The sequence below is a fragment of the Gopherus flavomarginatus genome, chromosome 10, assembly GCF_025201925.1.
Source record: "Gopherus flavomarginatus isolate rGopFla2 chromosome 10, rGopFla2.mat.asm, whole genome shotgun sequence".
Taxonomy (NCBI): Eukaryota; Metazoa; Chordata; order Testudines; family Testudinidae; genus Gopherus; species Gopherus flavomarginatus.
Window position 1 is genome coordinate 80,119,855 of NC_066626.1, and position 69,958 is coordinate 80,189,812.

Sequence of the window (69,958 nt, forward strand, 5' to 3'; positions counted from 1 at the left end):
ATGGAGATCTGGCCCAGAGCATTTCCTCACCAAGTCCAGGGAGGAGCCAGTTACTACTGAAAGGCTAGTGGTGGGAGATGGTTGCCTCAGTGTTACCGCTGAGACTGTGTGAAGTGAGATGGTGAGGCTCAGTCCTGGTGCACTTTGGGAGGTAGCTACGTTCCCTCTCCCACAATCCTTGTTGACAGCCTCAGCTGAGAGGCTGGGGACTGCATGTGCCACAGGGACTGAGCTCCCATCTCATTTCTAGAGATGGTCTCTGCAGGGTGGGGGTGTGGCTTGGGGAGGTGGGGTATGCTTATTCTACCTCCAGCATCTCTGGCTTGGGGGATTCCGGTCCCAGGGCTCACACCCACCTCTTTCCCCTGCACCATTGTCACTTTCACAAGCGTGAATAAAAATCAAAAGATGCTGGATGCTTGAAAAAGTACACAGCGTTTCACTTTATTGAGTGCAACTTGTCTATGTTCTTTGATGCCGGGAGCCGACCGCGCTGCTCCCACTGGCTGCAGCGTTAGAATATAATACAGCGTATACTATACAGCCATCTCCTCACGCCCCTGGTGCATGGACAGGGGACCACTCCGAACCCAGCTGGCGGTCTGCAGAGCGCTCCCAAGGAAGGGGTCTCTAGGTCTGTCCTCAAGGGGGGCCGTTGAGCCGATCCACTAACCTCTGCAGCGCACCTGACAGTCCTTTGCATAGCAAAGCTAACCCCAGCTGGCTAATGCCCCCACCCTCAGCCAGGACAGAGCTGGGCTCTGCTCACCAGCCGCTCTGCCTCCAAGGCTGGCATCCAGGACAGGCTGTTCTCCCTTCCCGAGGGCTGCCTGTGAAAGGGACGACTCCCTGCCAGGTGCTGGGCTGACCCCAAATCATCTGCTGGGAACATTGGGATTTAAGGCACTGAGTGAACACGGCTGGCCCAAGCCGCTAGCGTTGTGGAAGGAGCACAAAGGGTTAATGCTGGCTCCACCCCCAGTTCCCCTCCCTACACCCTGCCCTTTAGGGCGTTCGCCTGGGGATTCTGATCCAGCCGCCCTGCTCTGAGCCTGCTCTTCCCATGAGGAGCTGGGAACCGGCTCTGGGTTCAGCTGCTGCCCCCCACCCCCTTCACCAGCACTGTCCCAGGGGAGCCAGAGGGCTCCAACGCAGTGTTTCTGCCCCATCCTCCAGGTGGAAGCTGGGAGGGACGCCCCCATTTAAAGCACCTGTTCCAGCCTCTAGAATTCCCCAGTTCTGTTTCCTCCTGCAATGAGCGAATCTCACTAGAGAGTATGAGCAATGTACAGAGCACTGCTGCTTTGCAATTCACCATTCGCCTCGCCCCATGTCAAACAATGTTATTTCAAGGCCCTTTGGCTGTCCAGACTAGTCAAATGCAGCTCGATACAAACCCCTTTGCTTACCAAGGATAAAAGACATTGAATTAGAAACAGCAAAAATTGGAGCACTAGCATGGGTCGTGCCTCTGTACGTTTTTCCTCCCCAGCCTGTGGCTAAGTAGATCTTTTTGGTTTTTTAACTTTACATAAGGCTAGCTTAAGCCATGTAACTGCCCCAAGGCATTGGTGTTCGACCTGAAGCCTGTGCTGATCTGTATTCACAGGGAGGGTGAAAACCCTGCTGGAACTGAAAAGCACTGACAGATCACAAATCCCCCCTCCACTTTAAAATCATCTCAGTGCATTGATTGCAGCCCCTGCTGCTCCTCCCCATCGGAGGGCGCTCTGCAGGGCGGAGGGAACCTGCACACCTTGGTTCAGAGCGGAGCGAGGACTAAGCCCCTGGCTTTCTGCTCTCCTTTGGGTGGATTTGGATTTGATGACGTGAAGGAACGTTCCTCCCCGTGGGCACGTGGCAAGAGAAGGGGACGGAGCCTGTTGCCAGGCAGCCGAAATGGAGGGAGCCCACTGGCAAAGGACGCAGTCATGGGCCTGGGGATCCGCGTAGCCAGGCAGGGGCTGCCCTTGGATTTCTCACTTCCCCAGGAGCTCTGCCTAGAGGACCCGGGCCTGGAAGCAGTGCCATGAACACACCCCTGCAAGAGATGAACTCAGCATATTGACACATCCCTGGGGACAGCGTGGGGAGAGAAGAAAGACAGGAGGCCACGTGGGGGCACAGAGGGTAGCAGAGCAATTAACAGGGAACGCAGAAATCAGCTGACACTGGCTTCATTTCTGGGCAGAGCCTGGTTATTCTGCAGGGCAGACAGGCCAGTCTCGCCTGCTACCCCTCTGAGCAGCCACGCTGGGCTCCCCAGGTGAGAAGGGAAACCAGAGGCCGTTGGCCTGGGAGAGACACGCCAGGGTGGGGAGCAGTAAAGGACGAGGAAAAGGAAGGCGGCAAGGTGCTCCCGGAGCACTCCTGGGCCCGGGGCAGTTCCAGCCAGGACCACTGGGGAGGCTCTAGCTCCGGCCCACGATCTGCAGTAGGAAGATGAAGATCTGGACAATGTTCATGTAGATCTCCATGGCTCCGTAGACGTACTCCTCGGGGCTGATCGCGTTCTTCCTATTCCCCAGCACTAGCTGGGTGTTGTAAGCGAGGAACTGGGGAGCCAGAGACAGGGCGATGAGTCAGCCATGCTGCTAGAGATTGTCAGCCCCACATGTCGGAGCCAGGAGCTGCCTCCATCCTCCCCGCACCCACCCAGGAACATGGGAGGCTGCCAGCTCAGCAGGGACAGAGCGCAAGCCACGTTACTCACCAGGGTAAAGACAATCGCGCCAATGGCCGCGTACAGCATGTGGAGCCACGCAACCTGCAAAGACAGGGGCAGCCCGGGGCGGTCAGAGGACAGAGGGCTGCAGCGGCTGCCCCGGGACACAGACCAGTAACGCGACCCACCAGCCCAGGGCTGGAGAAAAACGATTTGGATCCCGCAGCGTAGGCGTCAGGGATTGCTTTACCCGACTCTGAGATGCAGCCACCTCTGGGGAGGAGCATGACAGCTGTTGGCTAACACCCTAACTTTGGGAGGATGTCGGTGCTCTTCGGAAAGAGCAGCTCCAGCAGCACAACTCCGTGTAGCACAGCTCCCCCCCAACTCACAGGAGAGCACCCCCTACTGTGTCACCCACACCTCACCCAGCTGTAGCTGGGCTTCCCTTAGAGGTCTCCCATCCAAGCAACCAGGCCCGATCCTGCTCAGTCAGTGCAGTTTGGCACGTTGCTAGGTATATTCACACCCAAGTTGGCACGGCTGCAGGATGGAGTGAAGGGAGATGGTCTGGTTTTAGCCAACCTCCAAATACCATAGCTGCCTTTTAAAGTGAACCCAGGAGACCAGCTCTCCCAGGCAACTTTCCGTCGGTCAATAAAACGCGCCCTGACATCCCCGGCCAGGCGTGAGCTGTTGCCAGGTGCAGCTGGCTCAGGAACAGAGGTTTGCTTTCATGCAAGATGCTGAAGTGGGGTCAGTTTGGGAGATGAAGTTATGGGAACTCCATTCACCTCCTGCCCACCGTCCCAGGGGCAGCCGGATGCATCAGCTAAAGTGATCAGGGATGAAATCTCCCTGCTGCTGACATTCCGATTTGCCATAATTAGGTTTCAGAGTCAACATCGCCACTGTGTAAATGGGGCAGTTCACCCACCCATGGGGACTATTGCTTCAGGCTCCCAGCAGACTCCGGCAGGTCACACTTGCCATGCTGGCAACTGCAGCTATGGATGGGTCCAGCAGAGGGCAGCGCTGGTGTCATGTCCCAGCCTGTCCTCGAACTGGCCTCCCCCAGCCACTACTCACATATTTGAAGGAGAGGACGATGGCGGTGATTATTCCCGTCACCATGACGACAATCCCCAGCACACAGAACAGCCCAGTACAGGACGTGAAATCCACCTGCCAGCAGGATGGTGACAAGTTAGGAAGGGACTCGCGGAGCACCGGGCTTCCCTTGCAGGAGGCGCCAGAGCCTGGGGCACGTCAGCTCCCCACGTCAGCGCGGATCGGCTGCATCAGGCGGCACGGGACGGATGTTGCGCGGCAGCCCGGGTAGCAAGGATCAGCTGCACGCAGGGCTGCCCAGCTGGGATGCAACTAGTGGGAGCCGCGTTGGGAAATGGCCACCCGGCCGGCGGGGACACCCCAAAGCGCTGGCCTCGGAGGGTCATTGCCCCAGCTCTCTCTGGGCTGCGGCAAGAGATCCAGGTTCGGTTCCTGCTCTGTCAGTCCCAGAGCTGGGTGCAAGCAGCGTGGACCCCTTAGGCTGGGGAAGGGGCTCTCTGCTGCAGCACCCCACTCTGGATGAGGCAGCATCGCCTTGTACCCTGTCCCAGCCTATGCTGGGGGGCCCTCAGGAGGGGAAATCCCCTGACTCCTCCCCTCCCCGCTGCCCCGGACGGGCAGGGAGCCCGTTGAGCCTTACCTTGGTCTGGAAGCAGAAGACGGTGACAATTATGGCCACTATGGCAGTGATCACCATGGTGATCAGGACAGCCCGGGTGTTATACACGCTGCACACAAAGGGTGTGGGGAGGGGTTAGTTTAAAAGCCGTTCAATGATTTCCCCCCTCACCCTCCGTGTGCAAATGGGAGCCAAGACCCGGGGCTCGCTCCCCGGCAGTGCGATCCCGTGGGCGGCACTCGGCAGGCGTTCCAACACAGCACCCATGGGCCCTATAGAAAAGCCATCCCAGGCAGCCTGCAGTTCTGCAACTCGCCCCCAGGAGGCGCCTGCTTGAGTCCAGGCTCCAGGGTGACTCCCGCAAGCTGAGCTAAGCCAGGGGATCCCTTAAGTTAGCCCCAGGGTGGGGCTGGTTTTCCTCTCTGTCCGAGCCCACCTCCGCCGCAGGGCTAGCGACCCCCACACGGGGGGGGCGCCCAGTGGACATGTTCTTATCCCTTCCCCCCGTGGGCGACAGGGGAACTCGGAAGGGGCTCAGAGGGGGTTTCCCCAGCACCGCGGTACCTGGCGATGGTTCCTGTCATGAAGGCCATGGCCAGCGTCTGCAGCAAACGAAAGGAAAGGGGGCGATTAGCTGTGGAGCCAGCCCCAGGGAGGGATCAAAGCATCGTGTCGCCTTCCCGGATCCCCACGGAGACGTGGGGGTTCAAAGCAGGAGGCACTGAGGGGCACATGGCCTGAGGGGTGTGTTTTAGTCACAGGTGTGACCCTGAGGTAGGAGGCAGGCCATGAAACACACAGACCCCCCATTTCTGTCCCCCATGTGACCCCAGCCCCATCCTAACCAGTGTTCAGCCATCAAAGCCTTCCCTCAGTCCCATCCCTCTCCTCCCCAAAGGGTCCCCTCCCACCCTGGGGCCCCCCCCTCCCAGAATCACTGCCCCCCCGGGACAACCCAGCCCCACAGCCCCACTTACAAAGACACTCAGCAGGATGAGGTTCCAGGGGAAGCGTCTCCTGGGGGAAGTCAGGGAACACACAGGTCAGGGTGCAGGTAGTCAGAGCCCAGGGCGCTGCGCCGCAGGCTGGGGGGACCCGGGGGGATCGGGGTTTCTGGGGTGAGCTCAGCGTGATGTCGCCTGGCGCAAGGGCACCACTTTGGCCCAATGACACTTCAGGGCACGGGGGGGTCCCCGTGAAAACCAACCCCCGAGTCAGGGCAGGCGTCAGTCCCGGATGGACGGGAATTGACCCTGGGGGGCAGCCTCGTGTCATTGGCCCCCTGCCTCAGTCACTCCCCCCCAACTCGCTTCCCAGTGCCCGGGGGACTCTGAGCCGGGGCACGGGCTTGGAGGGAGGGGCTGCCCTCTCTGATCCCCAGTGATTGAGACACTCACCTGGGGCCCTGGCAGCAGGCCAGCACCAGGTACGTGACGAGGAACACGGCGCTGGGGAGAGAGAGAGACAGAGGTTGGGACCCTTCCCAGCCCTGCTGCCCACCCGGAGCTGGGGCCAGTTGGAGCCTCGTGCAGGCAGCAAAAGGGCCGAGGTTCATTCGTTACATTTCACATCACGGCTCGGCAGTAGGGAAGAATTACTCCCATTGCATGGAGGGGAAATTGAGGCACAGAGCCAGGAAACACCTCCCCTGAGGTCAGATGATGCGGTAGAGCCAGTATGAGCAGACAGCTCCAACAGGCTCATGCACCAACCATTAAACAATGCTCCCTCTGTAAATCCGAACCTTCGTGGTTCAACTGATACAGTGGCATGACCAGTCATTATTGCTCGAGCAGCCAGAGTTCCTACCCGAGACCAGATCTCAGCTGGAACGTGGCTGTCACAGAGTTTTTTGCATGTAGTTTCCTTGGTTTTTCCCTTAGACAAAGTGAGCTGTGATTAACTGCCCCCTCCCTCCCCATGCCACCCCACACAACACCCTCTGCCTCTGGCATGGGACACCAGCGCCTTGTGGCACTCAGCAGGGAGCGGCGGTGACTCTGCCAGGTCTCACGTGGCAGCACAGGGGCCCAGCCAAAGGGCAGGGGGGCCGGGATGAGCAGGGAGGGGAGTTGACACTGGCAGCTCTGCCCAAGGGCTGAGTGATACTTACTAAGAGGAGTAGTACAGAGCAACGTTCCTCTGCACAAAGGTGCGGACGGGGGACCTGCGAGAAGGGAGAAGAGTGTGAGATCGGTTCCTGGCTACACCCGTCACCACGTGGCCCCTTCTCTGCTCCCCCGCGGTCTCCACCCCCGATGTTCACAGCGTGGGCCCTAGCGAGCAGCAGACTGACCTAAGGGAAGGCTGGGAAGCTTGATGCTCTCTGCTCATCATCAACCCCAAGCCGCTGTCTGCCTCCCACACAGTGCAGACCATCTGTGGGGGCCCCAGCCCGGGAGCAAGGACCCTGCCCCGCTCTGTGCCCTGCTCCCCAGACAGACCCGCCAGGATCCATCCAGACGCCTGCCATGACAGGGCAGGGTCACCCCCTGTGACGTTATTGATATAAACTGTGACCATATAAAACATGGGTTGCAACCAAGGTCCTGTAGTGGCACCAAATCTTCTGTAAAGGGGGTCATATAAGTTGTCTAAGACCGGGTTCTGGGTTGCTGGTTATGATTATGCTGTCTGTATGTCTGTATCATTATGTAGTTGAAGTTATGGGTATTGGCTGTATACTGTCTGTATTCCAAATTGGTGCTGTAGTTCTGGGAAAAATCCCAGACGGGTGGGTGTTAGCTCTGCCTAGCCTGCTTGATGGCCCATTAAGGACCATCAGCTACACACATGACCCATTGAGAGGAGGCAGATATGCCTTGTAACTCAGCAGGGTGTGCAGAAATTTGCCCATTTGACTGCAGACTCCATGTTGCTGTAATTTTCCACAGTAAGAACAAAGAAGTGTTCTTACACCTGGAAGAGCCTATATAAGGCTGATGCCTCATCTCCATCTTGTCTTCAATCCTGCTTCCTACCTCTGGAGGGATTTTGCTACAAGCTGAAGCTCTACACAAGGGACTGATGACCCATCCCAGCGGGGGATGTTCCAGAGACTTGATTTGAACCTGCAGTTTACTCCATCACTGCTACCAGCCTGAACTAAGAACTTTGCCATTACTGGATGTAATTGATTCCATTTAACCAACTCTAGCTCTCACCTCTACCTTTTTCCCTTTATGAATAAACCTTTAGGTTTTAGATTCTAAAGGACTGGCAACAGCGTGATTTGTGGGTAAGATCTGATGTGTATATTGACTTGGGTCTGGGGCTTGGTCCTTTGGGATCGAGAGAACCTTTTTCTTTTATTGAGGTGTTGGTTTTCATAACCATTCATCCCCAGGACGGGTGGCACTGGTGGTGATACTGGGAGACTGGAGTGTCTAAGGAAATTGCTTGTGTGACTTGTGGTTGGCCAGTGGGGTGAAACCAGGGTCCTCTTTGGCTGGGGTTTGGTTTACCTTAGAGGTGGAAAAACCCCAGCCTAGGGCTGTGACCGCCCTGTTTGAGCAATTGGTCCTGAACTGGCACTCTCAGTTGGGTCCCGCCAGAACCGCACTGTCACACCCCCCACAGCCCATCTCGCAGGGCTGCACCCAGCCTGGCTTTAAACAGCCCTGGGGTGGGGCTTCCTGTCCCTTGTGAGACAGTGCCCGTCTCCTCCATGCCCCGGCGAGGCTCTGGCTCCTCCCCTCAGCAGGGGAATGGGGCATTGGGGGACAGCCTCTTCGTTCCTCCGGAAAGTCCCTGAGACATCCCAGCTCCTGGGGCCTCGTGGAGCAGGGACCAGCCCTGGGACAGCAGCTGCTGGGGGCTGGCGGCGAGGGTAGGGCTCAGGACAAGGTGAGACTCACACGAAGGTGAACACGGCGATGATGCCCACGGTCACCAGCAGCTGGACTGAGATGATGGTGTAGACCTGAAAGAGACAAGCACAGAGGGGTCACCCCCGGGCACTGGCCCTGCTCCCCCACAGGGCACAGACAGGCACAGAGGGGTCACCCCCGGGCACTGGCCCTGCTCCCCCACAGGGCACAGCAGGCAGGAGGGGTTACCTGTGGGCACCAGCCCGGCTCCCCTGCAGGGTGCAGACAGGCACAGAGGGGTCCCCCCCAGCACCAGTCCTGTCCCCCGCAGGGCACAGACAGGCACAGAGGGGTCACCTGCGGGCACTGGCTCGGCCCCCTGCCCAGACACGTCAAGGTGACCCCGAGGCGTCACTGCCCCCAACTGCCCAGCACCCCAGGTGGGATGGAGCTGCTGGCTCTTACTCCCGCTTCTGGTGGACTCAGCACCAGCCCCTGCCATGCCCCAAATGGCACCTGGTTGGGGTGCCAGGGACTGGGTGGGCCGTGGAGATCCAGCCCCTGCCATGCCCCCAATGGCAGCCAGGCGGGGCCCTAGGGACCGGGTGGGCCACGGAGATCCAGCCCCTGCCACGCCCCAATGGCAGCTGCATGGGGCGCCAGGGACTGGGTGGGCTGTGGAGATCCAGCCCCTCATAGTCCCCAGGGTGGGTAGCTCCTACCAAGGCTCCCATCCAAAGGGCTCCGGGTGTCCTGTTAGCCCAGCCAGTGTGGGGAGGGGCTCTGTAGCCCAGGCCACTCCAGTCCCAGCTCCCTCCCCAGCCCAGGGCCGTGACCCCAGCCCCCACCAGCACTAGGGGGGCCCTGCAGCCATGGGAGCCTGACGCTGCCCCTAGCCGCTGGCCTCGCCACGCAGACACACCAGCCACAGGCCCTCGGCCCCACACTGGTACCCAGGTGCCAGGCTCGCCCCACCATCCGCAGCCTGTTCCTGGGGGCCAGAGTCTGAGGGAGCACCACCCCACACCTCCCAGCCCCAGATCCCCCACCCTGCCTCCCTGGGGGTCGGGCAGCCCGGCCCACTCCGGAGTTACCTTGCGGATGAAGGTGTGTCGCACGCTCTTGTCGTCCCAAGTGCCTGCTCTCAGCCCGTCCTCCTCCCCTGAGCCACCACTGCCGTAGCTGTCTCCTGGGGGGTGCACAAAAGGGGAGAGTCAGCACCCGAACACTGGCACAGGCGGGGGGGCATCAGTGCTCCACGTGCTCCTGCTGACCTGGCACGTGTCCAGGCTCTGCCCCGCCTGAGGGTCAGGTCCCTCCCCGACTGCCTCCCTCCACGAGCTAGCAGCGGGCTGCCCCATGGGACACCCCAGCCCAATAGCGCCTCGGCACCAGCTGGGGTCTCACTGACAGCATGGCCGAGAGGCCTGAGCCCAGACGGGAGACGCCGGCCTCGTACCCGGCAGGGTGACCCAGGGGTGCATCTGGCACGAGGCGCAGAGAAGTAACCGTCTCCCCTCTCTAGCGGCACCGTCTCCTTTCTCCATCTCTCCCCCAGGCTCAGCCCGTCAGTCAAGTGTTTCAGGGTGTCCTCCCCTCCCCCATCAGACCTCATCTCCCTCTGGGTGGGACCACCAGGCCATGGCTGCCCCTGTCACAACGGGGCACCGCCCGATGGGACCGACCCTCGGGTGCGGGGGACGGAATGGACCAGCCAAGCTCAGCCCAGCTTTGACATGATGGGACTGGAGACTGGAGTATTTTGCCTCTTACCGGGACATCTCCTCTCTGTCAGATCTGGGTGAGCGACAAAGTGGAGCGCATCTGTTCCAGGGGGTCAAGGAAATCCCCCCACCTCCCCACTCACACCAGGTCCTGCAGAACCCAAGTCACCATATCCATTACCCTGTGTTTCCAGAGACCCCTTCCCCTCACCCCACCGTCTCCTCTGTCCTGCACTCCTCAGGTCCCACATGGGCACTGCCATCCTGACGGTCTGTCTGGCCCCCTCCCCTGAGAGCAGAATCCTGCCCCTTGTTACTCTCTTTGATCTGGTCCCTGGGGTGACCTGCCTCCATGCAGAATGGGACCGAGAACGACTGGAACCCCGATGGACCCGTCTCTTTCAGCACGTTGACAGCCCAGGGGGGTTGCTCTGATCTCAGAAGCTGTAAGCTGGTCTCTAGGAATGGGGCCAGATGAGCCATCAGTGGGTTTCTGCACCGCGCTCCCTATTGTGAATGCTCAGCTCACCTAGGTTCATCGGGACTGTTGACATTGGGGGTACCGGGACACCTGGGTGGGGATATCCTCCTGGCTGTGGGTAGCCCCCAGGATACCCTCCAGGCTGCGGGTAGCCCCCGGGATAGGGTGCAGGTTGTGGGTAGCCCCCGGGATAGGCTCCAGGCTGTGGGTAGCCCCCAGGATAGGCTCCAGGCTGTGGGGGGTAGAGGGGATTCTTGTCGTCATAGGGCGGGGGAGCATTGGGGTATGACATGGTGACTCCCAAAGGCTCCGACTGACTCTCTCAAGCACCTGGAGACAAAGGGAGAGAAAAATCTGCCATTATTGTCTGTGCAATTCATGGACCCTTAACCAAAACCCACGACGCTTGGGCCACGGTGGCTCTGTGCACCAGAGTCCAGCTCAGCACAGACCCCCTGGCCAGAACCCTGCTCCCAAGATGTCCAGGGTGATATTTCTGTCTGGTCAATAAAGACCATTATTGACCGTCAAAAGAGACCCAGGGCAAGGCAGACCCTGGTGACCAAAGAGTCAATTCAGTGGGTGGGTCTTAAATGCCAACGATCTAAGTAATTTTTGCCCCGGGGCCCCAGATAGCGAATCGCTCTCCCCAAGTCCTTCCGTGGTTCAAATCAAGCGATCTCTGCATGCAGTGCCAGGGCAGCAATTCTGTAACATCATAGTCAGCAAGTACAGATTGCAAGAGACGGCCATGGAGCCAGCTAACAGGAATCCTGGTATGAATGGCCCCAAATCCCTTCCACCGGCTTCGTGTCACGAGAGGCAGGAGCCCTTTAAACCCTCCTCTCTGCAGCCGGACACAGACAGGAGCCTGGCGACAGAGGCGGCATTTTCGATGGGGGCCCCAATCCTGCCACCATTAAAATCCAGGGGAGTCAGGCCAGAGATCAAACAGGAGCCGGACCGGCTATGCTCTAAGCTGGAATCCCAGCTGGCACATTTCAGCACTGTGGGACAATGAGGGTGTCATTTTACTGCATTAAAGGGGAGTTTCACCCCCCCCCCCCCGAGATCACTCTAGGGTTCTTCGTATATTTCATCGCACTTTCCTGCAAAGGAGGTCACACCATGACAAGACTCAGGGCAGGCCAGAAAGAGGCAACAGCCCCTGATCAGTCACCGAGTAGCCAAATGGTTGGCCAGTGACAGAGGTAACAGGCTTTTGGGTAACAGATTCTGGTCACGTTTGATAGGAAGGTTCCACGGATACAGGGCTGATAAATGACCATCAATTGTTAGAGACTCCAGTGGGTCAATAGGTTGCTTATCCCCCAGCTGCAGCACCTTCTGCTGCTTTAAACATCTGCAGCCCACGCCACTCACCACGGTAGCATCTGTTCAGTATTTACTAACCCTTTATAAGGGGAACCTGAATGGAAAGCAGAACCCAGATTCTGCCCCGTGACAGTCTAGGCTTTGGACACCCCCAACCTTCCCGTGCACAGACACACCAAGGGCTGTCGGACAAGCCGGGTATTGGATCGGCCAGGGAGTTTGCAGTGTGTTGCTGGCAGACACGGCCCCCTGTGCGATGCCAGGGGATCTGGGATAATCCAGCCAGGGGCTCTGCAGTCATTAATTGCCCAACAGGGATCTGTGATTTGACACAAAGGCACCAATCTGCGACAGTTACGCAGGCAGCGCCCCCGCTGACCTCCCAGGGTGTGTCCACAGGATGGGGACAGGCACTCCTCATTACTCCTGATCCAGCCACTAGCGATCTGGGGGACTGTTACTTCTCTCCCGTGCCCTTGTGCAAAGTGCAGCGAAAGCAGCACCAGCCAGCAGGAGGTGAGAGGGATGAGTCATGGTGCCTCTCTCCGGAAGCTGGGAGTCCACTGAGTGGAGCAATGCAGTGCAGGGATCCCAGATGCATTCAATACCCTAAATGAAAGTTGAGCCTTGATGTCAATTGCAAAACTCCTGCTGACTTCAATGGAGCCAGGATGGCCCCCCGCATACGTAGCACCATAGAAGTATGTGGCACGGTCCCTGCCCTGGAGAGCTCAGAATCCAGGACAGGAGCTCAGTGAAGGAAGGACGGGAGACCAAGCTAGTGAGGACACAGGGTTTAAAGGGGAAAGAGGCAAATAGGCAGGAACCGGCCGGTCCAAGGGCACAGCATGAGTGAAGGCACAGTGAAGGAGAAAGACACAGGGAAGCAGAAAGGGAGCGAGGCCTGTGCGTGTAATGCACAAGCTGTGTCGTGAGCGATCAGTAGTGACAAGGCCTGCAGAGAGGACAATGGATCTACTCCTTAGGCCAGCTAAGGGAGCACACCTTTAGCTCAAATGACAGAGAAACTTTTTTCCAAGCAAAGGAGCCGGGTTCTAGTCCCAGCTCTGGGTGTGTGCGACTTATCCAGTCACTGGGCCCAGACTAGTTACAAGCAGGAGGCAAGGAGACCCCAGAGCAGGAGTGAACGTAAGCCGGGAAGGGCCGGTACGGCGTATCGGTAAAAAGTGGCTGCTGGTACAGGCCCATAGGCAGCCGATTAAAGACGCTGCTTAAAGCACTGCCACGGCTACCCCTTTTGCCCTCCACCAGGCCACCGCCGCCAATGGAGGGGTGGGGATGGGGGGAAGCAAATGAAACAGCTGCCCCAGGCTGGCAATTTAAAAGGGCCCAGAGCTCCAGGCAGCACAGATGGTCTGGCTGCGGGACGCTGACTCCTAGCCCTGCCCCTTCCGCTTGGGGCGCCGGCCCCCACACCGGTAAGTGTTGAATGTTACTTTCACCTCTGCCCAAGGCACAAAGGGGTGAGCAGGAGCAGGAATCTGACGCAGTCAGAGGCTTGTGATGCATGTCCCAGTCTCGCTCTCCCACCCCTTAACAGGTTAATTATCCCCCTAGTAACATACGTGGGAAGAAGAGACCTGGCGCAGGGCATCAGGGCTGCACTGTGTTTCAGGACACACCCAGAGCCCTCTCCCAGTTGTCTCACACAGGCTGGAGCAAGAGAGAATCAGAGAATCCTAGAACTGGAAGGGACCTTGAGAGGTCGTCTAGTCCAGTCCCCTGCACTCAGGGCAGGACTGAGCATTATCTAGATCATCCCTGACTGGTGTTTGTCCAACCTACTCTTAAAAATCTCCAATGACGGAGATTCCACAACCCCCCTAGGCAATTTATTCCAGTGCTTAACCACCTGACAGTTAGGAAGTTTGTCCTAATGTCCAACCTAAACTGCCCTTGCTGCAATTTAAGCCCATTCATTGCTTCTTGTCCTGTCCTCAGAGTTTAAGGAGAACAATTTTTCTCTCTCCTCCTTGTAACAACATTTTATGTACTTGAAAACTGTCATCGTGTCCCCTCTCAGTCTTCTCTACTCCAGACTAAACAAACCTAAGTTTTTCAATCTTCCCTCACAGGCCCATGTTTTCTAGACCTTTCATCATTTTTGTTGCTCTTCTCTGGACTTTCTCCAATTTGTCCACATCTTTCCTGAAATGTGGCACCCAGAACTGGATGCAATAATACTCCAGCTGAGGCCTAATCAGTGCAGAGAGAGCAGAAGAATTACTTCTCGTGTCCTGCTTACAACACTCCTGCTAATACAGATTGATGTTTGCTTTTTTTGCAACAGTGTTACACTGTTGACTCATATTTAGCTTGAGAACTCTGACCCCCGGATCCCTTTCCACAGTTCTCCTTCCTAGACAGTCATTTCCCATTTTGCGTGTGTGCAACGGATTGTTCCTTCCTACGTGGAGCACTTTGCATTTGTCCTGATTGAATTTCATCCTATTTACTTCAGCCCATTTCTGCAATTTGTCCAGAGCATTTTGAATTTTAATCCTGTCCTCCAAAGCACTTGCAACCCCTCTCAGCTTGGTATCATCCACACACTTTATAAGTGTTCACTCTACGCCATTATCTAAATCATCGATGAAGATATTGAACAGAACCGGATGCAGAACTGATCCCTGCAGGACCCCTCTCGTTATGCCTTTCCAGCATGACTGCGAACCGCTGATAACGACTCTCTGGACACCTGAAGACAGACCCATCCCTCAGCACTGAGAGCAGGTTGCCTGGTGGCCCTGAGGAGTCAGAAGCCCAGGGCCTGATCCGGAACTTCCTTATACCCCTTTTACGCCGGCACAACCCCACCAACTTCGCTGCTCTCACTCCTGACTCAACTGGTGCAAGAGGAGACACAGGCCCCAGGCCCCAGATGACCCTGATCCAGCCTGCAGTTTAATTTTCAGCACTGTCACAGCAGATAGTAGGGCTGCTGGGGGGAGGGCACCCAGGGTATTTAACATCTGCAAACATCTTAGGCCTCAAAGGGTCACCTTGAAGTCCCACAGCTGCACCGGGATGGCTTGATTTTTTCCTATGTCTTACAAATCCTCCTTTGGATCCTCCACCTAATCCCATGTGCATAGAGCGTAGGGAACCTGGGTTCTATTCTCAGCTCCCTCTCTGGCCAGCTGGGGGACTTTGGGCCAGTCAATCCCCCTCTCTGTGCCTCAGTTTCCCCACCTGTGCATTGGGGAGGATGGTCTTTTGTAAAGAACTCTGAGGTCTACCAAGGAAAAGCGCTGTACCACAGCTAGAGATCATCGTCACCCTCTCCAGAGGGTCCTTGGCACAAAGGGGAAGGTTCTTTTGGGGGACAGTTTCACAAGTCTCACCTTTTTAGTTTTAAAGAGGTTAACAACATCCCTCCTGAAGGGCTGAGGGCCTCTCCCATTCCACGTCTTGAATGTTCCTATCTGATGAGCTAAAAATTAGAACACTGGCAGGAAATGGGGTGACAATTCAGTGGCTGAAGGACTGGGACTCCAGCCTGGGCCGGGAGTTTCCTGTGTGGCTCCTGGAGGGAGGTCAGTTTAGTAGTTAGAGCAGCAGACCAGGTGTGAACACCTCCAGATTCTGTTCGCAGTTCAGGGACAGACTCGCTGCTGGATATTGTGCAAACTGCTGCCGCTTACTGTGCCTCAGTTTCCCCTCTAGAAAGTAGGGATAATAAATACCTCCCTGCCACATGGATGGGGTTAAGTAATGAATGAGACCCTCTCCCGACCCTCAGCTGTGCGGCACATGAGGCGAGGAAAATACCATAGCCAATTCTGGCCCATCTGAAATTCCCAGCAGCAGCGGTGTGGCCAGGACTAGGTCCTTCCAGGTAGAGAAGCAGAAGTCCCTCCAACAGAAGCATAGGAGAATCCCCCTTTGCCATGATCAGTATAGGATCTATGACACAGTCTGGCAGTTCTGATTCCAGCTAGCAGAGGGTAATGCTGACTGATACCCACCGCTGGGGTGTCGTTAAGCCCACGTGAATTATCACAGTAACTCAGTTCTACCCACACACTTCTGGGAGGAAAGAGCTGCTCAGATTTGCTGCCTTTCCCCAGCAGGGTGTGAGCAAACAGCACCCTAAGATGCTCCTGTCAACAACCACATCAAATCACCACCGGTCAGAGCAAATCTGAGCCAAAGCCTTCCACTCCTGAGACAGAGGCTGGGGTGAAGCTGCCGGTTAGAACAACATGGGGCAGGGGAGCTGATCATACAAGACAGGAAGGCAGCAATCCTCAGGGAGACCCTGTCAGATGTCTTGGCTTTGCAGAGGCTTGTTTTGGGGTCCCTGAAAGGGGAACACGCAGCAGCTAGAGAGACCCACAAAACGCTAAGCTAAGCTTTCCCGCACTAGCGCTGATGGGTTGTAGGGCTGCTTGAAAGCTGCTGGGGTGATCATGAAGGGATCAAAGCTCATTCCAAGGGGCACAAGCACCCTCCTTAGCAGGCTTGACAAAGCCCTGGCTGGGATGATTTAGTTGGGAATTGGTCCTGCTTTGAGCAGGGGGTTGGACTAGATACCTCCTGAGGTCTCTTCCAGCCCTGATAGTCTAGATATCAGTTGAGGCTCCCCACTGGGGACAATGCCCCATTAGTCACTAACCCTATCCCGTGCCTAGGGAGCAGAGAGGCACCACCAGGTAGAATTCCCTGCGGAGCCCCAGCTCACCTCATCTGACGTGCCCCAAGCAAACTCACCCTCCTGGATCTAGCAGAAGCAAACGCAGGATATCCCCTTCTGGGGAGCTGCAAGTGTCCTGGTTATAACAGGGCAGGCCCCACCCAGCAGCTGCTGCTCCGCTCCCTGAGAGCACGAGGTTCAGCCTGTGGGTCTCTCACAAGCCAGCCCACGATTTCGTCATATAGAGAAGTACCCGCAATCCACAGAGAAGGCTGCCGGGGATTCAATAGGTACCCAGATATCGCAGCGATTGGGCCATAAAAGTGCGTAACTAGATCCTAGGCAGGAAGCTCCTCAGACCCATTCTAGGCCCCTGCATTGCTTGGCTGAGCTTTGGCTCAGGTGCTGATCCTGCAAACACTGACATGGACACTTATTTCACGCTGCTGGAGTCAGTGGCAGGGCAGATCAGCAGAGGCAGGAGAGTTGGCAGGGTTTGGACAGTGAGAATGGCCTAGTCAGTTTCACTTTTCTTTCCAGTCAATTTCACTGGACCGCTGGTCCCCAGACAAACCCTGTGGGGGAGGGGGAGGCATCCTATGGCACGCAGGGCCGCCCAGAGGATTCAGGGGGCCTGGGGTAAAGCGGGGGAGCTGCGGCGCTTGTACTCACCCGGCAGCGCTTCGGGTCTTCGGTGGCATTTCGGCGGCGGGGGGCACGTCCGTCACTCTGCGTCTTCAGCAGCACGAAGGGCCCCCCACCACCAAAATGCCATGGAAGACCCGGACCACCGCCGGGCCAGGGCTCGTGGGGCCCCTGTGAGGCTCGGGGCAAATTGCCCCACTTGCCCCCCACTCTGGGCAGCCCCGATGGCACGTGTGCCAATTTTCAAGGGCACTCACACTGCCCGGGTCCTAGCCACCGGTCCGGGGGCGGGGGGGAACTCTGCATTTTAATGTAATGTTAAATGAAGCTTCTTAAACATTTTTAAAACCTTATTTACTTTACATACAACAATAGTTTAGTTCTATATTATAGACTTATAGAAAGAGACCTTCTAAAAACGTTCAAATGTGTTACTGGAACGCGAACCCTTAAATCAGAGTGACTCAATGAAGACTCGGCACAGCACTTCTGAAAGGTTGCCGACCTCTGCTGTAGGGGTTGGGCTGCAAACTAGGCGAGGCAGAGAGGAGCTCTTTCCTCGGATGATCTGGATGGGAATTGAAAAACACTCTGGAAAGGTATCAGCTGGTCTGGGCTTTTAGAAACCTGAATGTAGGGCCCAGAGGTAAAGCGTGTCTCTCTCACGCTGAATCAGGCCTGCTCTCTAGGACAGGGTGTATGTGGGGGGGGGGGGCGTTTGCTATCTACGCCTGGCCTCTGTATTGTTTTGTTAATTTTATGACTGTGCAGCCAAAAATAAACTGCCCAGTTGGTGACCTGGAAACCCTGGAATCTCAGTCCCCGGAGGGCAGGGATGACCTACCACCGGTTGCCACCCTCATGCCTAGGACAAAATAATTGCACTGGTGCTACCGTCGGCACGTGGTGCCATGGCTTTACAGCACAGTGTTAGGATCACCGGGGGGGGAGCGGGTCTCTGCACCCAGGATGCAGGGCAGACCCAGGAACGTGGAGCCGGCTCGGGAGAATCGCTGGGGAAAGGAAACAGCATCCCAGCAAAGGAGAGGACAAGTGGATCTGTGGGCAGCTCAGGGCCTGACCCCTTCCTGGCTTTGCTCTCCAGGACAGGAGGAAGGAGCACCCGTGACATGGCAGGAGCCGGGACTGCTCTTTGTCCCAGGGCACCGGGGAGGTGCTGAGAGCATGGCAGAGCCTGAGCACAGGTGAGGGGGTCGGCTGACAACCCAGAATGGGCAGCTCGGTCCAACCCATCAGGAGTTAAAACACAACAGGAACTGCCATGGCCCAGATGATCCCATGGCCTTGTTGTGAATGTCTCAACATCCCCCTCCGCATGGTCAGACGGCCGGCAAGTTCCTTGCAACAGTCCCCAGCACTTGCCTTGTGTCTCCCCTCTGCTTGGTTGGGTAAAATGGGGGGATTTCACTCTCTCACCAGAGGCCTCGCACCATGAAGCCGGCGCGATGGCCCTCAGGGTGTGGCTGGCTGAGCTGTGCCAGAGGGCAGATGTGATAGCAGCGTGTCAGCGTCTGAAGGGAACCAGTGTTGGACAAAGGGGCTAGGGCGAGCCGGATGAAATCAGGATGGAAAAAAATCAGGCTCAGGAAGAGCCAGATCCCACGGAAAGGGCTGGGAGCCCTGTGGCCTGGGACTTTTGCAGTAAACAAAACCCTAGGAACTGTACGATCAGGAACAATCCTGTGCTGGGTGGGACCAGTCTGGGTGAGGCAGGGACAGACCCCAGATCTGATACCTGTTCTGGACTTTGGCCACTAAGCGGGGCTGCGTCCTCTCTGTTTTGTTCTTTATCTTCTTTGATACAAAGTGAGACCAAGGGGAAAAGGGCAAGAAACCCAGCTGTGCCCTCAGCAGAGGGAACAACTCCAGAGCTGAAAGGAAAAGCAGAAGCAGCACAGGCTCTGCTGGGCCCCGCTGCATGGGGGGCTGTTGATCAGATGATGAGAAAAATCCACAGTTCCCCAGCCATGAGACAGAGACCCTGGGGAGGGGAGGGGAGGGCTGGGTTAACACACCATGCTGTGGCCTGGGGGACCTGGCAGTTGGGAGTGAAAATGAGGGAGCTGCTGGCCCACAGGCTGCCGAGTTGAGTCACTGGTGACCTGGGTTTGCCTCTGTCCCCCGCAAACGCAACCCCCCATCTTCCCAACCTCAGAAACACTGTCACAAAGCAGGGGCTCTCTGGGCTAGGATCACAAAGGGACGGAGGCCTCTGAGTTTAGGCGCTTACGTCCAATTTTAGGCTCCGCTGCCATCCACAAAACTCCTGTCTAAAGCCACATGGAGCCTGAGTTTTCAGGGTAAATGTTCCCCAGGCACTTGAGTTTCTGCCTCCGGGCAGGTGCTCTGCTGTCTCCCTGGAGGCATCCGGCCTACGCCCCGGATCGAGTCACAGGCCGGAGGAGGAGGGGCGTTTGCATGCTGGCACAAGGGGGTGCTTGGCCCCACGTGTTCCCGCTGACGCTCCCTGCTCTGGGGTTGCTCAGAACGCTGGGTGGAGGGAGCCGGAGAATAACCTAGGCAGGGCCTGACGCTGTGGCTGGGAGGAGCCGCCTCCCAGGTTACCGAGCCGGGGCGTAACGAAACCAGCCTGACTGTTCTGGTGCCAGGGATGCCCTCTCCCCACCACCCCTCGGGTCTGTGGCGCAACTGCCTGGCACTCCTGGGGAAACCCAGGCCCCATGCCAGCTCTCCGGGCTCGACTCCAGCCATGCCTCCCTCCCGGCTTCCCGGCAACTGGCCGGCCCAGGGCGCAGGTGCGGTCCCCTCTCTAGCCCGGCCAGTTCTATTCCCGGCTCCTCTTGGCTGCCGGAGGCTTCCAGGAATGTAGCTCCCCATGGGCCTCTTGGCCCCTCCCCGCCCCCTCTCCCGGCTCATGCACTCACAGCATGGCCAGATGCCGGGTGCAGCTGCTCCCCGCCCATCACGCCCGGTCCCGGGGGCAGCCCGGCCCACGAGCCCCCCCTGTGCGAGAGCAGCTGCCGATAGGGCTGCAGGGTAAAGGGGGTGGCGTTCGGTGGGGCGGCTGGCAGAGACCGATTCCCCCCACCCCGTCTCCCCAGGCTTCCCCCCGTGTCTGGCTGTCCCCAGCCGAGCCTCAGTGCAGGCTCCCTCCACCGGAATCACTGCCCCTGCAGCTCAGCCCCCTCCTGCACCCGCCTGTGGACAGACTTAACCACCATGGCCGGGTGGCCCTCGTTCCTGGCCTCTAGCCATGTGCTCCTTACCCCTCTCAGGCCACTGGAACACTCCTGTGCCTGCCCCCTGAGCGTCCCAGACTTCCTCCGGTCCCCTGATCTCTGCCCCTCTCACTCTCCTCCTCACAGATCCTCCAGGCACCTCTGCCACCTCCATCTCCACATGCTCTGGCGGATTTCACTGTTCTCCCCGGGGTCTCCGGTTCCCCCGGCCTGCTCCTGCCTTTCTCTCTCCTCCACTCTCCCCTGCGCACCAGACACCTTCAAGCTGCCCCGTTCCTTCCTGACCAGAGACGGCCCCATCCCCGCCAGCTCCTTGTGACCTCCTCCCTCACCCTACAACCCATATGGGGGCAGCGCGGGGACGAGACTGTTCCCCCAGCCCCCACATCATGCCCTAACCCTCCAGCTGGAGCCTCCTCGTAATCCTGCCTAGGAACCTCCTAGGCTGCAATCTGGCCGGGCAGAGGTGCCAGCGCTGACTGCCTAGCAGGGCCCACCTAGGACAGGAGCCGGGGGATTTGATCTCGCAACCCGCTGGCCCGGAGGAGGCTGTACCGGGGGCAGCAACAGCCAGAGAACCAAGCCCTGAGAGCTCAGACAACACCAGCCCGGTGGCTCGTCGGGGGAGGACCTGGATTCAGTACTCGAGCTCTCAGGTCTCTGAGCAACAGCCAGGTGTGGTGGGGCCTTCGGGAACAGGAGCCGGGATGAACCCCGCCAGGCTGGGTAGGGCTGCGGGGGCTGACCAGCAGCCCTGTGCTCTAGCTTCTCTGCTGTGTCTGCCGAGCATCTTGTAGACCAGCCTGGGGCAACCAGCTCTCCCCAGTGCAACAGGCGAAGGGCTCGTCTGCTGTCAGGCCTCCACCGGTATCCCTGAGTCCCATCCCAGCAGTACAGGGCAGGGGCATTCTGGCTGCATCCCACCAGAAGCCAGCTCCCTCCTGCCCCGTCCCATCCCCCTCCCTCCCTCCACGGCCCTGGCGGTCGGATACCGTTCCCCAGCACACTAGCCCTCCCCGCCAGCCTCAGCCATCCCAGCAACCAGGATCCTGCCCCTCCTGCCTTCCCCCGAGTGGGCTTTCCTTCTTTCACTGCCTCTCTCATCGCGCTGCTAGGCAATAACCACAACCAGCCTCCTCTGCTCTTTACACAACCCCAGGAAGCACCGAGGCACAGCTGCACCCAACAAGCACCTCTGCACACACCCACCAGAGCCAGCTGCACACGCTGCAGCCTCTGTGACACAGAGCACGGTGAGCGCCGCTAGCAGGCTCACCAACCATTTAAAGGGACGCTGCCCTCCACGCCACGCAACCCTGTCACACCCCTCTGTGCCACCCAACTTGTCCAGCCCCGCTGCTCCTGCTGCAAACATGAGATTTCCCTCCTCGGCTCACCTTCTAGCTCTGACGCAAGCTGGTGGGATGACTCAGCAGCCAGGAGCGAGCTGCCACCCTCATGGTCCCACCATCCCTGGGCAGTGCTGATAACACAAGGCAGGAGTAGGCAAGGAACTGGAGAGCTCCCAGCCTCAGACCAAACCTCGGGGCCACCTTCCCAAGCAGTGGCCGAGTGTGGGGAGCTGAAGTTAACCCCCGGCCCCTGAAGGCGCAGGCAGATCTCCGCTCCTTGTCACAGCTGGGTCTGGCAGCCAATAAGCCCCAGCCCGGGTGCCCACCCCAGTTAATTTCCCTGGCCATGTTGCTGGGTTTCTTTGTCGCTGATTTGCACACACCATCATGCAGTGGGCCATCGGGAAGATGCCAGCACCCTATGGGTTAATAGCTACATCCCACCCCGCAGCAACCTGGAGTAATGACCGTTCTCCCAGCCGGAGCCAAGGGGGCTCCCCGGGGGGCCCATCTCATACTGAGGCCGTCAGCCTCCGGGGAAACACTCGCATGGTCGGGAGCCGGAACCTTGCCAGGGCCAGGCCTGGGAGCCGCTGAGCAGGATCACGCTCTGCCTGCAAGACAACGCTTGGGTCACAGCTCTAGAACTCGTCTTCACACTGCTTCTTAGCCGGCAATTCCTGCTCCCGGCCTCTACGCTGATCCCCCACTGGCTGGGTCGGATCCGTCCAGTGAAGGGCCGATCCCCAGACAAGCCACCTCAGACCCACCTTCGCGCCCATGGGTGCTGGGCACCCAGTCCACTGAGATCAGGGGGAGCCAGGGAGTGAACTGCCTTCTGGGCTCTGGTTTTGCAAGCAGCTGTGGTGCCCACTGCCGTCCGCTGGAGCGTCCCATGATGAGCTCGGGCAGAGCTGGGTGCCCCTGCATGATAGGAGTTTGGTGGGTCTCAGCCCAATTCTCAGCAGACGAGTGTCCCCAACACAAAACCCCCAGCCCAATCGGCCCCTGCCTGCCTGCCGCGGGCCAAGGGGTGAACGGGTCATGGAGACAGACCTAGTGTCCAAAATGGGGGCGGGGGTCATTCCATTTATCCCAACGTCTGCTGAGTCAGACAGGGGCTAAATCCACCCCTGCCCCCCCTCCCGCAGCGCAGCCAGGACCCTTCCCCCAGCCAGAGCGATATTTACATGCCCAGGGACCCTGCCGTGACTCAACTCTGAGCAGCTGGGTGTGGCGCATCCCTGGGGATGATTCTCCGGGGCTGGTGGGGATGGAGACAGGGGACCGGCTCCCCTGAAACATAAAAGCCAAAGCCCAAGCTTGACTCCGCAGGGTCCCCTGACGTGGGCAGGATCTGCTGCCTGGCTGCCATAGTCCACCTGTCCCAGGGACAGCGGGGTGGAGAGCTCCTGTACCCAGCCGCACCCGCTCTGCACCAGTGCGAGGTATCCGCCTCAGGACCCGGGCTCTGCTGCATTCCCGCCCAATCTGCTACGGGGTAAGAAGCAGCGGAGGGCTGCTCTGTCTGAGGGGCCCTCCCACCTGCCCCCTCCTCTTCCCAGAACTGGCCAGGCCCCTGCTGCAGGCTGTGTAGATCCATCCCAAGGCTCAGTTCCTCATACTCATTTTGGGGTGGCTGGTGGGGGATGTGGGGGAGGGATGCAGCGGGGTCATATCCTGGGCATTATCCCTTGTTTGTGAACAAGTCCCCTCGGGTTCCATTTCACACTGCAGGCTGGGTGCTCCAAACCCAACACCCAGTGCCCCCCTGCACAATCTGTCAGTGGCATCTGCCTGGAAGAACAGATCCATCCAAATAGACTCACAGACTTTAAGGTCAGAAGGGACCATTATGATCATCCAGTCTGACCTCCTGCACAACGCAGGTCACATAACCTCACCCACCCACTCCTGTATCAAACCCCTAACCTATGCCTGAGTTACTGAAGTCCTCAAATCGTGGTTTAAAGACCTCAAGCTGCAGAGAATCCTCCAGCAAGTGACCCGTGCCCCACGCTGCAGAGGAAGGTGAAAAACCCCCAGGGCCTCTGCCAATCTGCCCTGCAGGAAAATTCCTTCCCGACCCCAAATCTGGCCATCAGCTAAACCCTGAGCATGTGGGCAAGACTCACCAGCCAAACATCCAGGAAAGAATTCTGTGCAGTAACTCAGGTCCCACCGCATCTAACATCCCATCACAGACCATTGGGCATAGTTACCGCTAATAGTCAAAGGTCAATTGCCAAAATGCCCTGAGCCTCCCTCTAACCAGCCACCATCTCCTCCTGGGGGACTGCGGGGCTGTGATGCTGCTGGTTGCCTCCTGGATTGCCACAAGTACCCCAACATCCAAGCCTGGCACAACTCAAGCACCCCTGTGACCCCCCCTTCGTCCCACCTCGGCGGGGGGTGACACGGAGTAATCCTCTTCCTCCCATCGTGCCCATCACCGTAGCCTCAGAGCACTTGCAGTGAGGAAAGGTGCAGAGAACAGGGGTAAGTGCCCTTCCGAACAGCTGGCAGGGCGACCCAGGGCTGCAGCATCTATCTCTGCTAGGTGTTGGGGTCTGTCCCCACCCTAAGCCCAATTCAGGGCCCCCCACTCCCACTGGAGTGCACGGATTCCCCCATTATCTGAATGGCTCCGATTGCTGCCCAGATGCCAGTGGTCCCAGAAAGCAGAACCCCTCCCCCTCACCCTCCAGGGAAACAGCCCCATCACATGCGTGAAGCAACAGTCTGCAATTCTGGCAGAACAGGCCCGGGGACGGGTCACGGCCCCGCTCGGCCACACGCAGCCAGTACAAGGATCCCGCGAGAACTCAGGGCAGCCCCCAGACCCAGCCCTGTCTTGGGGAGGCCCCCTACGCTCCTGCCCTTTGCTGCCCAGGACGGCCCACGCTGCAGGCACAGAGGGTTTAGCCAGTGGCCTGTCCAGTATGGCTATTGGCAGGGGCTGTGATGTGTGGGGCAGCTTGGTCAGGTCTCCGGTGTAGATGCCCCGGCTTTGATTACCCTGTAGTATCCTTGTGGCCTGGAGAGACTCAGCGGGGGGCAGGATCAGGAGGGACCCCGGTGTTCAGGAGCTGGGGAGGGGTCTCAGACAGGGGCTAGTTTAGGGGAAAGGAGGAGTGTGGGGAGGAGGCTGGGGGAGGCAGCTGAGTGAAGGGGAACCCCAGTGATCTGCGGAGCCCGACCTGTTTGACATCGCCCTTGATGGCTGGGAAGAGGGAGAGAGACGGACGTGAATGATACTCGCAGGGGAAGCTGCACTCAGCGAGGAGGAGCAGAGAGCCAGTGACGCCCGACCGGGGACCCTGAGCCAGAGCGGAAACCCTCCACCGAGCGAGTCTGCCGGGGAAAAGGCAGCTGATCTCTCGGGGTGTGGGTGGGGGGCACCTGAAGAGCAGCCGCCAGGGAGCAGCGATGCTGGGAGCGACCCGGGGCTGAGCACAGAGAGGAAATCCAACGGGGAGACAGAGCCAGGAAAGTCGACGTCTACACAGCAGTAAAAGCCCCGCGGCTGGCTGGGGCTTGCAGGGCTACAAACTGCCATGCACACTCAAACCCCACCGGAGGGGAGGGGGCGGGCGGGGAGATTTCAGAGCCTGGGCTCCAGCCCCAGCCCGAACGTCTGCACCGCAATTCCTACTCCCACAGCCCGAGCCTGAGCCAACTGGCCCGCGTGCTGAGACTCGGGGTTCTCGCTGCAGTGTAGATGCGATGGAGAGCCCGCAGCAGCGGGCCCCCCAGGACCCGCTCACACGGCAGGGAGGCGCGCGGGTACCTCGGCAAAGACGATGGAGACGGACACGCCGCTCGGATGCTCAGAGACCGGCACAGGAGTTTGCTAGAGGCGGCTGTGGAGGGCTCAGCTAAGCACAGAGTAAGCGGTGGTCTGCACAGCAAACCCAGGGGGTGAGAGGAGATCAGCCTGTTCCCTGCAGGAGACAGGGAGGAGGGGACCACTGAGCTGAAGGGCCATGGGGCTGGGAGGCTGTTTCCCAGGAGAAGCAGGGGGGCCCGGAGAGGACTGGGAGAAGGGGATCACATGCTTTGCTGGATCGGGGCCAGCCCCACATGTCTCACCGAGTGGGAATCCAGCTGCGGTTCCGTCCGCCCCCTCTCAGTCCAGTCGGGGTCTCCCGCGGGAATCCCCCTCGCAAGCAGCAGCCCAGGTGGGGCCTGTGAATCGTGACCACACACTGCTCTGCTGTGGGCGGGCGTAGCTGGCGGGCCGGGCCGGAGCCGACCTTTCTGTTCGGGGTAAGGCGGGGAAAGGAGCGCCGGGCTCTGCCTCCCGGGACATCCAGCCGGAGCCCTCTGAGACCCGGAAGCCCAGGCCAAGGGAGTGACAGGGCAGGCAGCCAGGGAGGGGCAGGCCGCAGACACTAATGCTACAGGTGATGCCAGGACATTCATGAGAGTCCTGCCATAAGGTTACCCCAGCGTCCCACCCCATGGAGCTGCCGGCTGGTGGCTCTCCCGGGCTCTGATCCAAACCCCACGGCAGCCCCGAGTCTGCCCGCAACAGGCATTCGGCCCGGCCACTGCCCAGCGTGCGGGACGAGAGCAGGGCTCCGGGGCCCGGAAGGAAATGGGGAGCGGGTCAACGGACCTGCTTCCTCTGCGACGCGCCCTGCGGCGGAGGGGGCCTGGCGGCTGACGGCAAATGAATCCGTTGCCTCGGGGCACCTTGGGCCCCCCTGCTCCCACTGGACACCCAAAGAGCCATGAGGAAGCAACGGGACCCCTTCTGTTTACTGCTCTTCCTGTCTGGGGGCAGGCGGGAAAGGGAGGGCAGAGATCAAAAATTGGGGGGTGGGACAAGCAGCAGGCCCCAGGGAGGAAGGACCCCTGTGTTCCCCCGGGAGGGCAGCCCACCGACCAGGCGGAGCAAGAGTAGGTGGGCACAGGTGGCAGGAGACGCTACAAACGGCCCTGGCTGGGGGCAGCACACAGTGTCGCTGCAGGGGGTCCCGGTGCCACGTGCCGTGCTCTCTGCTGTACGTCAATTCGCTCCGTGGGCGGCCAGGCAAAGCATGTGACAACCTGGGGATCCTCCTGCCTGGGCGGATGGGGAACTAAAACCAGCCACAGCAGCCCCCTCCAACCCCGCCCGCGACCTCCAGAAAGGGGAGCGACAGCTCCCAAGCACAAGACCAACCAGCCCCTGCTACAACATCCATCTCCGAGAGTCACCAGCACATCCCTGCCCCCTGCCCCCAGCCTGCCTTCTCTCTGCATGCTAATCCTCCCCCCCGATGCAAGATCCCCCTTTGACAAGCCCCCTCTGTGCCTCAGTTTCCCTGTCACAGCAGGAGGACCCACTCAAAGGACGTTTAATTAATTAGAGGGGCCTCGTCAGGTTAATTATGGAGGGGCTTGATTCTGGCAGCAGCGGCATCACCGCTGATTCAAAGCAGAGTCAAGAGATCAGAAGGTCCCAACCTCTGTCCCTGAGAACGCTGTCAGCTGCACGGAACAAATGGGCCTGATCCTCAGCCACCATCAATGAGCTCAGCACCACACGGGCACCATCCCACCAGCTGAGCATCTGCTCCCCTGTCATCGGCCTGCCTCTTCTCTAGGGCGGCCACACGGCTCGCTCCCCGCACCTCCCGCCGCTTGAGTGTCCCTGCCCGCTCCTCGCGCCCGGCAGCACTGGGCTGGATCTGGCTCTGCCCTGGTATTCACCCCCTGTGCAAAGTCATGTCCAGCAGCGCCTTGCCCCTTTGGACTTTGCCGTGGTGTCAACGGCCACCCAAGTTGCCAGGCAGCTGCAGGAGATTGTCGCTGGGGTATGCGTCAATCCAAGCGCAAACGTGCCTGTTAACACTGGGACGAGATCAGCTGAGCTACGGATCACATACCCCGAGGCCTAAAATTAGCACCTGATCCTGAAAATCCTTGTGCTTGGGAGTAACTTAGGAAGAGCCAGGCTGGATCAGAGCTGAGGTCCCTCTCACCTGGCTCAGTGACGGGTCCCAGACGCTGCACAGAAAAGTGCAAGAACCCTGCAGCAGCAGATCCCCCTCACATTAGGCCCACCCTGATCTCTAACAACTGGGGGTCAGCTCAAGCCCTGAAGCAGGAGGTTTAATATCCTGCCACAATCTATGCTGGCCTTGTTATTGTAAGTGTCCACATAAAGGTCCAATCCCTTTTTAAAGCTTGCGAAGCATTTGGCTTTCACAGCTTCCTGTGGCGGAGAGTTCCACTGGCAAATTCCACCAGCGAATTCCCTGCCGCGTTTAAAATTGTTGCCTTTTATCCGTTTTCTGTTCCTCATCTTTCAATTTCATCGTCTGTCCCCGGTTCTTGTGTTAGGAGACAGGGAGAACAGACGCTCCCCCAGCTGCCTTTCTTGGTCACTGTTGGATGGGGGGGGTCTCCTTTCTAAGGCGACAGTCCCAGGCTTTTCAATCGCTCTTCACACCCATGTTTTTCCAGACCTGGATCATCCTCCTCGCCCTCCTGCGAGCCCCTCTCATTCTGCAATAGCCAGGGCAGCACACCAGGCCCAGGCGAGACCACGCCCTCGATTTATTTGGCATTAGAATATTCTCCATATGAGTCACCAGGCCAGTCCCTGTGCAGCCCAGCAACGTCACTCAACGAGCCCTCCCATGGAGTTCAAATGAATAATAACTGTTAATAGTCGACGCTCTCCACTGCTGTCCGCAGTGGGGTTGGAGCCCTGTCAGTCCCAGGACCTTAGAGAGACAATAATTAATATCGCCCCACCCCCCTCATCTCTCTAATAAACTCTCTGACAGTGTCCATTTAACAGCTGGGCACTGCTTTTAAATCCTGGCAGGGCACTATAGAGTGATTAGTGTTATTACTAATTTAAGAACATACAATGGCCAGACTGGGACAGAGCAATGGTCCATCTAGTCCAGTGTCCTGTCTCTGACAGTAGCCGGTGCCAGAGGCTTCGGAGGGAGTGAACAGAACGGGGCAATTAGCGAGTGACCCATCCCCTGTCATCCAGTCCCAGCTTCTGGCAGTCAGAGGTTTAGGGACACCCAGAGCAGGGGACTGCATCCCTGACCATCTTCTCTCATAGCCAATGATGGACCCATCCTCCATGACCTTATCTCATTCTTTTCTGAGCCCAGTTATAGTCTTGGCCTTCACAACATCCCCAGGCAAGGAGTTCCACAGGTTGACAGTGCACTGCGTGAAACACTTCCTGATGTTTGTTTGAAACCTACTGCCCATTCATTTCATCGGGTGACTCCTGGTTCCTGTGTTACGTGAAGAGGAACACTTCCCCACTCAGGATTTTACAGACCTCTATCAGATCCCCCCCTTAGTCGCCTCTTTTCCAAGCTGAAGAGTCCCTGTCTTTTTAATCTCTCCTCCTCAAGAGGCTGTCATGGGGTGCTGGTCCTTTAAGTGGAGAAGCTTCCCCCGCCCCCCACAATTCCCAGCTGAGAGTGATCAGCGGGGGATCAGGTGAGTATAAAAACCAGCCAGGGGGCCAAGTGGGGGGAGTTGCCAGGAGGTTTTGTGAGGAGGTGGATGGGAAGCAGGTCAGAACAGACTGACAGTCTCAGGCAAGTGGCTGGTAGAGTGTGAACCTGTGGGGAATGGATGGGCCCCTGCAGGCATCCTGGCTTAGCTGGAGAAGGGATGATTCTGCCAAACTAGTTATAAGTTGGAAGAAAGAAAGCTGAAGCCCTGAGAAAAAGGGCCTGGACCAGACACTGGCTCCTGCCTGCGCTGGAAAGCCAGGCCTGCAGCCCCAGCTGAGATCAGGGCCCCATAGAAGCTGTGCAGACCCAATGTACATGTCTGCACTGGACCTGGGGGTGTAACTTCCAGCTCAGACAGATGCACCTGGGCTAGCTCTGCTAGTGCACTAAAAACTAGTACTAAAAACAACTGTGTTGTCATGGCAGAGTGGCTGCCTGCCCTAACACACGCTGAGTGTTTTGGAGGGGATCCTACTGGGCACAGCTGCCTTGTCCTGCTAGCCACAGCTACACTTCTGTCTCTAGCGCATGAGTTCCAGCAGAGCTAGCAGGGGTACCTCTCCTGGAGCTGGGAATTACCCTTCCCTTGTAACAGACCCGACCGGCCGGGGGAGGGGATATAAACCATGTGCTGCAAATGTCATGTCAGTTACACAGCGCTTTCCTGCCCATGTTTCAAATTCACCCCCATTAGTAGCAGTGTTAATTATTGCTGATTACTGACTCCCAGGTTTTACAGAGCAGAAGCCTCCCTGGATTGAGGGGTGAGTTGGAAGGGTACAGAAATCCCATCGCTGGGCCCCTGGATCCACTCACCCCAGAGCAGTTCCACACCCAGGCTAGAAAAATAAAAACAAGGAAGGAGTGAGTCATGTCTTAGGTGGGTCTGTTCCAGCCACGCCGGGGGCCTCCTGGAGTGCCTAATACCACAACGAGCAGCAGCGTGTGATCAAGGAGCAACCCAGCTAACTGCCACATGAGCTGACCCCCCCCCCCTCATTCCGCAGTGACTCCAGAGTGACTCCATTGCACTCAGTGTGTTTACACTGGCATAAGGGACAGGAGAAACAGAGCCAGGAAGTAGGAGCAGCTGAAGCTAGGAGCTTATGTTCAACCGAGGGCCACTCCTAACACCTGTGTCTGGCTCTGGGGGTAATAGGTGCCCTGGGAATGCCCTGGATGAGAGGACAGCTCACCAGGGGCATGGGAAACAGGCAGGAGGTGAGAGACTGGGAAGGGGGCATGACATGAGGGGGAAGGGGGGTTGGCCTGGCCCAGCCCCTTCCCCATGCAGCTGATAAGGACTCTGCTCCTGGGAGCAGAGAAGCCTCTGTCATGGGGAAAGGAGCAGGAGCTCCCTCCAGACCACACCTGCCCCACTCTTCTCCCAGGCCTCTTATTCCTCCGCGCGCACGCTGTGATAAGCAGGGCCGGCGCTTCCAGTTAGGCGACCAGGCGCCAGGATTTGGGGGGGTGACATTTTGTGGCCTTCGGCGGCAATTCGGTGGCGGGGGGGAGGGTCCTTCCGCGCTCCGGGTCTTCTGCAGCGGGTCCTTCAGTCGCTCCGCGACCCGCTGCTGAAGTGCCCCGAAGACCGGGAGCGCGGAAGGACCCCCCAGCCCCTTGCAGAATTGCCGCCGACCGGGAGCTTGCAAGGACCCCCGCCTAGGGCTCCGCTCCTGGTGATAAGCACCATTCAGGGGTGTAGGCTAAGTAATTCTCATATAGCTGGGGGGGGCCAGTGTGGGCTGCGGGTTGGGAGTGAGGGGCACCGGCAGAGCTGTGGGGGAGCCCAGCGCTGGGCTAGCAGGGGCTGCGGGTCGGGAGTGAGGGGCACCGGCAGAGCTGGGGCAGCCGAGGGCTGGGCTAGCAGGGGCTGCAGGTCGGGAGTGAGGGGCACTGGCAGAGCTGTGGGGGAGCCCAGGGCTGGGCTAGCAGGGGCTGCAGGTCGGGAGTGAGGGGCACTGGCAGAGCTGTGGGGGAGCCCAGCGCTGGGCTAGCAGGGGCTGCGGGTCGGGAGTGAGGGGCACCGGCAGAGCTGTGGGGGAGCCCAGGGCTGGGCTAGCAGGGGCTGCGGGTCGGGACTGAGGGGCACCCGCAGGGTGGGGGGGTGGCTTGCCCAGCCCTTGTCTGCTGTCTGCCAGGCTGTTACACGTCCCCCCCGCAGCACAAACCGACCCCAGTCCCCGGTGCTCCCAGCTCCAGCTGCCTGAGCCCGACCCCACCCAACCCGAACGCACCCAGCGGCCCTGCCAGGAAGGAGACACCCGGCCCCTGCCTCCCACCCCCGGCCTAGGCAGGGTCTGACCCCGGCCCTGGGGACCCGCTGCCCAGCTCCGCCCCTGCGGGGCCCTTCGCCCCCGAGCCGCCCACACCCAGCAGCGGCCCCCAGACGCCCCGGTCCCCTGGCCAGAGAGCGACCCGGGGCCCGTGTGCTGGATCCCGAGCCGGGCCCCGCCGCTGCTCCGAGACCCCGGCCGGGGGGAGCCGAGCGCACGACGCGGCGCCAGGAGGACCCGGGCTCTGGCACCCGGGGGGCCTGGGTCCCCGCTGCGCCCCGCCCCGGCCAGGCTCCCCGCTCGGGCTCAGCCCCCGGCTCCTCGCAAAGGGCCGGGAACGTTTCCAGCCCGTGGGCACGGGGCCAAGCGCCAGCTCCTTACCGGGGTTCGGGCTCTCCGGCCGGGCTCGCTCCTCCACGTCCCCAGCGGCGAGTGTGTTGTCGGCCAGGCTCCTCCCTAGGCGCGCAGCATCGCCAGGCCCGGGCGCAACCCGAGAAGGGAGGGTCCGGGCCGGGGAACCGCCGGAGCGAGCGAAGGGCGAGCGGAGCGCAGCGCAGCCAGGAGGCGGCCAGCGGGTACCGCACCCGGTTCCTTCGGGGGGAAGAGCCTGGGGGCCCCGAGGCGGTGCCAGGGACGGAGGCAGGGACGGGGGTCCCCGAAGCAGGGCCAGGGATGGAGGCAGAGCCGGGGGTCCCCCAGGCAGGGCCAGAGACGGAGACGGAGCTGGGGTTCCCGAGGCAGGGCCAGGGACGAAGGCAGAGCCGGGGGGTCCCCGAGGCGGTGCCAGGGACAGGGGTCCCCGAGGCAGGGCCAGGGACGGAGGCAGAGCCGCGGGGTCCCCGAGGCGGTGCCAGGGATGGAGGCAGAGCTGGGGGTCCCCCAGGCAGGGCCAGGGATGGAAGCAGAGCCTGGGGTCCCCAAGGCAGGGCCAGGGACGGAGGCAGGGCTGGGGATCCCCAACGCAGGGCTGGGGATAGAGGCAGAGCTAGGGGTCCCCCAGGCAGGGCCAGAGACGGAGACGGAGCTGGGGTTCCCGAGGCAGGGCCAGGGACGAAGGCAGAGCCGGGGGGTCCCCGAGGCGGTGCCAGGGACAGGGGTCCCCGAGGCAGGGTCAGGGCCAGAGGCAGAGCCGGGGGGTCCCCGAGGCAGGGCCAGGGCCAGAGGCAGAGCCGGGGGGTCCCCGAGGCAGGGCCAGGGCCAGAGGCAGAGCCGGGGGGTCCCCGAGGCAGGGCCAGGGACAGAGGCAGAGCCTGGGGGTCCCTGAGGCAGGGCCAGGGATGGAAGCAGAGCCTGGGGTCCCCAAGGCAGGGCCAGGGACGGAGGCAGGGCTGGGGATCCCCAACGCAGGGCTGGGGATCCCCAACGCAGGGCTGGGGATCCCCAACGCAGGGCTGGGGATCGAGGCAGAGCTAGGGGTCCCCCAGGCAGGGCCAGGGACGGAAGCAGAGCCAGGGGTCCCCAAGGCAGGGCCAGGGACAGAGGCAGAGATGGGTGTCCCCGACGCAGGGCCTGGGATAGAGGCAGAGCTGGGGTCCGCAAGGCGGTGCCAGAGATGCAGGCAGGGCCAGGGGTCCCAAGGCATGGCTGGGGGTCCCCGACATGGTGCCAGGGATGGAGGCAGAGCCAGGGACGGAGGCAGAGCTGGGGGTCCCCCAGGCAGGGCCAGGGACGGAGGCAGAGCCAGGGACGGAGGCAGAGCTGGGGGTCCCCCAGGCAGGGCCAGGGACGGAGGCAGAGCCGGGGGTCCCCAAGGCAGGGCCAGGGACGGAGGCAGAGCTGGGGGTCCCCGACACAGGGCCGGGGATAGAAGCACAGCTGGGGGTCCCCGACACAGGGCCGGGGACAGAGGCAGAGCTGGGGTCCGCAAGGCGGTGCCAGGGATGCAGGCAGGGCCAGGGGTCCCGAGGCAGGGCTGGGGATCCCCGACATGGTGCCAGGGATTGAGGCAGAGCTGGGGTCCCCAACGCGGTGCCAGGGACTTACCACAGGCAGGGGTGGCTCTGGACATTTTGCCGCCCCAAGCACAGCGGCATGCCGCGGAGGGTGCTCTGCCGGTCACCGGGAGGGCAGCAGGCGGCTCCAATGGACCTGCGGGAGGTCCAGTGGGAGGTCCACCGGAGCCGCAGGACCAGCGGAACCTCTGCAGGTGTGCCTGCGGGAGGTCCACCAGAGCCGTCTGCCCCCCTCCCGGCGACTGGCAGAGCACCCCCCGCGGCATGCCGCCCCAAGCACGCGCTTGGCGTGCTGGGGCCTGGAGCCCCACCCCTGACCTCAGGGACAGATTTACAGCCCGATCTGACTGGAGATGCCCTGCCCCTCTTTTAGATAGGGTTGGCCGAACAGTGCCCGCAACGTTACTCCGGCTGCTGCCTATCATAACCTTAGTCCCAGATTTGGACCTTAGCGTCCAAAATATGGGGGTTAGCATGAAAACCTCCAAGCTTAGTTACCAGCTTGGACCTGGTACTTGCTGCCACCACCCAAAAAATTAGAGTGTTTTGGGGCACTCTGGTCCCTCTGAAAAACCTTCCCTGGGGACCCCAAGACCCAAATCCCTTGAGTCTCACAACAAAGGGAAATAATCCTTTTTCCCTTCCCCCCTCCAGGTGCTCCTGGAGAGATACACAGACACAAGCTCTGTGAAACTACACAGAGTGACTCCCCCTCTCCGTTCCCAATCCTGGAACAAAAAGTACTTTCCTCTTCACCCAGAGGGAATGCAAAATCAGGCTAACAAATCCAACACACAGATCTCCCCGATTCCTTCCTCCCACCAATTCCCTGGTGAGTACAGACTCAATTTCCCTGAAGTAAAGAAAAACTCCAACAGGTCTTAAAAGAAAGCTTTATATAAAAAGAAAGAAAAATACATACAAATGGTCTCTCTGTATTAAGGTGACACAATACAGGGTCAATTGCTTAAAAGAATATTGAATAAACAGCCTTATTCAAAAAGAATACAAATCAAAGCACTCCAGCACTTATATTCATGCAAATACCAAAGAAAAGAAACCATATAACTTACTATCTGATCTCTTTGTCCTTACACTTAGAAACAGAAGACTAGAAAGTAGAAACTACTTCTCCAAAGCTCAGAGAAAGCAGGCAGACAGACAAAAGACTCAGACACAAACTTCCCTCCACCCAGAGTTGAAAAAATCCGGTTTTCTGATTGGTCCTCTGGTCAGGTGCTTCAGGTGAAAGAGACATTAACCCTTAGCTATCTGTTTATGACACTGCCGAATCAGCTGGGCCAGCGGGGCAGAGCCAGATCAATCTGAGTTGGGATGGACAGCAGTGTGAACCAGAGAGAGAGAGAGAGAGAGAAGTTCACCCTCTAGTGGTTCGGCTCATAGGATAAGAGACCTACCACTGCTATCGGGTAGGAGATTCTCTTCCAATCGAGTGTCAGATGCCAGTGGTTTTCATAGATTCCAAAGTCAGAAGGGACCATCAGATCATCTGGTCTGACTCCTGTTTATCACAGGTTGTTACATTTCACCCCATTACCCCTCTGCAGAGCCCAGTAACTCATGTCTGGCTAAAGCATCTTCCAGAAAGGCAGCCTGGCTGGCTTTGGAGACATCGAGAGAATCCACCACTTCCCTGGGGAGTTTGTTCCGGGGTTAACCAGCTACACTGTTAACAATTTGTGCCATGATTTTTCTATGGGAATTTGTCTGGTTTCAGCTTCTACCCGTTGGTTCTTGTCCTGCCTTTCTCTGCTGGGTTGAAGAGCATGTTAGTACCTGGGGTGTCTCCCTGCAAGAAAAGACACAACGCCTACCCCTGAAATACAGTGTACAAGCGAGGCACTAAACCTGCTTCTTAAATTAGTTTTAAACACACACAGACGCACCATTTAACAGCAAGATTTCACAAACTTACCTTCCAGCACATGATAAAGACGCGCTGGTACCTGCTTCTTCTGTTTTCCCACCACTAGTACTGTGGTCTTGGGCTAAATGAGTAAACCGCATTTTAGTTAGCAACTCCTTAACTGCTTCCTTGACTATGTTTACACAAATACGGACTGTTTAGAGACAAGTGTTTTTCAAACCAGTATTCAATCCAGGCGGAGTTAAAATGGAAATTTACTTTGCCCTGTTGAATTACCACTGGAACTTGCTGTTTTGAAATACCTTGACTGTGCTTTTCCCAGTTTCAGGAGTTTGTTTTATTGAACTTAGTGTCCTGGAAAGGCAGCACATACCACTGGGCAACCTGAGGTCCGTGCTAACAAAGTTTTTTGTCAGTGAATTTCCTAGACTTTTGAACAGAAAGAGAAACGTTGTGGTAGGAGTTAAGGGTCATTTAGGCAGGTATAATTATCATATGTCTTGACATATCATGTTGTGACACAAAAAGAATCAGCGGAGCCGCTACTGTATTTGGAAAACTCTGCAAGATCTGGAAGGCTAAAGATAGATAGATAACAATGGAAATCAGCCTCTGTGAGACAACAGTCAGGCCGCTACTGCTGTATGGGTTGGAGTGTTGGCGTAGCAGCTGGCGCGAGAAATGACCCTGTTGCAGAAGATTCAACAAAGACACCTGCAGTGGTTTGGACATGTGCTCAGGATGGCCCCAGAAAGGGAACCCTACCTAGTGAGACATACCAGAGTGCAAGGACCTAGAGGAAGGCCAAGGATGCGTTGGACAGACACAGTGGAGAATGACACAGAACACAAAGGTTTAAAGATGAATGACGTCATGAAGCTGACACAAGAGATGGAAGCGATGGAAAGACCTCAGTCTGCCCCACTGTAAATGCTGGGAACATGGCAGGAGGTGGTAGTACCTAGCCCAGGAAACATGATTATCCCCCTCATACAGATGGGGAACCTCTTGGAACAGAGATGACATCACTTGGCCAAGGTTAGCCAGCTGGCCTGTGGCAGACCAGAGGATAGAGCCCAGGTTTTCTGCGTCTCAAGCCATTGGTCCTTCCACTAGGCCACACGGTTGCTATGTGATGCCTAAGTGCCCCTTCCCGCCCCGGTGATGCTTCGGGATAATGGTCGTGCTGGGAAATGGTCACACTAATCCTAACAGGGCTGGTGAGAGAAATCTCAGGCATGGTCCATGTCCCAAGAAATGGACAGTTTTCTGACCTGGTGATCACAGTGTGACGAACTGGGAAAGTTCTTAATGTTTTCTCTGAGTACTGTGTTGGTGCCTCAGTGTCCCCATGGCAGTTCTTAAGTATCTGGCAGAGCAAAGGGCCAGTGCACCTAAATGCCTGACCCTCTGTCTCCTAGCAACTGATGGCCTGGGCCCCTCCTCTGCAAAGGTGCCAGCTGAAGGTGTTGGAGACAAAAGGATCAGGTGACCTCCTGGCCCGGGAAAGGGGCTGAGCAGAGAGGAGGGGCTGGGAGGGGTTGTTAGTCTGGAGCTGGCTGGGGTCAAGGGTGGAGGGCAGACGTGGGGGGTCTGGCTCACTGCCCCCCAGAATGGACCCGGCCGAGGGGTCCGGTTCTCTGTACCTACAAGCTCTGTTTTAGACCCTGTTCCTGTCATTAAATAAACCTCTGTTTTACTGGCTGGCTGAGAGTCACGTCTGACTGCAAAGTGAGGGTGCAGGACTCGGTGGCTTCCCCAGGACCCCGCTGGGGTGGACTCGCTGTGGGAAGCGCACAGAGGGGCAGAGGATGCTGAATGCGCCAAGGAGAGACCCAGGAGGTGAAGCCGTGTGAGCTTCTTGCCCTGAACAAGTCTGCTCCAAGGGAGAGGAGGCTCCCCAAAGTCCTGCCTGGCTTGGTGGGGAGCAGTTCCAGAGCATCGCCCGGGGACTCCGTGACAACTGGTGGCAGCGCTGGGATGTACTGCACCCCGTGAATGGCGCTGCTTGCAGTAAGTGACTGGGGAGCAGTAAAACAAAGGAGGGATAATGAGGGCCAGGCGTGCTGAAGACTCAGAGAGGGACGGTTTCAGGGGGCGGTTAACCTCTGGGAGTGTGTGACCAGCGAGAAGGACTGTTGGAGTAACGGGGTCCCCCTGAGGACTGCAGCGAGCAGTCTCAGGGGCGGAGGAGCTTGCCGCTCGACCCTGGGAGAGAGAAGGATTTTTGCAGTAGCAGGGTTCCCCTGGGGATTGCAGGAGCAGGCCCAGGGGCGGAGGAGTCTGCAGCTCGACCCTGGCAAAGAGGTGGTGATCACTTGGGAACAGTGAAGTGATGGCCTATCACCATCTCCTTAAGAAGGACATTGTGATCCTGTGCACAAAGAGAGGGTTACGCATGGGGAAATTCACCAAGGCACAGTTAATCGTGCAGTTGGAGGAGAAGCACCGCTCTGAGGAGCAGATTCCTGGCCCAGATGGGGCTACAAGAGGATCTGAGAGCAGCTGGAGCATCAGCCAGGCATCCCCGGGAGTCTGGTCCCCAATCAGACGAGGGTCTTCACGATTGGGTTCCCCATCAGGAGATTGGAGACGGATGGGATGGGAGCAGAGCCCGAGAGAGCGAGAGGACCATGAGAGAAAGGAAGAGCCCGAGGAAAAGCTGCATGAGAAGCAGCAGCAGCGTGGACTGGTGATGGTGGAGCAGAGAGACATAGGCGGCTGCCCAGGGGTCAGTGGGGAAACACGCTTGCAGGGGCGAGACCCTGGGACAGAGAGAACTGTGGTGGTGCAGCCCCAGATGCTGAGGGACTGTGGGACCTGGGTGAAGTTCCCTGGGGTGAAGCCCCTCGCCCTGCCTATGGCCCAGATCCCTGTGCAGACCCAGAAGGGGTCGGGCTGGCTGGTAGTTGGGGTTCTCCAGGATATCGGCTGGGAGGCCCTGTTGGGGGGTGACTGTCTCCCCATAGGACAGGATCCAGGCCCCGCTCCTGTAACGGCCGAGGGTTTGAATTCAAATCCAGGGAACCAATTAGCTAGGATTGAAATGGTCAGTGAAAATGCAAATAACCCGGCTGGCACGGGGTAGGGGCTGCTGGGCTCAGGATACCTGCCTACCTGTAACCAGCCCCCTGGGGCTGAGTGGGAGGGAGAGATGCTCCCCACCCCCCTGCACACCGGAGAGGGGGCTCACGCTGGCTCTGATGCTGTGACCAGAGCAGAGAGCTCGCTGCCTGCCCCCACTGGGACAGCCAGGGCAGCGCTGAGCACGGGGGGAGCTGAGACCCCAGCTGAGTGGGGGGACACCCGGGCAGGGCAGGTCAGCTGCCATCCAGGTTTGCCTGGTCCAGACGTGCTGCTGGGAAGTGATTACACAGCAGGGAGGGAGCTACCAGGGACAGGGCTCAGGGGGGCTGTGACCCCAGGCCCAGCCAGCGAGAGGGAGCAGGTCCCACTCCCTGCCCCAGCCGCTGAATCCCAGACCGAGCTGCAGAGGGATCCCTCCTTGGAGAAGCTGAGGGAACTTGCTGGCCACAGCGGTGCAAATCCCCTTGGGGAAGGCTGCAGGGACAGAGTCCTGCAGGAGAAGGGATTCCTGTACCGGGAATGGGCTCCCCAAGGGGAAGTAGAACTGGGGGGAATCGGGAGGCAGCTGGTGGTGCCCCAGGAATCCACAGGGTTCTTCCCGTTCAAGCTGCTGGATGGGAGGAGAGTGAGGGGACCCCTGGACCCGGAAAGGAAGGATTGGGAGGAGAAGGGGGAAGACCCCCGGGGGGATCTCTTCCCTGAGGTGGGAGCCAATCTCCCCATCAGGTGTTCCCCATTCAGAGTCACTGGGAAAGCAGCCCAGAACCTGGAGAGAGAGGTCAGGGACATGCTGGCTTTAGATGTGATCCAGCCGTTTTACAGCCCATGGGCCTCACCCGTCGGGCTGATCCCCAAGGGAGACAGGATGATCTGGTTTTGTGGGGGCTATCAGAAGCTTAAAGCCATGACAGTGTCCGATGCCGACCCCATGCCTAGGCCTGGGGAGATTCTAAACAAGCAAAGGGCGATGGAGAACTTGGCCCTGGCAGACACTGATAACATGTGCATCCTTAGCCAGACCTGGGAGGAACAGGTGTCCCAGGTGAAGAGGGGGCTGGGCTGCCTCAAGGAGGTGGGACTGACGGTAAAAGCTGGAAAGTGCAAGGGGGGACGGCAGAGGTGTTGTGTCTGGGCCACAAAGTGGGAAGCGGCTGCCCAAGCCCAGAGCTGGCAAAGGCCAAGATGGGGGCTCTTAACCAAGGGAGCCCGAATCACAGCCCAGAGTGCTGGGAGAAGACCCCGTCCCAGTTTGAACCCCAGGGGTATTGGGGTGGCAAAAGGGTTCAAGCCACATAAACCTTCCCACATGCGACCTGCAAGTGCCATCAAGCACACCCGACCTAAGGGAGGGCGTGAGACTCGACTGTCCTGGTGTAACTCACACCAAGGGATGTGAGAGATGCTGGGGCATCCATGGGAACGTTGGTGGGTTCGAACTTCCCCAGGTCACTGGCTGGAGTGACCTTGCTCAGTTCGGTCTCGAAGGGGGGAGAGATGTGACGAACTGGGAAAGTTCTTAATGTTTTCTCTGAATACTGTGTTGGTGCCTCAGTGTCCCCATGGCAGTTCTTAAGTATCTGGCAGAGGAAGGGACCAGTGCACCTAAATGCCTGACACTCTGTCTCCTAGCAACTGATGGCCTGGGCCCCTCCTCTGCAAAGGTGCCAGCTGAAGGTGTTGGAGACAAAGGGATCAGGTGACCTCCTGGCCCGGGAAAGGGGCTGAGGAGAGAGGAGGGGCTGGAAGGGGTTGTGAGTCTGGAGCTGGCTGGGGTCAAGGGTGGAGGGCAGACGTGGGGGGTCTGGCTCACTGCCCCCCAGAATGGACCCGGCCGAGGGGTCCGGTTCTCTGTATCTACAAGCTCTGTTTTAGACCCTGTTCCTGTCATTAAATAAACCTCTGTTTTACTGGCTGGCTGAGAGTCACGTCTGACTGCAAAGTGGGGGTGCAGGACCCGGTGGCTTCCCCAGGACCCCGCTGGGGTGGACTCGCTGTGGGAAGCGCACAGAGGGGCAGAGGATGCTGAATGCTCCAAGGAGAGACCCAGGAGGTGAAGCTGTGTGAGCTTCTTGCCCTCAACAAGTCTGCTCCAAGGGAGAGGAGGCTCCCCAGAGTCCTGCCTGGCTTGGTGGGGAGCAGTTCCAGAGCATCGCCCGGGGACTCCGTGACACACAGCAACTTTGCGCATGTGAGAGAAGATTGGTGTGTCTCTGTCCTTCCCCACTTCCCAGCTCCCCCTCCCATGAAGCCATTCGTGTTTCAGAAGCCAGGTGTGTACGAACACCCCCCGCCCCCACAGGCACAGTCTGTGAACTTTAAGGAAAGCTGTGGGGGTTGGGGACTGTATCTCAGGAACCTCTTGCCCAAATGACCCCATATTTTGACCATGAAACCTACCCCGCTCTCCCATGAAGCTAGGCAAATGGCAAGATAGTCTGGGTACACATGCGGATTTTAGAGCACTGAGAAGAATCATCCTTTAAACAGAAAAGTCTACGTGGGGGTATGGGCAGTTTGTAATTGGTCTCTATGCAGGGTAACTGGGTGACATGGTATGTGGCAGGTCAGATGAGATGAGTCTGCCTTAAACTCTGTCAATCTGAGACTCCGGCCAGATTGTGTTACCAGCTATTTGCAGTGATCCATTGACCTGACATAGTGGCCCTGTGTGGCGGCTTTGGTGATCACACGTGACTCTTGATAGAGCAAAATCATGAACTGAACAACTATGCAAAACTGCTGCATGCCTGGGCTGGTTACTGGGTGGGCCGGTTACTCGTGGCTGAGTCCCTAAGGAGAATAGCTCTTCCTACATTTGCTGATCACGGCCGACCATGCTGCAGCCTCTCAGGCCAGCGCTATGCTGTATTCTTTGTATCTTTCAGCCTGCAGGTCGCTTGGCAGCTGAAGCCAGTGAAATTTGGGGCAAAACCTTGCAAAATTGGCTCATCTAATCAATGATGCAGAAAAGGGACATTGAAGGCCAAGTTGTGTAAGCCTTCTTTTAGGTGCTTGTATAGCCCCATCCTGAGGTCTCTGAGCACCCCACAATCTTTACTGTGTTTACACTCATAACTCCCTGTATAGCAGGGTGATTATTCCCACTGTACAGATGGGAAACTGAGAGCTGGAGGCTGTGTCTACACTGCATCGTGAAGCCGGGCCTGGGGGACCCGGGCTTGTGGTCTGTGTTTCCAACGCTGTGCTTGCATTGTAAACCTGGGCTTGCACTTGCTGGCCCCGGATCTCGCAGCCGTGCTAACAAGTCCGTACTGCACTACGCAGGCCTTCTGATTCGAGGCTGAGGCTTGAGCTCTGTCCACACTGCAACAGCTGTGAGACACATAAACCCCTCTGCATTGAATCCAGCTCCTGGATGAGTGGGTGTCACGGAGTCCCCAGGCGATGCTCTGGAACTGCTCCCAACAAAGCCAGTCAGGACTTTGGGGAGCCTCCTCTCCCTTGGAGCAGACTTGTTCAGGGCAAGAAGCTTCCACGTCTTCACCTCCTGGGTCTGACCTTGGAGCATTCAGCATCCTCTGCCCTCCGTGCGCTTCCCACAGCGAGTCCACCCCAGCGGGGTCCTAGGGAAGCCACAGGGTCCGGCACCCCCACTTCACAGTCAGACGTGACTCTTAGCCAGCCAGTAACACAGAGGTTTATTCGATGACAGGAACACGGTCTAAAACAGAGCTTGTAGGTACAGAGAACAGGACTCCTCAGCCAGGTCCATTCTGGGGTCCAGTGAGCCAGACACCCATGTCTGCCCTCACTTCCCGTCCCAAGCCAGCCCCAAACTGAAACCCCGTCCAGCCCCTCCTTTCTGGCCTTTGTCTCTTTCCCGGGCCAGGAGTCACCTGATCTCTCTGTTCACCTTTAGCCATCCCCTTGCACGGGGGAAGGGCCCCGGCCATTTGTTGCCAGGAGACAGAGGGTCGGCCATTTATGCACCCTGGAGACTTAAGAAATGCATAGGGGAAACTGAGGCACCCACACAGTATTCAGAGGAAACATTAAGAACAGTCCCACTTTGTCACAGTGGGTGGGTCAGTTTCTGTAGCCTGCAATGTGCAGGAGGTCAGACTAGATAATCGTGATGGTCCCTTCTGAGCTTGGAGTCTATGAGTTTCAGGACTACCTCTCTGAAGTCACATTTCTGGTATACACAGACAACAACCCATTGATGTCTGTGCTAACAGCAGCTGAACTTCGTGCCACGTGACACCGCTGTCTCTCTGTATTGTCCACCTGTGACTTCAGTCTTCATTCCTGGCCTGGCCTGAAAAGCACTGATGTCCTGTGTTGGGAATGTAAGGTGGGAAACTGAGTCATAAATCCACCCAATTTACGCTTAATCAATTTTCACCTTTATTTATAAGTGTTTAGGAGAATTATTGTCACGTATTGTGTCTGCACATATATTTATGCCAGATAATAAACAGATAAGATGGAACAGGTGGGGGCCCAAGTTACCAAATTTCAGAGTACCAGGAAGTTCTCTTGTACTTTGCGATGGTTATTGCGGCTTTTGACCCCTGGTCTGGTCCTTCAGTCTCATTCCTTCAGTTTCTGGTCTGGCGTTTCTCCAATCTGAGCCTCTCCATCACTTAGAGTCTTAACATTTCCACATAACACATTTATTAACTTTTTCTCCAACCAGCATTAAGCATTTGTCTTTATGTAACCTGTGAAATATGCCTGGGCAAGCTTCAATTTACACAGCATTCGCTGTTTATGCCTTGCCCTTATTTCTGCCCATAGAAGGAGCAGTAACATTTAAGCAAATCGATGTAAGAGAAAAAAATTAGCAAGACAACATTCATGCCAGGCACAGTTGGGCTAAGGCCCTGGCCTAAATGTCACCTCATCCAAATTCATTCACTATCCATAATTATCAATTACGAAAGTGGAACTAACAAAGCCCTTAAGTTACCGTTTAACAATTCTTCATCTTTATATTTGTGTCACCATTCAGTATATCTGTATCATCAAAACCCTCAATCTTATTTGCGGGGTGAGGGGAGAGGGTGAAAGAGCACCGGGACAGTAAAGTGCCACTATTTCATTTTCTTCAAAAATGGGTTTTCAAGAAACTGCCAGACTACTCAAAACCCACCATTGTGCTTGTGAATCATTTTTTTAAAAAGCTTCAGCGGTAGTTTTGCACGTTGCATTTTGAGGGATGCTCTTTACTTTAAGTATCAGAGGGGTAGCCGTGTTAGTCTGGATCTGTAAAAGCAGCAAAGAGTCTTGTGGCACCTTGTAGACTAACAGACGTTTTGGAGCATGAGCTTTCGTGGGTGAATACCCACTTCATCGGATGCATGTAATGGAAATTTCCAGGGGCAGGTATGGAAATTTCCACTACATGCATCTGACGAAGTGGGTATTCACCCACGAAAGCTCATGCTCCAAAACGTCTGTTAGTCTATAAGGTACCATAGGACTCTTTGCTGTCTTTACTTTAAGACATTCATGGTCATTGGTCTCCAACATCTGTCTTGATGCCCTTCACCAGGACAGGACCAGGTACCTGACTCCTGGAAGACTATTCCTGCACCTGAAGTAAAGGGTATGTGCCATCCACAGGGTCCAACTAACAGCTGCCAACCCAGAGCGGTGGACCAGTTAGGAGCCCCTCCAGAAACGATCTTCACCTCCTACGCCTGCTTCACCAATTTGGATGTGACTTCTCTACCGCAGCAGAACAAATTAGAAGGTACAGACCCCAGTGTAAGGGATTTCACTTCTGCCCTGGACAAGGGAAGGCTGGAGTTATTGGAGAAGTCTTCTCAGCTAGATGCACCTCTGTTCTTATGGGAGTAAACTTACCCAGAGAAGCAACTTGCTGCCTCATGTAAGTCAGGGGTCCCAAGCCCTGCAGAAAGTTAGGTTTAGGAAGATCCCTTTTTCCCATGAAGACCTGGGTCTCCTGGGAGAGGACAAGACACTTGACTTAGTGAACTCATGTGGCACATCGTGTAGAGAAGCATTGCAAAGCTTGTTCATGGCACATGCAGAGGAAAACGTTACCCAAAACATCTGCCCTTTGGTCAACATTATCAGCCGTGGAACCACTGGATCTTGTCTGTATGGACTTCCTGAGCTTGGCGGATGATGGTGACAATACTGGACACATACTAATGGTGACAGATCTCAGACCTTTCCCACCAAGGAGCAGAGAGCAACCACCGGTGCAAAAGGATTGTGGGAAAAGGACTTTGTTCTCTATGGCCTGCTCTGTAGCATCCTCCCAGCTCCAGGGAGAGATTTCAAGAGCCACCTTGCCAAGGAGCTACTGCAGATGGCTAGTGGAGAGGAAATCCTGAACCACTTCCAACAGCCCTCTAGGACACTTATAGCCAGAGAGGTTTAATCGGGCACTTTGCACCTTGATTAAAACATCCAAATGGAGCCAGCATGTCAGATTTGTAGTTTATTCCTAGACTTGCCCAAGGAACGAATCCATGGGGTAGTCCCCTGGCGATGTGAGGTTTGGAAGAGAGGCTAGACAGGCTGTGGATGCGTGCTTTGCAGCATCTGCTGATGGCGCTTGCCCTGAAACCGACCTCCAGTGTGTCACCCAGCTGAGAGCGCGATTGAGAGAAGCAACTGAAGCCGTAAGGAAAAGCAGAGTCTAACCAAGCCGGATAGGATAGGGGCCTGAGAGATCCAGCCCTCCAGCCCGGAAACCGAATCTTGATACAGAACATTGGTCTCCAGAGAAAGCATAAAACTGCAGACCCTTGGAAAGCTAAACCTACGTCATAGACGTTGCCAGGCCTTCCAGCCTGGGGAGGGCCGAGCAAGGTTCTCCACAGACGCCAGAGGTTGCCTGTTGGACAGCTTGTCCCCAGCACTACGACTGTGGTACTGGCACCTCTCCCAAGGCGTCCCACAGTCACGAGTGCCATCTCCTGATACAGCTCACCCCGGTAACACCCGAGGAAGAACCTGGCACTGCTGGCAGTGACTGCGAGCACGGTTTCCCCATACTGAAGATTAGTCTATGAATGCATCGCTTTTTTGGTGTTCCGGTGGGATGAGCCCCGGGGGGCGTCTGAAACCGCAGATCCAGAAGATCCCCCAATACCTGACCAGTCCATCCTGGATGCCCTGAACGCTTCATTCCACTGAGGAATCCAGAGGCAGCAGCAGTGGATAGAGAGGAGAAGGGAGAAGTTGTGCACCAAGGCCCGGAGCTTGGGGTGGGGAGCACATGCCCTGCTGCTACAGAAGAGCCATCACCACCTGGGCGCTCTGGTCCGGAGATGAAGTCTGCCATCTGTATAACCCTCGACCGTGTCTTCTCTGGCATGCCTCTCCGTGTGATCCACACGTGGGTGCCCAGAGCAGGCTGCCCGGTACTGGTTAGCCTCATGTTGTCCTCCAGTTTGTGCAGGGCGCTGGATTTCAATGTGTTCATTCCGTTTGTTATTAGATTGCCAGCAGTCAGCCTTAGAGAGCCGTGTTTGGAATCAGTTAGCAGGAGCCTGGGCTCCACGGCCTCGCTTGGCTGTATTCTGTAGCACTTCCTGTTCACCCTGAAGTGTGTGATGGGGATACCCAGTTTCCTAGCCAGCGGCAGGGTGCAGCCCCCGCCTAGCCCCGCTCCTTGGCATCAGCTCTCAGGGGCTATGCCTAGGGTGACCAGGTGTCCTGATTCTGTAGGGACAGTCACGATATTTGGGGCTTTTTTTTATAGGGGGCTAGTCACACTAGCTCTGGCAACCCAAGCGCAGCGCTGGTGGCCCCTCGGGCTCTGTGCCTTGCCCCCCTCCCACCGTGCTCGCCAATTCCGGGCTGAGGGCACAGAGTTGCAGTCGCTGCTGGGGGCGAACAGGGCAGCTGCGGCGCGGTTTGATCCGGACGAGCAGCGCCCCGGGCCAATGACAAACCGGAGCAGCGCGGCCTCCCCCAGGAAAGGGGGCGGGGGCAGCACCTGCAACGAAAGTGATTTGGAGCAAGAAGCCAGAGAGCGAGCGCAGCGCCCGGGGCTCCCTGCGGCCTAAGGGAGGTCGCCAAGGGCTCCGACACCGCGCTGCGCGGGGCAGGCGGTGAGCAGAATCCGGAGTGAGACCGGATCAGCCCCGGCCCCGGCGCGGTCCAGGCCGGGAGCCCCCTTGGAGTCAGAGGCCCCTGCCGCGCCCGGGGGAGAACAAGCAAGAGACTTGGACACCGGGGGGGGGGGAATGATTGACCCTTGTCTTCCCAAGCCCTGCATCCTGCTCCCAATCAAGTCCCCCCCCTTCTTTCTGCTCGTCCCCTCTGTGCTGGGCTGTGCGCTGCTGTATGATCTGGTCGGATTTCTCTAGGGATTGCCCCCCCCCCCCCCCGCACCTCCCCGCCGTGCACTGACCCAGCGAGCCCTCGCCAGGAAAGGCACATGGGCACCAAAATATATCTATAGCCCAGGGCACCTCCTAGGCAAGGCTGGAGGCCCCTTCCGGCAGTGATGAGGGCAAGCCCAGGTAGGGGTTTTGCCCTGTCCTGGGGATCCTGCTGGCGGGGTCAGATTGCCTGCAGGGGAGCGCCAGGCAGCACTAGCTGTCCCACTAGAGTCGTGCCAGGCTTTGCCCTCAAGTTCTCACCATAGGCCCCATCCTGGGCCACATCCTGCCCTCGGGCTGCCCGAATAACGGCTGCTGGATCAGTGCGCTTGTGTCTTTGGGAAAACAGATCCGAGATCCCCACTCGGCATTTCATGCCTGCAGAGCCCCTGGCTGGATTATCTCAGATCCCCTGGCATCGCACACAGGGCCATGTTTGCCAGTGTCCTGGCATCACACTGCAAACTCCCTGGCCAATCCAACACCTGGCTTACGCAACTGTCCTTGGAACGTCCGTGCATGGGATGGTTGGGGGGTGTCCGAAGCCTGGACTGTCACCGGGTGGAATCTGGGTCCTACTTTCCATTCAGATTCCACTTATAAAGGGTTAATAAAGACTGAACAGAGGCTATCGTGGTGAGTGGCGTGGGCTGCAGATGTTTAAAGCAGCAGTAGAAGGTGCTGCAGCTGGGAGATAAGCAACCTATTGACCCACTGGAGTCTCTAACAATTGACGGTCATTTATCAGCCCTGTATCCATGGAACCTACCGATCAAACGTGAGCAGAATCTGTTACTCAAAAGCCTGTGGCCTCTGTCACTGGCCAACCATTTGGCTACTTGATGACTGATCATAGAATATCAGGGTCGGAAGGGACCTCAGGAGGGATCTAGTCCAACCCCTGCTCAAAGCAGGACCAATCCCCAATGAAATCATCCCAGCCAGGGCTTTATCAAGCCTGACCTTAAAAACCTCTAAGGAAGGAGATTCCACCACCTCCCTAGGGAACCCATTCCAGTGCTTCACCACCCTCCTTGTGAAATAGTGTTTCCTAATATCCAACCCAGACCTCCCACACTGCAGCTTGAGACCATTACTCCTTCTTTTGTTATCTGTCACCACTGAGAACCGTCTAGATCCATCCTCTTTGGAACCCCCTTTCAGGTAGTTGAAAGCAGCTCTCAAATCCCCCCTCATTCTCCTCTTCTGCAGACTAAATAAGCCCAGTTTCCTCAGCCTCTTGTCATAAGTCATCTGCTCCAGCCCCCTAATCATTTTTGTTGCCCTCCGCTGGACTCTTTCCAATTTTTCCACATCCTTCTTGTAGTGTGGGGCCCAAAACTGGACACAGTACTCCAGATGAGGCCTCACCAATGTCAAATAGAGGGGAATGACCACGTCCCTCATTCTGCTGGCAGTGTTCCTACTTATACAGCCCAAAATGCCATTAACCTTCTTGGCAACAAGGGCACACTGTTGACTCATATCCAGCTGTAATCCCCACGTCCTTTTCTGCAGAACTGCTGCCAAGCCATTCGATCCCTAGTCTGTAGCAGTGCATGTGATTCTTCCGTCCTAAGTGCAGGACTCTGCACTTGTCCTTGTTGAACCTCATCAGATTTCTTTTGGCCCAATCCTCTAATTTGTCTAGGTCCCTCTGACTGATTAGGGGCTGTCTCCTCTTTCTGGCATGACCTGACTCTTGTCATGATGTGACCTCCTTTGGAACAAAGTGTGATGAAATATACGAAGAACCGTAGCGTGAAACTCCCTTTTAATGCAGTAGAATGACACCCCCGTTGTCCCACGGTACTGAAATGTACCAGCTGGGATTCCAGCTTAGGGCATAGCCGGTCCGGCTCCTGTTTGATCTCTGGCCCGACTCCCCTGGATGTTAATGGTAGCAGGATTGGAGCCCCGATTGAAAATGCCACCTCTGTCGCCAGACTCCTGTCTGTGTCCGGCTGCAGAGAGGAGGGTTTAAAGGGCTCCTGCCTCTCGTTACATGAAGCCGGTGGAAGGGATTTGGGACCATTCGTACCAGAGTTCCTGTTAGCTGGCTCCAAGGCCATCTCTCCCAACCTGTACTCGCTGGCTGTGATGTTACAGAATTGCTGCCTCTGCGCTCCATGTAGAGATCACTCGATCTGAACCCTGGAAGGACTTGGGGAGAGCGATTAGCTATCTGGGGCAAAGATGAATTAGCCAATCCTTGGCATTTAAGATGCTGTAATTGAACTGAGTCTTTGGTTGCCGGGATCTGCCTTGTGTTGAGTCTCTCTTATTGACCTGGCAGAAATATTGCCCTGGGCATCTTGGAAGGAGGGTTCCCATGGGGGATCTGCTCTGAGCTGAACTCCACATGCCGGATCCAGGCAGTGAGCAGAGATCATAACTGCGGGTTTTTTCTCTCTCGTCTCCAGGTGCAGAGAGAGACAGCCTGAACCTTATGGAAGCATCATGTCATACCCCTGCGATCCCCCTCCCTACATTGATAAGAACCCCCTCATCCCGCTGCAGCCTGAGGACTACTCACAGCTGGGACCTCTGCTGTGGAGTACCTGCAGCCTCCGGGGTATCCGCAGCCAGGAGGCAATTCTGGGGCCTCCGTGCAACCTTCAGCCTGTGCTGGGGGCTACCTGGTGCCCGGAGGATATGCACCCTCGGCAGGCTATCCACAGCCAAAGGGCCCAGAGGCCCCCCGGCCAGTGCTTCCCACGCACTTAGGTAAGTTGAGCATTCACAATAGGATGCATCTTGTTGGGACGCTGCACAGAAACCCACTGAGCTTAGAGGGCTGCAGAGACCAGCTTGCAGCTTCTGAGACCAGAGCAAACCCCCTGGGCCATCAATGTGCTGAAAGAGACAAGGGTCCACCCGGGTTTCAGTCATTCTTGGTCCCATTCTGCATGGAGGCAGGTCACCCCAGGGGCTGGATCAAAAAGAGTAACAAGAGGCAGGATTCTGCTCTCAGGGGAGGGGCCCAGACGGGCCGTCAGGGTGGCAGTGCCCATGTGGGACCAGAGGAGTGAGGAGTGCAGGGCAGAGGAGACGGTGGGGTGAGGGGAAGGGGTCTCTGGAAGGGCAGGGTAATGGATACGGTGACGGGCTCTGCAGGACCTGGTGTGAGTGGGGATGTGGGGGGATTTCCTTGACCCCCTGGGACAGATGGGCTCCGCTTTGTCACTCACCCAGATCTGATAGAGAGGAGACATCCTGGTAAATGGCAAAATATTTCAGTCTTCAGTCCTGCCGCGTCAAAGCTTACTCCTGGGGGAATTCTGAGCCAAAAAAATAAAAATTCTGTACACAATATTTTAAAATTCGGTATATTTTATTTGTCAAAGTAATACAGTACGATCACGCCAATTTCAATTATTTTGGTCATTTATTTCAAAATCCCTGTCAACAAGTATGTGTGTAACAATACAGATGACAAAAAAGATTCAAGAAATGTTTTTTGACAAATAGATTCCTTCCTAGGCTTATTAATACAGAATTTGGAGTAATAATTCATTTAAATTACAACACACAACTGTATTTCCTGCCCCCGTCAGAAGCATTGCAAAGACTTGGGGGAGTCAGGGTAATGGAGGGGCTGAGGGAGAGGGAAGGAGCCTGGGAGTGAACTTGGAGGGTTGTTGAGTGTGAGTGGGAGAAGTATAGGCAGGGTCTTTTTGTGGGGCAGGGGGATTGTTAGGGAGTTGGGGAACCTCCCCCATGCAGACTCTGCCTGATCTCTAACCTCTCCCATTCAGTCAGGTGCATCTACCCATCCCCATGTGTCCTTGTACCCCCACACCTTTGTCCCCATGTGTTCCTACTCCCCCACTTCCATTCAGCCCCTGCCCAAGTCTGTCCCCCTTGACTCGCCCTTCTGAACCCCAGTCTGTGTGATTTCCCCCAGCAGCCCTGGGTGCCCCGCTCTGTCTGTGTCCCACCCACATCCTGTGCCTATTCACCTGGCCCTACGGGCAGGGCACTGTAAGGAACGCAGCCTCTCCTCCCTATCGGCTGTTGGCTGCTACAGCCGGTGGGCCGGCTGCCCTCTTTTCTGCTGCCCCTAGTGGGCGAAAGGCTTAACGGCAGCGCCTCTCTGGCAGAATGTATTTTCTGGGGAGGAAAACAAAATCTGTCGGGGACATGAATGCTGCGTGTGAGCAGCGGCACAGATTTCCTCCAGGAGTAAAATCTGGGCTGAGCTTGGCACCAGCCAGGCCCGACAGCCAGCTGCAGTGTCAGATCACCTCGACCCATGGATTTGGGAGCTGGCAAGACCGTGGAGCAGCCTCTGATACTGCAGGGTTTGGGAGAGGGAATTGAGGAAACACCCCCAAGCTGCTGGGGGATAATCCGGGGACAATGGCCACTGTGCAGAGGACAATCTGTTCTGGTCCCCTCCCCTACCCAAGGGTCCCGACTGTGCCCTGTTGTGACGGGGCAGCCACAGCCTGACCCCTTACTGGCTGCACAGAAATGGTCTCAGCCAGAAGGAGGTGGGGTCTGATGGGGGAGGGGAGGACACCCTGAAACACTTGACTGACAGGCCGAGCCCAGAGGGGACAGGGAAAGGATATGGTGCCGCTAGAGAGGGGGGACGGTTACTTCCCTGCGCCTTGTGCCAGATGCACCCCAGGCCTCACCCAGCCACGTAGCAGGTTGGCGTCTTCTGTCTGGGTCCATCCCTCTCAGCCATGCTGTCAGCGAGACACTTTCTGGGGATGAGGGGCTGTTGGGCTGGGACGTCCCATGGGGCAGCCCGCTTGTGGGGAGAGGCGGTCGAGGAGGGACCCCGGACATCTGCCAGGTCAGCAGGGACCCAGGAGAGCCGATGCCGCGCAGCCATGCCAGCTTTCAGGCGCTGAAGTCTCAGCGCTCCCCTTCTGTTCTTCCAGGGGACACCGGTCTCCCCACAGGGAACAGCTACATTGTCACCAGCTTGAGGGATGACGTCGTCAGGACTGTTGACTGGGACGACAAGAGAGTGCGACACACCTTCATCTGTAAGGTAACTCGAGCTCCCGGGGTGCACGGTGGGGAGCCTGGGGCTGGGAGGTGTGGGGTGGTGCTCCCTCCAGACTCTGGTCCCCAGGAACAGGCTGCGGCCATGTCATGGTATTCTATCCCCAATCTGAACCTTAGGGTCCAAAAAATTGGGGTACCAGCATGAATTCCTCTAAGCTTAATTACCTGCTTAGATCTGATACGCTGCCACCAACCAGGAATTCCAGTGCCTGGTACACTCAGGTCCCCCCAAAACCTTGCCCGGGGACCCCCAAGACCCAGACCCTCTGGATCTTAACACAAGGAAAGTAAACCCTTTCCCTCACCATTGCATCTCCCAGACTTCCCCTCCCTGGGTTCCCCTGGAAGATACCGTGATTCAAACTCCTTAAATCACAACACAGAGAAATCAGGTTGGTCCCCCCCTCTTCTCTCCCCCTCCCAGGCTTTCCCTCCCTGGGTTATCCTGGAGAGATAGACAGATTCACGCTCTGTGAATCTAAAACAAAGGGATTCCACCCTTCCCCTCCCTTCTCCTTCCCTGGTAAGTATAGACTCAATTCCCTTGAGCCTCAACAAGGGGAAAAAATCAAACAGGTCTTAAAAAGCAAAACTTTTAATAAAAAGAAAGGGAAAAAAAAGTAAAAGTTGTCTCTGTAATTTAGATGGTAAAAGTTACAGGGTCTTTCAGCTTATAGACACTAGAGAGAAACCCCCCCCCCAGCAAAATACAATTTAAAATACTTCCAGCAAACTACACATTTGCAAATACAGAAAACAATCAAAAGACTATAACCGCCTTTCCTACTTAATACTCACTATTCTGAATAGATAAGAGACTGTAGCAGGGAGATTGGCAAGAAACCTGGTTGCACGTCTAGTCCCTTTCAGGACCCAGAGAGAACAAAGCAAAACCCAAAAAACACAAACAAAGGCTTCCCTCCACCAAGATTTGAAAGTATCTTGTTTTCTGATTGGTCCTCTGGTCAGGTGTTTTTGGTTCCCTGTTTGTTAACCCTTTACAGGTAAGAGAGACATTAACCCTTAGCTATCTGTTTATGACAGGCCGGTGGGGCGAGCATGGTACCTGGGTACCAGTGTGGGGCCGAGGGCCTGTGGCTGTTGTGTCTGTGTGGCGAGGCCAGCGGCTGGGGCAGTGTCAGGCTCCCATGGCTGCAGGGCCCCCCTAGTGCTGGCGGGGGCTGGGGGCACGGCACTGGGCTGGGGAGGGAGCTGGGACTGGAGTGGCCTGGGCTACAGAGCCCTCCCCACGCTGTCCAGGCTAACAGGACACCCGGAGCCCATTGGATGGGAGCCTTGGTAGGAGCTACCCACCCTGGGGACTATGAGGGGCTGGATCTCCACAGCCCATCCAGTCCCTGGCGCCCTGACCAGCTACTGTTTGGGGCGTGGCAGGGGCTGGATCTCCACTGCCCACCCAGTCCCTGGCACCCCAGCCAGCTGCCATTGGGGCATGGCAGGGGCTGACACTGAGTCCATCAGAAGCGGGAGTGAGAGCCAGCAGCTCCATCCCACCTGGGGTGCTGGGCAGCTGGGGGCAGTGACATCTCGGGGTCGCCTTGGCGTGTCTGTGCAGGGAGCCGGGCCGGTGCCCACAGGTGACCCCTCTGTGCCAGTCTGTGCCCTGCAGGGAGCAGGGCCAGTGCCCATAGGTAACCCCTCCTGCCTGCTGTGCTCAGTGGGGGAGCAGGGCCAGTGACCGGGGGTGACCCCTCTGTGCCTGTCTGTGCCCTGTGGGGGAGCAGGGCCGGTGCCCCGGGGTGACCCCTCTGTGCCTGTCTGTGCCCTGTGGGGGAGCAAGGCCAGTGCCCGGGGGTGACCCCTCTGTGCTTGTCTCTTTCAGGTCTACACCATCATCTCAGTCCAGCTGCTGGTGACCGTGGGCATCATCGCCGTGTTCACCTTCATGTGAGTCTCACCTTGTCCTGAGCCCTGCCCTCGCCGCCAGCTCCCAGCAGCTGCTGTCCCAGGGCTGGTCCCTGCTCCACGAGGCCCCAGGAGCTGGGAATTCCCAGGGACTTTCCGTAGGAACGAAGAGGCTGCCCCCCAATGCCCCGTCCCCCTGCTGAGGGGAGGGGCCAGAGTCTCGCTGGGGTATGGAGGAGACGGGCACTGTCTCACAAGGGACAGGGAGCCCCACCCCGGGGCTGTTTAAAGCCGGTCTGGGTGCAGTCCTGTGGGATGGGCTGTGGGGGGTGACCCTGCCCTGTCATGGCAGGCGTCTGGATGGATCCTGGCGAGTCTGTCTGGGGAGCAGGGCACAGAGTGGGGCAGGTTCCTTGCTCCTGGGCTGGGGCCCCCACAGATGGTCTGCGCTGTGCGGGGGGGCAGGCAGCGGCTTGGGGGTGATGATGAGCAGGGAGCATCAAGCTTCCCAGCCTTCCCTTAGGTCAGTCTGCTGCTCGCCAGGGCCCACGCTGTGAACATTGGGGGTGGAGACCGCAGGGGAGCAGAGAAGGGGCCACGTGGTGACGGATGTAGCCAGGAACCGATCTCACGCTCTTCTCCTTCCTCGCAGCTCCCCCGTCCGAGCCTTTGTACAGAGGAACGTTGCTGTGTTCTACTCCTCTTAGTAAGTATCACTCAGCCCTTGGGCAGAGCTGCCAGTGTCAACTCCCCTCCCTGCTCATCCCGGCCCCCCTGCCCTGTTGGCTGGGCCCCTGTGCTGCCACGTGAGACCTGGCAGAGTCACCGCCGCTCCCTGCTGAGTGCCACAAGGTGCTGGTGCCCCATGCCAGAGGCAGAGGGTGCTGTGTGGGGTGGCACGGGGAGGGAGAGGGGTAGTTAATCACTTTCTCTAGGGAAAAAAACCAGGAAATCAAATGCAAAAACTCTGCTAATGCAGCGTTACTGCTGAGAATGTCACTGTATCAGGGAAGGTTATGAAACTGCAGGTCCACTAGCAAGGATTTTTAATGAATATGTCAAATTGGGGGTGTACCAGGTGACTGGAGAATAAGAGAGGGAAAAAGTGATTCAGACACCCACGGGCCCATGAGTCTGAGCTCAGTTGTAGACAAGGTTTGAGACCAAATTTTGAAGGAAAGACTTATCAGAGGTAGATGGGATAAAGTGCAGTGGGCTCGCCACAGGTAGATCGTGCCAGGTAAACCTGGCCTCTTTTTCTTAACTGATTCTCTAGACAGGGAAATGTGGTAGCTCTGTCTATCTGGATTTCAGTGAAGTGTTTGATACAGGACCATGTGGAAAATCATCGGTGAAAATGACACCGTGAGGACTCATACTGGAATTGGAAGGCAGCTCAGGAACTGGCTACAGAGCAGCTGATAATGGGTTATGCTGAAAGGTCAGCGGGAGGTGACTAGTACTATTCCTCAGCGATCGGTCTCGCAATCAATCTAACTTAATATTTTCATTGGCGGCTTTGGCCGAAAAAGTAGGAGTGTTCTAATGAAATTTGCTGGTGACAAACATTGGGAGGCATTGTCAGTACAGAGGAGGATCGAAATATCATCCAGGAAGAATTGGTTGGCCAACAGATTGGAGACATAGAAATGGGTCACGCGTTTAGAGTATACTAAGAATTTCTGCTCTAAGCTGGGGGCTCATCAGTTGGGAGCAGCGGAGGAGGGGAAAGACCTGGGGTGTTCGTTGACTGTGGAATGACTATGAGCTACCGATGGGTCGTAGCCATGACCACAGGCGAGTGTGATCCCAGGGTGTATCGTGTGAGGCCTGTCCAAGAGAGAGAAGTATTAATGTCCTGATCGAAGGCACTGTTAAGGCCTCATCTGGATACTGCGTACTGCTGTGGATACCCATATTCAGGAAGAATGAATTCAAACTGGAGCAGGTGCAGAGAAGAGCTGCTAGGATGATCAGGGGAACGGAGGATCTGTGTTATGGGATGAGTGTTGAAGAGCTTGGCTCATTTAGCCCAGCAAACGAGGGCTGAGAGGGGAGCTAATTGCTGTCTATAAATACATTATGGGGGAAGGCATTAGGGCTGGGAAGATGTGACAGGGCTGCCTGCGATAGCAGAGACAGGACTGAATGGCCCCGGAGGTCCCTTCTAGTCATCTGATCTTGAGTTAAGACATGCAGAGGGAGTGAGATCTAGTGGCTGGAGCATGAGCCTGCTGGTGAGGAGTTGTCTGCTAATACTAGCTCTGCCACTGACCCACCGTGTGAGCTCAGCTGCTTCTATGTGCCTCAGTTTCCCCTCTGTGCCAGGGGGATAACGCATCCCTATTCCCGAGGCGCGATGGGAAACATGAGGAAAGTTTGTCGGGTGCTTTGAGATCCCCAGGTGCACGCGAAGGCAACACACAGCAGAAGGCCAGCAGGAGAGAGCTAGTGGCTGGAGGTGCCAGGAATTGGAAAGGCCTGACTCTGTGGGTGTGAAACCTCTGCCCTTCTGCTGCCCTGCACGAAGATCCAACCGGCCCCGGCTCCAGGTGGGCAGCAGGGCTGGGAAGGGTCCCAACCTCTGTCTCTCTCTCTCCCCAGCGCCGTGTTCCTTGTCACGTACCTGGTGCTGGCCTGCTGCCAGGGCCCCAGGTAAGTGTTCTCAATCGCTGGGGATCAGAGAGGGCAGCCCCTCCCTCCAAGCCCGCGCCCCGGCTCAGAGTCCCCCGGGCACTGGGAAGCGGATTGGGGGGGAGTGACTGAGGCAGGGGGCCAATGACACGAGGCTGCCCCCCAGGGTCGATTCCCATCCATCCGGGACTGACGCCTGCCCTGACTCGGGGGTTGGTTTTCACGGGGACCCCCCCCCGTGCCCTGAAGTGTCATTGGGCCAAAGTGGTGCCCTTGCGCCAGGCAACATCACGCTGAGCTCACCCCAGAAACCCCGATCCCCCCGGGTCCCCCCAGCCTGCGGCGCAGCGCCCTGGGCTCTGACTACCTGCACCCTGACCTGTGTGTTCCCTGACTTCCCCCAGGAGACGCTTCCCCTGGAACCTCATCCTGCTGAGTGTCTTTGTAAGTGGGGCTGTGGGGCTGGGTTGTCCCGGGGGGGCAGTGATTCTGGGGGGGGGGCCCCAGGGTGGGAGGGGACCCTTTGGGGAGGAGAGGGATGGGACTGAGGGAAGGCTTTGATGGCTGAACACTGGTTAGGATGGGGCTGGGGTCACATGGGAGACAGAAATGGGGGGTCTGTGTGTTTCATGGCCTGCCTCCTACCTCAGGGTCACACCTGTGACTAAAACACACCCCTCAGGCCATGTGCCCCTCAGTGCCTCCTGCTTTGAACCCCCACGTCTCCGTGGGGACCCGGGAAGGCGACACGATGCTTTGATCCCTCGCTGGGCCTGGCTCCACAGCTAATCGCCCCCTTTCCTTTCGTTTGCTGCAGACGCTGGCCATGGCCTTCATGACGGGAACCATCGCCAGGTACCGCGGTGCTGGGGAAACCCCCTCTGAGCCCCTTCCCGCCTTCGCCTTCCCCAAGTTTGCCTGCCGCCCGAAGGGGAGAGGTGTGAAGCACACGCCCAGCAGGCTCCTAACATCACCAGGAATAGAGAGAACCCCCCTCGCTTAAAATAAACAGAGAAGTTTTTGGTAGTAAATTAGTCTCAGAAAGGCCCTTGGATTCTAATCCCAGAACAGCCCCATCTGCAGACTTGAAATTGATCACAAAGATCCAGATCAAATTGGGTTTTTCCTCTGTTACCTGCCAAGACCCCAGCTCAGTGTCTCCCCTCGCAAACCCCTGACTTACCTCCCTACCGGGTGACCTGGATAAAAGTCTGGAGGCTGGGGGTGGATATGGGAAGTTGCAAGAGGCCATTGGAGAAGCAAGAGGGAAAACAGTGGGATAATCTGCCACACGTCTTAGCTGTTTGTACACTAATGCAAAGGGTGTGGTGCCTCAAGAGGCAGACCCGAAAGTCTAGGCACACAAACAGAATTATGACTGAACTGGCATCCCAGAGTTTTGGTGGGATAACTCATATGGTGGGGCTCTTGGTAGAGGGGACTTCTTCATCAGCCAGCGGGGAAAAAAGTGAGGAGGTATTACACTGTGTATTGAGAATGCACACACTAGTTCTGAGGTCCAGAAAGAGGAGGTGAGAGGCATTCTCGTTGAAAGTCTCTGGGGGAAGATGCCAGGGGGAAAAACATGGGTGACGTCAGAGGAGGGGTCTACTGCAGGCCCCCAAATCAGAAGGAGGAGGTGGAGGATACATTTTTACAACAAAGAAAGACATAGCCCAAGCCCAGGCCGCGGTGATAAGAGGGACTTTACCTATCCAGACATCTGGTGGAACAACAATACAGCAGGACATTGGCTGTCCAGCCGGTTCTTAGAATAGGCTGGGAGCAACGTTTTGTTCCAGATGGCGGAGGAGATCACTAGGGAGCAGCTATTTTTGATGTGGGCCTCCCTAACAGGGAGGAATAAATTGAGAACCGGGAGGCAAACTGAGGCCTGGTCTACACTGAGGGTGGGGGATCAACCTAAGATACGCAACTTTAGCTATGAGAATAGCGTAGCTGAAGCTGACATATCTCATGGCACGGGGTCGACTGCCGCCACTCCCCCGTTGGCTCCACTTCATCCTCTTGCCGAGCTGGAGTACAGGAGTGACGGCAGAGTGATCGGAAATCGATATATCGCATCTACACTACACGTGATAAATCGATCCCCGATAGATCAATCACTACCCACTGGTAGTGTAGACATAGCGTAAGGGAAGGGAGGAGCCAGAGAAGCAGAATAAGGACAGTGGACTTCAAAAAAGCAGCCGTCAGCAGACTCGACGAACTGGTCGGTGGGGTCCCACGGGAAGGAAATTTAAGGGTAAAAGGGGGCCGGGGGGCTGGCAGTTTCTAAACAGCAAACTCTCCCGCTGCGAAGGAAAGTAGGAAGATGTGTAAAAGACCAGTCTGGCTCCATCAAGATCCCTTTAGCGAGCTGAAGATACCAAAGGAGTCCCACCAAAAGTAGAAACAAAGCCAAATTGCCAAGGAGACGTACAAAGGAACAACACAGGGAGGTAGGGGCAAAATCAGAACGGCTGCAGAACAAAGTGAGTTACACCGAGGACAAGGAAAAGGAAGGAGCGTGTAGGCCCATTACTTAGCGGGGAAGGAGAGCTCTGAACAGATGACCCAGAGGAGGCTGAAGGGCTTAATGTCTCTTTGCTTCAGTCTTCAGTAAAACATTTAACTGTGAACAGATGCTTAGTACGATTAATGTTAACAACACGGGGGCAGGATCTTGGGCCAGGACAGTGAATGAACGGTCGAAAAAATACTGGATGTTCTCAGTTGGCAGGGCCTGATGACTTTCGCCCTAGAATACTGAAGGAACTAGCTGAAGCTGTCTCTGAACCACTGTTAATGACTGTAGTCAAGAGCTCCAGGAAGATGGGTGAGGTCCCAGAGGACTGGAGAAGGGCAAACATTGTACCTGTCTTCACAAAGGGCGAGGAGGAGAACCCAGGGAGTTATCAACTAGTCAGACTAATAATTTGTTCCAGTTTCTTTCGAGGTATTGAATAATCAGTCTGTGGGCACCTAGAGGTTAATGGGGTAATAAGGAGCATGGATTAGTCAAGAACAAATCGTTACAAAATAAACCTAATTTCATTCTTTGACAGGGTAACTAGGTTAGTGGATGGGGCAAGCAGCAGACTCGCGATATGTCTGGACTCTAGTAAAACTGTTGATGCTGTCCCGCGTGACAGTCTCATAAGCAGACATGGGAAATGTGGTCTAGGTGAAATTACTAGAAGGTGGGTTCACACCTGTTTGAAATACTGTCCTCAAAGAGCAGCGTAAGAACAGTCGGACTGTGGAACAGATGCCTCGGGAGGGTGTGGAAGCTCCTTCACTGGAGGTTTTCAAAAGGAGGGTGGACCCACCTGTCTTGAATGAGTTAGAAACAACAAATCCTGCATTTTCACTGGGGGTTAGACTAGAACATGACCCTTGCGTCCCTTCTAACGTTATGATTCTATAATCAATGGTTTGCTTTCAAACTCGGAAGATGTGTTGCGTGGGATCCTGCTGTGGGCTATCCTGGGTCTAGTGCTAGTTAATATTTTCATTCACACTTTGGATGATGGAGTGGAGAAAGCTTATAAAATGTGCAGGTGGCACCAAGCTGGGAGGACAGGATTAGAATTCAAGATGATCTTGAAAAATTGGTCTGAACTCAATTGGAGAAATTTCAGTGAAGACAAGTGTAAAGCTCTGTCATTTAGAAAGGAAAAATCAAACACAGAAATACAACCTGGGGAATAACGGGCGAGGCGGTCGTGCTGCTGAAAGGATCTGGAGGTTCTAGCGGATCACAAATTCAAAGAGTCATTATGACTTGGAAAAGGCAAAACTCATTCTGGAGCGTATTAACAGGAGTGTCGTATGTAAGACACGGGAAGTCATTGGCCTGATCCGCTCGGCACTGGGGAGATCTGAGGAGTCCTGCCTCCAGTTCTGGGCACCACACTGTGAGAAAGGTGTGAACAAACGGGACAGTCTAGAGAAGAGCAACAAAAATAAGAGGTTTAGAAAACCTGCCCTCTGAGGAAAAGTTGAAGGAATTGGGCATGTTTAGTGTGGAGAAGAGACGGCTGCGGCAGGGCATAATAAATAAGCCTTCACCTATGTTCAGGGCTGTTCTAAAGAGAACAGTGTCAATTCTTCACGTCCACTGGGAGACAAAAAGGAATCTACTTTATCTGCAGCATGGGAGATTTAGGTGAGATATCAGGAAACGCTTTCCAACTGGAAGGCTGGTTAAGCCCTGGGACGGGTGGCCGAAGGAGGCGGTGAGATCCCTGTCATTGGAGGTTTTTGGAACAGGTCAGACAAACACCTGTCAGGGATGTCTGGGTTTACTTGGTCCTGCCTCAGCACGGGGATGGACTAGTTAACGTCTCAAGGTCTCTTCCAGGCTGATGTTTCTCTGACTAATGGAAGCAGCAGTACTTCCTGCCTTCCCCGCCACCAAATGTCCCCCGTTCTGTAGTAGCTACATCGCTGACTCTCAGCAGCAGATCTTCTCGCATGGGGCTTGGCAGATAACGGGGAAAGATTTTGTGTGAAGCGGTTGATCACGTCTTTGTTTGCACGTAGAGCTGAGTTTGGATTTGGAATCCTTTTAAAGGAGGGGGAGGGGAAAGCTTTTTAATTTACCTTTGACAATCAGCAACGTGCTCTGGTCATGTTGGATCTTGGGCGGGTCCCTAGAATAGAGGGAGGGTCTGTCCCTGTAGCGGGGCATGGCCAGGCTGAGCCATCACCACCAGTCTGCTTGGCTGTGTCATTGCCAATGCCTAAGGCTGCTGAAACTGGGGCAAACTGAATCTGTCTCCTGGGCCTCTCCCCCTTCTGCCGGCTCTATCTGGTAATTGGAGAGACAAGGTGGGTGTATTTGGGAATGTCTTTTTCAGCGTAGACAGGGAGAATGGAGATGCCCAGTGTCGGTCGCAGGTCTCCACACGCTGTCCCGGCTCTGTCGTGTGGGGGTCGCTAGCCCTGCGGCGGAGGTGGGCTCGGACAGAGAGGAAAACCAGCCCCACCCTGGGGCTAACTTAAGGGATCCCCTGGCTTAGCTCAGCTTGCGGGAGTCACCCTGGAGCCCGGACTCAAGCAGGCGCCTCCTGGGGGCGAGTTGCAGAACTGCAGGCTGCCTGGGATGGCTTTTCTATAGGGCCCATGGGTGCTGTGTTGGAACGCCTGCCGAGTGCCGCCCACGGGATTGCACTGCCGGGGAGTGAGCCCCGGGTCTTGGCTCCCATTTGCACACGGAGGGTGAAGGGGGAAATCATTGAACGGCTTTTAAACTAACCCCCCCCCACCCTTTGTGTGCAGCGTGTATAACACCCGGGCTGTCCTGATCACCATGGTGATCACTGTCAAAGTGGCCATAATTGTCACCGTCTTCTGCTTCCAGACCAAGGTAAGGCTCAACGGGCTCCCTGCCCATCCGGGGCAGCGGGGAGGGGAGGAGTCAGGGGATTTCCCCTCCTGAGGGCCCCCCAGCATAGGCTGGGACAGGGTTCGAGGCGATGCTGCCTCATCCAGAGTGGGGTGCTGGAGCAGAGAGCCCCGTCCCCAGCCTAAGGGGTCCACGCTGCCTGCACCCAGCTCTGGGACTGACAGAGCAGGAACCAAATCTGGATCGCTTGCTGCATCCCAGAGAGAGCTGGGGCAATGACCCTCCGAGGCCAGTGCTTCGGGGTGTCCCCTCCAGCCAGGTGGCCATTCCCAGCGCAGCTCCCACTGGCTGCATCCCAGCTGGGCAGCGCATTGCCCTGCGTGCTGCAGATCCTTACTACCCAGGATGCCTCCCAACATCCGTCCCGTGCCACCCACCCTCGGAGAAGTGCTTCTCCCTTACCATAGGGAAAGGAACTGCAGGCTTCCTTGCTGTTACTTCCGCAGATTATTTCCAGCCTCCTAGCTTTATAAAAATTCTGGCTATTCCCTCACCTTCTAATTAGCTTCATCCAGCCTAAATCTCTCCTCTTTGTATCCTAACTGGAGGATTCTCTGCACCTTGAGGTCTTTAAACCACAATTTGAGGACTTCAATAACTCAGACATAGGTTAGGGGTTTGTTACAGGAGTGGTGGGTGAGATTCTGTGGTCTGCATTGTGCAGGAGGTCAGACTAAATCATCATAATGGCAGGGCCGCCCAGAGGATTCCGGGGGCCTGGGGCCATCAGCGGCAGGCGGCTCCGGTGGACCTCCCGCAGGCGTGCCTATGGAGGGTCCGCTGGTCCTGCGGCTCCGCTGGAGCATCCGCAGCCATGCCTGCGAGAGGTCCACCGAAGCTGCGGGACCAGCAGACCCTCCGCAGCCATGCCTGCGGGAAGTCCACCGGAGCCATGGGACCGGCAAGCAGCAGGGGGGCCCCCCATGCGGCGAAATGTCTAGAGCCGGCCCTATTCGGCGGCGGGGGGCCCTTCCATTCTGGGACCCGCCGCTGAAGTGCCCCGAAGACCCATGGCGGGGGCCCCCTGCCGGCGAATTACCGCCGAAGCGGGACCCGCCGCCAAAGTGCAGCCCGCTCTTCGCGGTAATTCGGCGGCGGGGGGCCCCGGCCGTGGGTCTTCGGGGCACTTCAGTGGCGGGTCCCTGAACGGAAGGGCCCCCCGCCGCCGAATTACCGCCGAAGACTGGGTTGCACTTCGGCAGCAGGTCCCGCTTCGGCGGTAATGCGATGGCGGGGGGTCCTTCCGCCCCGGAGCGGAAGGACTCCCCCGCCAGCGAAGACCAGGAGCGGAAGAAGCTCCAGGGCCCGGCCCCACAAGAGTTTTCTGGGGCCCCCGAGCGAGTGAAGGACCCTGCTCCAGGGGCCCCGAAAAACTGAAAGTGGGGGCCCCTGCGGAGCCCGGGGCCTGGGGCAAATTGCCCCTCTTGCCCCCCCCGGGCGGCCCTGCATAATGGTCCCTTCTAACCTTAAAGTCTATGAGTCTATAAGATCCGATGCAGCCAATCCGCACTGACCTGGGGAGCAGATGTGCCTCAGGCTGCTCCAAGTTATGGCGCCTCCTGCAGGGGAAGCCCAGTGTGACGCAGGGAAGATAAAAAATCTATGGTGTGATGGGGGTTTTAATTAAAAAAAAACCCACAATTTTTAAATGTTAAATTAAATAAAGGTTTATTAATAAACCTATATTTAAAATTAAATTTGAAATTGGCAATGTAAGACCTAAACTTATTCTAATCTATTAAAATCATTTAAATTAAATGCAAAAAAGTAATATTAAACAGCCTGTTTCCTGCCAAGTTTTAAAGAACATCACACCACTGAGCTGGTGGAAGTCACTGGCTAAGCACCTGGAACTAGTTTGTTGAAGGGCTAACCCAGCTTTTGACAGCAGTAGCCTCCTGCAGCTGTAGACAGATCATTTTCTTCATTTCAGTTTATTCAACTAGTTCGGTTCATTCAAAGTTAAGAAACCAGCTGGGGACAGTGAAAAAGCTCATTTTCCTCTTCTAATCTCTGAATAAAAGCCAGGTATGAGAGGACGAGATCTACTAATTCTTAAATCTTGAAGGACACCATGATTAGAAGCAATCAGTTCATTTCACTAACTACAGACAGTACTTCCTTTGTTTAATACATCAGTTAGTTTTGAATGCAAAATGTGTTCTGATCAACTTTTTTTTTAATGTGTCCAGCACCTTGAAGGTAGTTTTATTTAATGACAAAAAAAATCGCAGCTTTTCTATATTTTTATTGTTTGAATTTCCGTCCAAACGGAGCTTGATGCAAATCACAATTTAATCATCATCTGGTAAAAAGTTAAGCTATGTAACTGCTTAAATAGATGTGTATAGATCTAGTGTCTTCTGGTTAGCAAAGAGAAGCACCAAATTTAGTGTAAAGGTTCTATTTCGTTGCAAGTCTACCTGTTTTAATGGTTGCCAACCAATGAGCAACTGTCTTTAGGACAGTAACGACAACATACAAATGCGAATCACAATTACAATCAATGATTTATATCAAGGTTTCCCATTTGTTGATTTAAATCATGGTTAAAATTGGTGATGGACATTGCTTTGATTTAAGTCAGTCCATCCTAGTGCAGTGGGATAGCTGTGTTCCACTGTGCTCTGTGGGTCTCACGGTGACTTATCTCCCTCCCGCTGGCAGGTGGATTGCACATCGTGTACCGGGCTGTTCTGTGTGCTGGGGATCGTTGTCGTTCAGACATCAATAGTCACTGCCATTGTCCTGTACTACAAATATGTGAGTAGTGGCTGCTTCTTGTAACACGTGGACTTGGGGAGACCTATTCAGGAGCAGACTAGGATGTGATACCAAAGCTGCCCTCTGCAGGCCGCATCCATATCTGCAGAACTTAAGCACAATGTTTCCAGCATGGCACATGTGACCTGCCTGAGTATGCAGAGAGCCTGAAGCAATAGCCCTGACACATGGGTGACCTGTCTCATTTACACAGGGGAGATGTTAATTCTGAAACCTAATTATGGCAAATTGGAAAGTCATCACAGGGAGATTTCATCCCTGATCACATTAGGTTCTGGGCAGGGGGTGAATGAAGTTGCCAAAACTTTGTCTCTCGAACGGATCCCACTTCAGCATCTTACCCAAAAGCAAGTCTCTGGCCCTGAGCCAACTGCACTCAGCAACAGCTCATGATCAGCCAGGGATTTTGGCGGGTGTTGTGTTGACAGCAGGAGTATTGCCTGGGAGACTTGGTCCACCTTAAAAGGCAGCTGTGCTGAAGACATGGTGTTTGGGAGGGGTGGATGGCTAAAATCAGATCCTGCAGCTGTACCTCCTTGAGCTCAAACAAGAGAGAGATGCCTAGGAACTTGCCACCTTTCATGTGCTGAGCAGGATTACGCCTGGTTGATGCTTGGATGAGATGCTTCTTAAACATTTTAGAAACCTTATTTACTTTACATACAACAATATTTTAGTTATATGTTATAGACTTATAGAAAGAGACCTTCTAAAAACGATAAAATGTATGACTGGCATGCGAAACCTTAAATCAGAGTGAATAAATGAAGACTTGGCACAGCACTTCTGAAAGGTTGCCGAACCCTGTGATATGCAAACCTAAGAATCCTGACATCCTGTAGTCTCTCAAAAAAAAAAAATTAAAAAAAAAAATCCCCTGGTATGTTTTGCAATAGGTAGGACGTTAGCCAACAGCTGTCATGCTCCTCCCCAAAGTTGGCTGCATTTTGGGGGCGGGCAAAGGAATCTCTGGGGAATATGCTCTGGTTCTGGATAGTTTTTTCTCCAGCTCCAGGCTGATGGGTCGCCTTGCTCGTCTGCACCCTGCAGCCGCCTCTGGCCTCCGAAGACCTGCTCGGAGCAACATGATTCATTCCTCCCCTCTTTCTGCAGGTTCAGTGGGTCCACATGGTGTTCACGGCCATGGCTGCAATTGCCTTCACCCTGGTGAGTAATGTCGCTCGCCCTGTCTCCACCGAGCTGGGAGCCTCCTACGTGGGCTGCTGCTTCAGATGCATTCCTGGGGCGGGTGGGGGGAGAATGGAGGCATGTGAAGCTGAGAATCTGTAGTGGCGTGACTGATGCATTGCCCTGTCTCTGGTCTCCCCAGTTCCTAGCCTACGACACCCAGCTGCTGGTAGGGAACAAGCAGTACGGCCTCAGCCCCGAGGAGTACATCTTCGGTGCCCTGGAGATCTACGTGGACGTCGTCTACACCTTCTTGTTCCTGCTTCGGTTCCTGGGCTGGAAATAGAGCCTCCAGCAGGGCTCCTGGCTGGCACAGCCCGGGGCCGAGGAGCACTCTGGGAAAACCTCACTTCCTTCCTGCTTCTGTTCTTTTCTCCCTCCTTGCCCCAGCGTGTGTCTCCCAGCCAATGGCCTCTGGTTTCCCCCCTTCCCCATGGAGCCCATCGTGGGATTCCCACAATCTGTGCCTAGAGGGGTCGCGGGTGAGACTGTGCCCTGGAAAAGCCCAATAATGAGGCTTCGCCCAGCAATGACGCCAGAGTTGGCAGATCTCTGTCTGCCCCGTTAATGGCTCTGCTGCCCTCTGTGCTCGCACGCGGCCTCCGTCTTTCTTCGCTCTCCGCTGTGCCCCCAGGGGTGTGTCAATGCACTCAGTTCATCCTCATAACGGCCCTTGGAACTCGGTGCCAGGCGAGGCACCTGCCCCCAGACCCACACACACGGCCCTTCTGCCAGCACTAGCTGCTAAGACAAGGGGGCACCTCATATTCCCCAGAAATAGCTGAGAGAGGGCAGTTCTGGACATCACGCTCCACATGATGGGTGCTGAGACAGATCCTCCGCCCTAAGGAGAAGTGAATTCACTTCTCTTATGGTAGCGAGCAGGCAGGTCGAGGCTTCTGTCTATCACCTTTACATAAGCCTGACCGACCCCGCCCTGTGCCTGGCAAGCAGCGTTACTCTGAAATAACTTGCTGGATGGTTTGAGTTACCTGGAGCTGCCTGAGGTCAGGCTTGAGACGTGTCACCACTAGCTGCTGGTCGGACCCAGGTGAGATGCCACAGGGGGAGGGGCAGCACCTTCATCGAATCCAAACCCACTCAGGGGAGAGCAGAAAGACAGGGGCTCGGTCCTTGTGCCGATCCAAACCCCGGTGTGCAAGTTCCTTCTGGCCTGCAGAGCACCCTCCAGTGGCGAGGGGCGGGGGGGCTGCGATTACTGCACGGATCTGATTTTTAAAGGGGGGGGGAGATTTTTTATACGTGTCCTAGACATCAGTGTTTTCCTAGCACAGTTTTTACCTTGTGTCTGAGGGTGGTTTTTTTTTTACAATACAGCAAAAATCTTCAGGGTTAACAATCCTGCTTTTGGTCTCGAGTTTGTTAGTGCCTTAAACTAGCCCTGTGCTAAGTGGTTTTTTAAATCTCCTTCGCTACAGCCTGTGAAGTGTACACAGGAGAGACCCAGGCTGGCTCTTGACAGGTTTCTGTTCTTTCTAATTCAATGTATTTTATCCTTGGTTAAGCAAAGGGCTTTTTACAGCACGGCTTTGTTGTGCATTTGACTAGTCCGGACAGCCAAAGGGCCTTGAAATAACATTGTTTGACATGGGGGGAGGCGAATGGCGCAAGGTGAATTGCAAAGCAGCGAGCTGTGTACATTGCTCATGCTCTCTAGTAAGAGATTCGCTCATTGCAGGCGGAAACAGAACTGGGGCTGCAGGAAGGGGCCACAGGCAGCCTCACCACCCCTACTTCTAGAGGCTGGAACAGGTGCTTTAAATGGGGGCGTCTCTCCCTGCTTCCACCTGGAGGATGGGGCGGAAACACTGCGTTGGAGCCCTCTGGCTCCCCTGGGACAGTGCTGGTGAAGGGGGTGGGGGGCAGCAGCTGAACTCAGAGCTGGTTCCCAGCTCCTCATGGGAAGAGCAGGCTCAGAGCAGGGCGGCTGGATCAGAATCCCCAGGTGAACGCCCTAAAGGGCAGGGTGTAGGGAGGGGAGCTGGGCGTGCAGCCAGCATTAACCCTTTGTGCTCCTTCCACGATGCTAGCGGCTTGGGCCAGCCGTGTTCACTCAGTGCCTTAAATCCCAATGTTCCCGGCAGATGATTTGGGGTCAGCCCAGCACCTGGCAGGGAGTCGTCCCGTACACGGGCAGCCCTCGGGAAGGGAGAACAGCCTGTCCTGGATGCCGGCCTTGGAGGCAGAGCGGCTGGTGAGCAGAGCCCAGCTCTGTCCTGGCTGAGGGTGGGGGCGTTAGCCAGCTGGGGTTAGCTTTGCTATGCAAAGGGCTGTCAGGTGCGCTGCAGAGGTTAGTGGATCGGCTCAACGGCCCCGCTTGAGGACAGACCTAGAGACCCCTTCCTTGGGAGTGCTCTGCAGACCGCCAGCTGGGTTCGGAGTGGTCCCCTGTCCATGCAGCAGGGGCATGAGGAGATGGCTGTATAGTATACGCTGTATTATACTCTAACGCTGCAGCCCGTGGGAGCAGCGCGGTCGGCTCCTGGCACCAAAGAACAGCTTGCACTCAGTAAAGCGACACTTTAATTTTTGAAGCATCCAGGGTCTTTTTATTCTTATTCATTAATGACAGTGACCATGATGCAGGGAAAAGAGGTGGGCATGACCCCCTGGGACCTGAATCCTCCTGGCACAACCAGAGACGATAGGGGCAGCGTAAGCAAAACCCTCTTCATCCCCCACATCCCAAAACATCCCTGCCCTGCAGAAGCCATCTCTAGGTGTGAGGTGGGAGTTCAGTCCTTGTGGCACGCACCATCCCCAGCTGAGGCTGACAACAAGGAGGCCCAGCTGCAGTGATGTGGATTTGGGGTAGGATGTAGACAGCTGCCAACGAGCAAAAGGACTAAAACCCATGATTTCTTGCAGCCACATTCGGGCACTGTGGATCTGGACTTTATTTTAACCCGGACCGCCAACCCACTGTGCTATCTGAGCCGGATTCCCTGTGCCGGAGCCTCACCCACCTAACCCAGTGCCCCTGCACGGCTACGCTGGGCGCACTGACCATCTTACCATCAGGGATGGTAACCGGATCCATAGTTTTCACGGACTCAGTGAGGAAGCGCTCTGGGCCGGATCTCCATACAGCCATGTTGATTGGTCAAGGGGAGAGGCGGAGCTACCGTGGGAAACCCAACAATGGCACATGCATGAAGGGTTGGACAAAGGGTGTGTCACCCAGTGGTGATTGGTCCCGGCGTGGTGCTGAGTGGGGTGCGAGCGGTTTGATGCCGTAATATACTTAATTTAGGTTTGTCCAAAGCATTTCTTTCAGAGAGGCATCCTGTTCTGAGCTGAAGTCTCCAAGAAATGGGGAATCCACCACTTCCTATGGAAGTTTGTTTCAATCACCCTCAGTGTTAAAAAGTTGTGCTGTCTTTCTCATCTGAATTTGTCTGGCTTTAACATCAAACCATTGTTCTTGTTCCACCTTTTCTCTGCTAGATTGAAGAGCTGTTTAGTAACCAGTATTTTCTCCCCATGAAGATACGGATCCACCACAGTTAGGCTTGGCAGAATTCAATTTCTAGTTTTTTATCAGTTTGACATCAGACCCATATTTATTTGTAGACTTGGTTTTTTTAGATTTTTATCAGTTTAAATGTTGGAAACTGGGGGCATGAGACAACTATTTAATGATGGCAAATGTTGAAATTCAAAAGGTTAAAGCTTTATAAACCACTGAAACACAAATTGTCAACATCACCTGTCAAAATATATAAAGTAAATATGCTTAAATCATCAAATCGTACCTGTTTCTACTAGTCACTCACTAGGTCTGTGGTTCTCAACCAGGAGTACGTGTATCCCTGGGCGTGCGCAGGGGTCTTCCAGGCAATACATCAACTCTAGAGTTTTGCCTTGTTTTATAACAGGCTACATAAAAAACACTTGTGAAGTCCGTATAAATGAAAATCTCATACAATGACTTGTTTATACTGCTCTAGATACTATACACTGAAATGTAAGTACAATACTTATATTCCAGCCGATGTATTTTATAATTGTGTGGTAATTGTGAGAAAGTCGGCCATTGTTCAGTGATAAAAGGGTCACCGCACACTGTATTTTTATGTCTGATTTTGTAAGCAAGTCATTTTAAAGTGAGGTGAAACTTGGGGTACGCAAGACAAATCAGAGTCTGGAAAGGGGGCCACTCGTCTGGAAAGGCTGAGCGTCACTGCACTCGTCCATTTGTAACAAACCTGATTCAAAAGTCCCAAGTAGCATTTTTCTTACTTTGCCTATCTGTTAATTTCGATTATTGTGTCAGTCTGGTGAAACTGATGTTTACCAAGGTATAACGATAAAAATATAACCCTCCCCAGCCAACCTGTAATCCACCCACCCTTTGGGCATCTTTGTGTTAAGCGAAACTCATTCAGCTCTGGAAGCTTAATTTTAAGGCATTTTTTCCAACCA

At 56.3% G+C, this 69,958-nt stretch overlaps 1 protein-coding gene and 1 pseudogene across 2 annotated transcripts; one reads left to right on the forward strand and one right to left on the reverse strand.

Annotated features, from left to right (window-relative positions):
* Positions 1-416: 416 nt before the first annotated feature.
* On the reverse strand, positions 417-31,842 carry TMBIM1 (transmembrane BAX inhibitor motif containing 1). Of its 2 annotated transcripts, none has more exons than XM_050917144.1 (12): positions 31,727-31,842; positions 10,418-10,699; positions 9,259-9,353; positions 8,213-8,277; positions 6,469-6,522; positions 5,753-5,803; positions 5,333-5,372; positions 4,920-4,957; positions 4,377-4,464; positions 3,755-3,850; positions 2,714-2,767; positions 417-2,555 (listed from the first exon to the last, which is right to left on the reverse strand). In XM_050917144.1, exons 2-12 carry the CDS (start codon positions 10,659-10,661, stop codon positions 2,412-2,414), a joined length of 969 nt encoding a protein of 322 aa, XP_050773101.1. In that variant the 5' UTR covers positions 10,662-10,699; positions 31,727-31,842; the 3' UTR covers positions 417-2,411. The 2 variants fall into 2 exon arrangements, with proteins under 2 accessions (XP_050773101.1, XP_050773102.1); XM_050917145.1 differs by lacking the exon at positions 31,727-31,842 and adding an exon at positions 21,553-21,926.
* Positions 31,843-42,549: 10,707 nt separating this feature from the next.
* On the forward strand, positions 42,550-68,025 carry LOC127030493 (protein lifeguard 3-like; annotated as a pseudogene).
* Positions 68,026-69,958: the final 1,933 nt, after the last annotated feature.

What these genes read in the sequence shown, in the direction of transcription:
- TMBIM1 (XM_050917144.1), bottom strand. Translation starts at nt 10,661, where the DNA reads ATGTCATACCCCAATGCTCCCCCGCCCTATGACGACAAGAATCCCCTC. An exon ending in AACAGTCCCGATGAACCTAG is followed by an intron (nt 9,354 to 10,417) that starts GTGAGCTGAGCA and finishes TGCACCCCCCAG; the next exon opens with GAGACAGCTACGGCAGTGGT. An exon ending in GACACACCTTCATCCGCAAG is followed by an intron (nt 8,278 to 9,258) that starts GTAACTCCGGAG and finishes TGTCTCTTTCAG; the next exon opens with GTCTACACCATCATCTCAGT.